This window comes from Arabidopsis lyrata (assembly GCF_000004255.2).
Source record: "Arabidopsis lyrata subsp. lyrata unplaced genomic scaffold ARALYscaffold_4, whole genome shotgun sequence".
Lineage (NCBI taxonomy): Eukaryota > Viridiplantae > Streptophyta > Magnoliopsida > Brassicales > Brassicaceae > Arabidopsis > Arabidopsis lyrata.
Window position 1 is genome coordinate 5,982,431 of NW_003302552.1, and position 63,985 is coordinate 6,046,415.

The window sequence follows — 63,985 nt, forward strand, 5'->3', positions numbered from 1 at the left end:
GTATTGTCCAATGGTATAGAAAATATCCTCTGTTAGTTCTCCTTTACTTATGTATGAGGTTTGTACCTCAATATGAGGATGTTAGACTTATCAGATTGGATCAAAGCTATGTTGGTATGGTTGTAATGTCTTTTATCGGAAGTAGGCATCTTTGTAGAAAATCTTTGGCGATTTTTGGTTCTGGCTTTGGTGTGAATTTGTTGGTTTCAAGTTCTCTCGGATCACTTCTATGGTGAATCCGATCTTCCTTTTATTGAGGACGGTGTTAGACTTGTTTTAACTTTCTCTGTGGCTAAGGAGGGTGGTGAAGTTGAGGTCCTTTGTGATAAAACCTCTGAACCATTCCAGTAATTGGTACAGAAGATAGAAGAGCATCAAGACACATTTGCTTGTCTTCCCAATGCATCTTGGATGTCTAAGTCTAGCTGCTACGGAATGCGGTGGTTCATGGAGGAATCACTTAAGACATCGATCCAACATGGATCATCTTTTCGACCCGTTGTCTCCTATGCTCTAGTAGCGGAGGAACTCGCTTTGAAGACGGCGATCTGTGCGGCCTTAGCGGTGGGTGTTTCAAGGTTGGCTTATTATTCGGATTGGCAAGAACTCCCCCTTCTTCTCAATATCGGAGGCCACACATTTGTTGTTGACGATATCGTTGATGATATGTGATATGAGCTTTGGCTAAAAGTCTTGAGCCAAATTAGGGGTGAGTCACTAGCCGGTCTAAGGACCTCTCTAACTAACTCGGATAAGATGGAGATGGAGGATGGATCGACAAGAACCACAATAGATGTGAAAGTCTATTGATACTTCTTAGAACACTCAAGAATTCAGACACACTCACGAATTAGAGAGCAAAAGATTTTGTGGAACACAAACAAGCAATTTTATTAATCAAATGTGAAAAAATAAGGACTACAACTCAAGGCATTATATAGCCAGGTTCATTACTTATTCTAAGAGAAAAAACACATAAATTCTGCAAGAAAAACAAGGAAAGACATAACACAAAATCAAAAAAATAAAGGAAAGAGACGTTGGTAATAAAAGAGAATATCAAGGGTGCCGATTAAGGTAAGTTTGTTCTCTTGACTTTAAAACATGATTCTTCTTTGGTCTTGGAGTCTTCTGGACAAAATGAGAGCCTTTTTAGATGCCTTCTAGCACCAAAGAACACGTTCTTAAGTGGACTTCAAGTTTTGGGGTGAATAAAGCCCATTTGGCCTCATTGTTTATTAGAGAGTCTACCAGACAAACACTTGCTGTTCGGCCCATATCTGGAGATGTATAGCTGATCTCTGGAAGCTCTTTGGTTCTCTGGAAAGTAGACTCAGAGAGCTTCAATTTGGTATGTGGATCGTCTCCTGGATCATCCGGAATCGTTGGTTGTACTTCGTTTAAAACGGCCTTTAGCTGGGAGCTCTCGGATGAAGTTAGGCGAATGGCTTCAAACTGATTTAGAGGGATCAGTCCTTCACGTTCCAGCTGTTCCACGAAGATGTTGAACTTCTTTTCTAGGCCTTTGCTCCTGGTCCTAGTCATTGGGCCGCTTGGTACATAGGGAGCTTGAATAATATGACTTGGTGGTTCGATGTCCTCATCAATATGACTTGGTGGTCTAGGCCTTTGCTCCTGGTCCTTCACTTGTTTCTCCAACTCCTTAGCTTCCTCCGGGTTAACTCGATAAGCGGCTCCTGGTCCTTCACTTGTTTCTCCAACTCCTTAGCTTCCTCCGGGTTAACTCGATAAGCGGCTCTATTAGGGAATGGTGCACCCGGAACCAAATCTATTTGATGTTCAATTCCTCTTATAGGAGGTAGACCAGGGGGTATTTCATCCGGAAATATCTCAGCATACCGGTTCAAAAGGTCCTTCACCTCCTTAGGAAGATCTTGTTCCAAAGCACTAAAACCTGCGTTCAAAACTTCCTTAAAGATCATTAGTAATACCAGTTCTTTACAAGTGAGTGCCTTAGCTATGTAGCTAGGTTTGATCAGAAAATTACTCTTAGAAGAAGAACTCTTTTCTTTAAGCATCTTAATTTGAATTTCATGCACTTGATTCGGGGTAAGAGGGGTTAGATTATATTTATTTTTTATCATGGACAAAAGAATACATGTTACTACGCCCATGGTGCATGGTATCCTTATCAAATTGCCACGGTCTACCAAGTAGAAGGTGACAAGCTTGCATAGGAACCACGTCACACAAGACTTGATCCATATACTTTCCCACTTTGAATGGTACTTGTACTTGATCCGTGATTTTCATCTCAGCCTTGTCATTAAGCCATCGTAGTTTATATGGATGAGGATGTTTAGTCCGTCCAAGGCTGAGTTTTGAAACCATGTATTCACTAGCAACATTAGTACATGACCCACCATCTATGATAAGATTATATACCTTGTCTTGGACGGTGCAACGGGTATGGAAAATGTTTTCTCTTTGAGCTAACTCATCGGGATGAACCGTGAGGTTCAAGACACGCCTTATGACCAGTGATTCTCCATACTCAGGTTCACAATCAACTTCTTCAACTACAACATCATCCATGGCGACATCTACTTCATCTTGTGACTCGTATTCTCCCGTGTTCGTGAGAATCATTACTCTTGTATTGGGACAATCTTTAGCCATATGTCCTTTGCCCTTGCACTTGAAACATGTTATATCACGAGTTCTTGAATTATTAGGGCTAGGGAACTTACCTTGGTTAGGCTCGATTGGCTTAGACTTGAATCGATTTTCAATAGCCACGGCTTTGCCTTTGTCCAAGGGCTTCACTTGGGAGGTTGATGAAAAAGGTGTCTTGGCACCTTTTTCATAAGCTGCTTCATTTCCCTCCATGTGGTCACTTGAGGAGTATCACTTCTTCTCCTATCACTAACTTCACGATCCCACCAAGACAAAGCGTGATTGGTAAGTTGAGCTACGGCCAAGGCTAGCTTCTTTTGGTCGGTGTACTTGTAATAGGCAAATATGTGCTCCATTCGCTGCTCCCACTCAAGATAAGCTTCTGGATCTACCCTTCCAGCAAAGGTAGGAGCCTTGAGCTTCATATTCATGGAATTAGGCCTTAGACGGTCTTCTTCCTCTTCTTCCATTTCTTGATTATTTCTTTGAGCCCTTCTTCTTCTACGGTTGTTTTGTGGTGGCTCTCCATCACTTGAGTCAGTCTCTTGACCATCTTCACGATCAACACCATTCTATTGTCTTTGGTTGCGGTTTGCTCGAGGTTGCTCGACTTGGACTAACCGTTGTTCCATGGTAGTGAGTTATCGTTGCATTGTTTGCAGGAGTTGCATCATAGCAGCATTGGGATCACCGGTGTTTTCACCCATCTCACCTGAAAGTATTTAAAAATCAGAGTATCAAATTCTTTGGTAAGAGATAACAAAACAATCGAATTGATCTTCTTACTACCAATCGTATCACAAATCTTATGTGAATGGAAAACCTATGAAACTCAACTTTGAATTTCTAACAAACGTAAATGATCAGTACAAACTAAAGACAAAGGTTAACACAAAATAAATTTCAAAGCAACGAAGTTTTTGGTTTTTTTTTTTTTTTTTTTTTTTTTTTTAAAATTATTTTAAAAATAGCAAACGAATTTTAAAAATAATGACATAAATTTTTCTGGATTTTCTAGTGATTAAATGAACTAAAACAGCAAGGAAAAAAAAAATTTATGGATTTTATAAAATTGAAACAAGAAAATAGACGAAATTTTATTTTTATGGGTTTTTATTATGATGAAATTGAGAAACAGAATTGAAACACTTAGAAAAGAACGAAATAACCTGATAAAATAGGATGGCTTTGAAGCTCTGATACCAAAAATGATATGAGCTTTGGCTAAAAGTCTTGAGCCAAATTAGGGGTGAGTCACTAGCCGGTCTAAGGACCTCTCTAACTAACTCAGATAAGATGGAGATGGAGGATGGATCGACAAGAACCACAATAGATGTGAAAGTCTATTGATACTTCTTAGAACACTCAAGAATTCAGACACACTCACGAATTAGAGAGCAAAAGATTTTGTGGAACACAAACAAACAATTTTATTAATCAAATGTGAAAAAATAAGGACTACAACTCAAGGCATTATATAGCCAGGTTCATTACTTATTCTAAGAGAAAAAACACATAAATCCTGCAAGAAAAACAAGGAAAGACATAACACAAAATCAAGAAAATAAAGGAAAGAGACGTTGGTAATAAAAGAGAATATCAAGGGTGCCGATTAAGGTAAGTTTGTTCTCTTGACTTTAAAACATGATTCTTCTTTGGTCTTGGAGTCTTCTGGACGAAATGAGAGCCTTTTTAGATGCCTTCTAGCACCAAAGAACACGTGCTTAAGTGGACTTCAAGTTTTGGGGTGAATAAAGCCCATTTGGCCTCATTGTTTATTAGAGAGTCTACCAGACAGACACTTGCTGTTCGGCCCATATCTGGAGATGTATAGCTGATCTCTGGAAGCTCTTTGGTTCTCTGGAAAGTAGACTCAGAGAGCTTCAATTTGGTATGTGGCTCGTCTCCTGGATCATCCGGAGTCGTTGGTTGTACTTCGTTTAAAACGGCCTTTAGCTGGGAGCTCTCGGATGAAGTTAGGCGAATGGCTTCAAACTGATTTAGAGGGATCAGTCCTTCACGTTCCAGCTGTTCCACGAAGATGTTGAACTTCTTTTCTAGGCCTTTGCTCCTGGTCCTAGTCATTGGGCCGCTTGGTACATAGGGAGCTTGAATAATATGACTTGGTGGTTCGATGTCCTCATCAATATGACTTGGTGGTTTCTTCCTCTTCCTTTCTTCTATCTGTTTGCGTTTTGAAAACTCCTTTGTTGCATGTATTTAATCTTCCTTCTATGGAGTTTGAGCTATATTAATTTATGAAATGGTTTTACAAAAAAAAAAAAAAAAGAAAAAAAAAAAGCAAGGTAATTTTGATAACTAGTTAGAATCCGTTAATTTTTACAACTAGTTAGAATCCGTTCACGACTGCAAAAGAATTGGTTAGTGGGGACTCATTTTTATTCCTTAAGTATATTTTACCTTCAAATTTAAGAATTCAACAATTTTCTCGTTCGAAAACCGGTATTAGATCAACTAATTTCTTTTCCATCTTGTTTAACTGCGCTTTTGATATCTATTAATTACACTTGAAAAAAAAAATTCTCGTTCCAAAAGTTGTTAATATATAAACTAAACTAGGCATTCATATTTTTGGACCCAAATATAGTAACCGGAACTGACCCAAATTAGGAGGTACCCAATCGAACCGGAACCAAAAAATACTCGGACTTCGACTACTATAACCGAAGAATTTGTATCTAGTCCGAACCGAACCGAGAATCAAATTGTTCTCCGAACATATCTTAAACTAGATTTTAACCCACGGTATACCGTATGACGATTTTATTTTTAAAATGAGTAAATTTTAAAATTTAATGGTTATATATTACATATAAAAGTTTACAAATTGTATTATTTTCTAAGACATATATATTTTATAATTTACAATTATTAAATAACGGTATACCAAAGAATAATTTTTGTTTTATACAATTTTATTTTAATCATGATCATTCGATATGTCTAATATTGGTGGTGTTAAAAAATAATAAAATGAAGATTTAACCCGTATTGAAGCAGCGGGTTAATGATGTTTAATTTTTTTTGATTCAAACCCATCTCGTCATATAGCCATGTCCTGCAATATAACCGTCCCGTGTTATTTTAACTCCTTATATATGTTCAAATGTTCTTAATATTATAAACTTTTTATTGATTTTAAATATATAAATTATAATATTTAAAAGGCAATTGACAAAAATAGCACCAAAAAAGTTTTTTTTTCCGAAATTAGCACAACATTTCTAAAATTCCACAAATAGCACTCTAAACTTTAACTAAATAGAAAATGAGAGAAAACACTAACCTAATATTAAATTAAATTAAAATTTCTTTTAAATATTAGAAATATATACCCTAAAATGGATATAGGGAACCCAAATATAATACCACAAACTAATATTAAAATGAATCAAAATCTCTTTTAAGTGGTAGAAATATATACCCTACATGAAATAAGGAACCCAAACATAATAAAATAAATTCAATATTAAAATAAATCAATATCTCATTAAAATGGTGGAAATATACCCTAAATTAAAAATAGAGAACCCAAATATAATATTTAGAATTTCTTTTGGTTGAATAGTTTTTATATAAAAATTTTGGTATTATTGAAAAAAATAAACTATTGAAACAAAAACTTAATAGTGCTATTTTTGGAATTTTATTAAATGTGTGCTATAATTGTCCATAAAACTTGTTTTAGTGCTATTTTGGAGAATTTCTCTATTTAAAACTTCTTGAAAACTACTCACGCTATATAACCCCGTCTCGCAATATAACTCGTCATGTGTTATTGTAACTCTTTATATATGTTCAAATGTTCATATTATTATAAATTTTTCTATTCATTTTAAATATATGAATTATATTATATAAACACTTTTTAAAAATCTAAAATTAAATATATGCAATAAAATTAAGCAGTTAAACTAAAAACCGAATTAAACGGTCTTTTTAAATTTGGATGTTTGTTAAGTTAAGCTTTTTATTCATTCGGATTTGAATTCATTTTGATCTTATTTATAATATGATTCTGAATCATTGTCCAAATATTTTAGCCAATATAGGACGTTGAATACACACATTTTTCATCAATTGGGTAATATATATCCGTTTTAAAATATTGAATCACAATATATGTAGAAAAAATAATTGAGATTTTTTAACTTTATGTATTAAATAGTTAAAAGAAAGTTTAAACAAAGATGATAGGAGAACCGTAATTTTAAATCTTAACTAAATCTTCTAAATATTTATATTTTTAAACATAAAATATCCTGTTCACAATTTCGGATATGTTTTGAGCAGATCCAAAGAAAAATATAGAATATCCGGTGTAAGTTCTGAAGTAAATTTTGTATCGGATTGGGTACCAAAACCTCGGATAAATTTTTAACCCACCCGGTACAAAATGTATTTCAAAAATACTAGTATACATATAAGTACATATATATATACACAAAATATTAGGTATATAATAATATATATTTATTTTTTTGGTATTTTTGGTTAATTTGGATAGTTTTGGATAATATAATTATAAAACATTTCTGTGTTTTTGGATTTTCTAACTATATTTAGGTAAATTTGGGTAAAAAATAATCAATTTGAATTGCATCTTAAAGTTTCACTTTTCGATAACTTTCCTGTTTTCAATATAAATTCCAGAATTGACACGAACAGGAAAAAACCAAAAATTTTAAATACCAAATGAGAATTACTTTAGAACCCAAAACCCAAAAACATAATTTATGTTCAAACATTGTTTGTGGTCGGACAGTCTAACCAATAGGGTTATTGGCCCAGATTTTAAAAGTTTGTTCTGGTAATAAGCCCATGTGTCAGATCTTTTCTTCTCGAACTTTAATTTAAAAAGCAGTTTGAAATTAAAAACTTCGACTGTTCGCTTCATAGACTGGTTGGTTTTGAGTCAACGGCACGCATGCTTCACTTAAGAATAAATTACAGATTATGTCCTTTTTTGCACAGTTTGTAGGAATTGCCATTTTTGGGGTTGTGCTTTGACGAGATTACCCTCCGCGACTCTTCGTCATCAAACTTTTTTTTTTCGTTTCACCCGTGCATTTACTTCAGCTGGCCGAGAAAGAAGTCAGACAAACGTGTAGCCATAACTCTCTGTTTAAAGCACAGTACATCATTACTTTCCCTCTCCCCTTTGCTTTCTCCATCGTCTGCGAACACAGAGAGCTCACCGCCGGATCGTCCGTTCCGGCGTAAAATTCCTAGATCTAAAATTCATCGGCAACGCTGCAGCTGGTAATTTAATCGAGCTTTACTGTTCTCTCCATGTCGCCATTGCTTGCTCGCTTCCGCATCGCTTCTCTGTTTTTTTTGCATGTTCCATATACCTATCTACCTCGCTTCTCTGTTGTTTCCGTTTAGGATATGTGGCTTTTTTTTTGTAAAACTTTAGTTTCCTGCCGACTATCTTGCTTAAACAGTCCATCAATTTCCTCTGTAGTTTCTGTCTTAGTTCAACATTTCAACCCCAAAAATGACATTACTTTGATCTGTAGGTTCTCGCTTTCTTCAATGGGTTCGCTTGGATCTGGAGCTTCTCCCTCTGTTGAACCTGGTTTGTAATTCTGCGACATGTCCCCCTCTCTTTTTTTCCCACTTACTATTGTTTACATGTCTACTTGTTTTTGGTCACCTTGGATTTTAGGCTTTACCATAAGTGTGCACATTTCTGCTTGGGTTTAGTTGAGACATACCTCTTAGGGTCTAGTTTCCTATAGGGTTTGGTACTGTCTATATTTCTGCTTGGGTTTAGTTGTCCCATGGCTCCTAGGGACTAGTTTCCTATAGGGTTTAGTACTGTCTATATTTCTGCTTGGGTTTAGTTGTCCCATGGCTCCTAGGGTCTAGTTTCCTATAGGGTTTAGTACTGTCTATATTCTGCTTGGGTTTAGTTGTCCCATGGCTCCTAGGGACTAGTTTCCTATAGGGTTTAGTACTGTCTATATTTCTGCTTGGGTTTAGTTGTCCCATGGCTCCTAGGGTCTCGTTTCCTATAGGGTTTGGTACTGTCTATATTTCTGCTTGGGTTTAGTTGTCCCATGGCTCCTAGGGACTAGTTTCCTATAGGGTTTAGTACTGTCTATATTTCTGCTTGGGTTTAGTTGTCCCATGGCTCCTAGGGTCTAGTTTCCTATAGGGTTTAGTTCGGGTTTTATATACCCTCTGCTCACTGTTTTTATCTTTAATGTTTGTTGTTTCTTATTATTTCAGGTGTTCTCCCTAAAAGAATTTTTGCTGTTGATTGCTACCCTTCTCATGCAGTTCGTATCAATTCTTATTCAAAACCTAAGTACCTGCTTGAGATTTTGAATGTTCTGCAAGGTATGCCAGAGTTGGAGACTCTGCTGTCCTCTCCTCTTGGTTCCCTCTTCTCTCTGCCTGTTCGTCAATGTTCTTTTTCTGGCCAACTGGTTCATCAGATGCTCTGTAGACAGTTGCATACAACCAATCCTTCGGAAATGTGGTTTGTTTTTGGTGGTCAGCCGTTGCGATTTTCGCTAAAGGAATTTCATGATGCCACTGGGTTGTCTTGTTGTGATTTCCCTCCGCAGTCAGAACTCGAGGCTGCAACAACTCATGCTGATGGTTCTTCACCTTACTGTATCAATTAATTGGAGGTACTCCTGGTGCTGTCACAGTTAAGGAACATCTTGCCCGCCTTAAACAGGAGCCTACTATGCCCAGTTGGCGTAAATTCAGGCTTTGTCTGGTTGTTATTGTAGAAGGTATTTTACTTTGTCGCTCTCAACCAGTTAAAGCATCTGTTGAAGTTGTTGAAATGGTGAAAGACATTGCATTCTTTCTTAAATATCCTTGGGGAAGACACTCCTTTCACCGAATTCTGCGCACTGCCAAAGTTGGTTCATATATACTCGACACTGCCTCCCTTGTGGCCAAGCTTAGACAATCCTCTGTTGCAATACATGGTTTTCCTCTTGCAATTCAGCTGTTTGCTTTCAAGTATGTCCCGTTGCTTCTTAAGTACTTGCCTCATGCTGAAGAAGAGTTTAATTTCCTTGACCAAGTCATTCCTCGTCTTCCTAAGTGCAAGTCATACCATTCTTCAAACATTCTGCATGTAGAATATTCACGACATGTGTGTCCTTCTTCTTTCACTGTCCCTTACTTATTTTTTTCCTATTTCTTAATAACTAATTTTTTCTTTCCTTTCTTCAGCTGCTTGTTTTGCCTCCACCGCCAGCTGATGCTGCCTTTCTCGCGTCTCCGCATTGTGACCCAAAGGTTAAACAGTTAGAGGGCCTTATTGCATCATCTTTTAACTTTGATAAATCTATTTGGCCTAGTGGTGATAGCTCTCTGCCATCCCTAAGATGTTCCCGAAAACGTAAATGCAACCATTGCCAGTCTGATAGCTCAAGTTCTGCTGAAGAGACAGATGTCAAAAAGGTTAAGCGGGGTCTGCGGTCTCGTTCTAAGTTGAAGGTTAAACGCTCTCAGACACTGCATCCAAAAAATCAAAAAACTTTGAAAGTATCTCTTCTTGCTGAAGTTCGCGATCTTATTGACAACACTCTCCCTGATAATACAGTTGCCTCAGCGACTGTTAATGTTACTTCTCCTGTTAATCGTGCATGTTCTTTGCCTCGGCGTGTCACACGATCTCGTTCTAGTGCCATGTCTGTCGAATCAGTTGCCAACTGTTCTACAGCACCGAAAAAAGGCTCTGATCCTTCTGCTAACCTCTCAGCTTCAGGTCATACTGTAACTGACTCAGCCCATGCCGTGGTCTCTTCTCCCATCATAACTCGCTCTTTATCAACTGTTTCCTCTCAAGGTTGTACTGCTTTTCGCAATTGCCCCACTGCTAGTCCTTCTAATCAGGTAAGGGTTATCTTGCTTCTCTTTTGCAATGCATTTCGGAACTGCTTCTACTAATTTTTGGTTTTTCTTATCTAGCCTGCTTCTCCTGCCGTCAGTGGTAACCATGTTCCTGCTGTTTCATCTCTCTGTCGAGACAATATAGTGCTTACTCAGGTTATTTAATGGTTACCAATTGTTCTGCTTTCTTTGTTACCTTTCATCTTGCGACAATTGTACTCACCGAATTTTGCTTGTTTTGTTTATGTAGAAAACTTGCCGCATTCCATCTTTGCTTCATGAAGCTGCGAAGTTCACCCTCAAAGCCTCCTCCATTCCTTCCGCCAGTGATCATGTCCCTCCTTCTAACCATGCTCTGGAAGTGTCAAACTCTCATCGTCCTCATCTCTCACCCTATTTGTCCACTACACCAAGGGTTAGTTGTTATCTGCTGGTACTAATTGTGTCTTACCTGTTACACAGTCGGTTTACTTCTTTTCTTGGTTTTTTTCCCAGGTTGTCCCAAAGGATAACAAAAAGCTGCTTCCAAACCAGGTTAGTACATCATCCACACAATTGAGAGATGTATGTGCCATCGACAGTTCTTCGGGACCTACTCCTTTGTCCTCACCTGTTAAACATTTGCCCCAACGTACTTCCCAGAAAACAATTACAAGGAGCCAAGCTCGCACTGCTTCACTTCCTCCTGCTAAGTGTACTCAACAGCTACTGGTTTATGGGCCTGCTATGAATCTTCGTAGCAAGAAACAAGCCCCCAAGCCTCCTGTTGGTTCCAGTTCTGAATACATATTAAGTACACTTGAAGCTATAAACTCTCCGACTGTTTCAAAATTTTTACTGCAACTTTCAAAGTTTCAGGGCAGGTGCAGCCTATTCTGCAACCCTAACGCCTCAGTTAACTGTCTCTACTATACCATATTATACATTCCTCCTCTTACCATGTTTCTTTTGCAGTGAATACACTATAAATGGTCAGAGATACCCTGCTGCCTTCTTCTCTGACATATCTAAGCCTCAAAACTGGGTTTCAAGCTTGGTCAGTCTCATCTTCTGCACATCCCATTAGTATTCTTCATTTCAAATCTTAAGAGTCTCTTCCATACTTTTTACTGACATTTTTCTCTTCTTACCATTGTTTTCCATTGCAGCACATTGCTTGCATTGTCAGCTTCCTTTGGAAAAAACATGGTCCGCACCTTGCATCACGGAGAATTACACTTCTGGACTCCATGTTCACTTCCATTATGAGCAACAAATTTACGAGTTTCAGCCAGAACCTCAATACATCTGCCTATGCTTGGAACCCTCTTCTGATTGCCTATGCTCGTGGTGTAGTAGATGGCCGTCCTTCTCAGTTGGCATGGCTCAAAGATGTTGATATTGTCTACATGCCCATGAATTGGGGAAAGCGACACTGGGTTGCCTTAGCCATAGATCTACGTCGTGGTCATATTGACATCCTTGACCCCTTTGAAGACTGCACTCCTGAAAGGAAGGTCGTCTCATACATGTCTCCTATGGCTCAAATACTTCCTTCTTTGCTTCAGTCTCTATCTACCGATGTCCCTGCTACTTGGCCATCAACTGGCTTCACATTCATGCGAGTCCCTAGTCTTGCGCAAAATGACCGAGGTGGCGACTGTGGCCCCATGTCTCTTAAATTTATTGAACTGCACTCACATCAGCTCACTTTGCCGCTTCAGCACCTTACACAGAAGCAGGTTGATAGCATCAGAATGCACTACGCCATGGATCTCTATGGGGAATATGTGTCCTTCTCTTGAATTTTTTCCTGTCTCTATTGCTATTTTCTTTCGTGTACCAATGACTTTACACTTCCTCTCCTTAACCTCTGTTCCTATGCTCTGCTTCTACTACATTCCCCATACTGTTTTACCTCTTCTCACATGTAACTATTTTCCTTCGTAACTAAGTTGCGTTCCTTGTATTATGACAATGGTTTATGGTTTTAGCTCATGTTGCAATATACCTGATTTTTCTTGCCATAAATGTCAGAGCTCCTCACCCACTTAGCTATTAAACATTTATTTGCTTGCTACCAGTGCCTCCATGTTTTGCCTTTAAAAACAGATAATCATTCACACTTTCCTTCTACCACAGAAGAAATGGAAAAACTGGACATCAACATTGCTCTAGATATTGTCTCACGTGTTGGTGAGGATTCGTTTAAGGCTCTTGGGGGTATGCTGCTGGCTTCGAAATTCTACCACTATCTCGCATCTCATCCTATTGTTCTCAACAATGTCAGCCTTCAACCCTTCCTTGCAGATGCAAGCCTTATTAACGAAGACTCTATTTATCGTCCATTCTTCCGCCTATGTTTGGACTCTCTTAATCCAACTGCTGCCTACCTTGAAAGCATCCGCCTTGCTACAAAACTTGGGCGTGCTGAAGATGCTCTTCGGTTGTTATACTCCTCTGGCAATAGTCCACCTCAAGCCTGGTTCTCACGGGCATTATTAGAGGTTTGCCTCGGCTTTTACCAAGAATCAATTGCCACAATTGATAGCTTCATCTCGTCTGTTGGTTCATTCCGTCAAGCTGATGCTATTGGTAGCACTGTCTTCCGGCACATAATGCAAATTGGTCCAGTGAAGATTCGTTCGCACGCCAACACTTGGCACTATGGTGACATCCCTACCTGTTTTGCTACTAGGTGCCGCATTGACAGACGTTGCAGGCAGTGTTTTGTATTGGTTTAGTGTTATGTACCTCCTTCTTTGTTAATCTCTTTTCAAGATCTTATTCCTAAATCTTTTTTTTCTTTTTCATTTTTGTATCTTGTATGTGACAGTTCCAGTAAAAGCAGTTCCTGTATCTACACCAACGCTTACACATTCTGGTTTCCATATCAGTTGCTAGTTTCAAGGCACTTTACACTGTCACTTTTCCTTGACACAACACGCAAGGGAACACACAGCTTTTAATTACCACTTGCTGCTACTGTGCCACCTATATCACTTAATGTATGTCATTGCACGCTTACTCCCCACCTGCATTTCAACTCCAAATACGTTCCCTCTCTTGCCTCTAATTCCCTATTTAATCACTGTTGTTCTTTCTTTCTCCTGCAACCTCAGAAACGCAAACTCCAAAAAAATGAACATTATTCCACATCCTCTGCTTCTTGACATTGTTCGGCGTCTCTCCCAGCATGGTTTCAGAGAGTTAGGTTCTTTGGTAGCTGCTGGACCCGAGTGTATGGCCCTTGCCTTTGACGAGACCGTCCTTGCTGATGTCGATATTGATGAATTCGTCTTCGCACCACATCTGGCAAATATTGGTTCTGTCTACAGGCCGTTCTTTTTACGGTGTTTGGACGCTGATAATCATTCTGCCCAGTTCGTTGAAGGCTTACGCCTTGCTGCTGAAGCAGGTCCTTCCCAGCTATCAATTGATCTGTTAGGAGCTGCTGCTCCACACATGATATATGCTAGGTTTGCCTTGGGAATTGTTCTTGTTTGTTGTGGTTCTTTTGACCAAGGTATGGTGGTCATGGAATCATTTTTTAATCTTCTTCCTAACATTCCCGAAGCAGTTGAGATTGGTGAAATGTTTCTACATCAAGTTACATCCCTGAGATTACCAAGGAGTGGTCGTTATGACAATACCTTTCGTTTTGGTCCTGGTCTGCCTAGTTGTTTTCTGAACAATTATACGGTGTTTTCCCTTTGTCGTCGATGTTTTGTTTACATGTATGCAACTTGCTTTCGCGATCTATGCTAACTACATCCTATTCTCTACCTTGTACTCACCCAATAAATAAAGTACCTGCTGTTTTCCTTTTACACCAACAGAAGCCTTTTTCCATTAATACTTTAAGGGACATACATGCGTAGTTTGTTTGAGCATCAGATTAATATATGGGAGATTTGCATGTTAAGGCACTTCGAGAGAAAGATATTAGACTTTAGACACTTTATAAAGTAGAGGCACTTTATCATTATTTCGGAGACAACGTATGACGCTTCTGCCCCTCCGTAAAACAAATAAACACAAACTTTACATTAATTCATGTTTTAATATAGATAACTATACCCTAGACCATACTTTGTTAACCCAAGCAACAAAGTGTATACCCTAAAACCAAATTATACAATCCCTAACTACTACTACTTTATATTAATTCATGTTTTAATATAAATAACTATACCCTAGACCATACTTGGAGAACCCAAGCAACAAAATCTAAACCCTAAAACCAAATTATACAATACCTAACTACTAGTAGACCATATTTAGAAAACCCAAGGGAAAACCGTTCGCTTGGTTTCTGATTATCCCAGTTGGTGATGGACTGTTTTGTTTGGACAACCAATAAATAAAACTATACCCTAGACCATATTTCGTAAACCCAAGCGAAAATATTATAATTTCGATTTTAACATCATAGGAATACGAAAACTAATAATACTAAAATATAAACAATTATTGAAATTTTATAGAATTTTCAATATAGAAAACTATACCCTATACCATATTTAGTAAACCCAAGGGAAAATATAATAAATTCGATATATACATCATAGGAATACCAAAACTAATAATACTAAAATATAAACAAGTATTGAAATGTTATAAAAATTTCAATGAAGATAACTTTACCCTAGAATATATTTAGTAAACCCAAGGGAAAATATATTAATTTCTATTTATACATCATAGGAATACCAAAACGAACAATATTGAAATTTTATAAATTTTTCATAAAGATAACTATACCCTAGACCATATTTAGTTAACCCAAGTATATTAAACGTAAATGTGAAATTCATATATTATTAAAACCTTGTATAGACACTTTTTTTTAACTAAACTTCTATAATACTCACTAATAATTATAAACCGTTCGCTTGGTTTCTGATAATCCTAGTTAGTCGTGGACTGTTGTGCTTGGACAACGAAACTCGTATCTATAGACGCAACGGTTCATTGATAATAAAAAGTAACCATTGCATTCAATATTGATCCTTATTTTTGGCTTTTTCGTATTCATTGTCTTTTAGAGTTCATTGAATATAGGATAAACTATTAGAGACTGTACATACATCCAACTATGTTCGTGGCTTTCAGACTTCCAATGTTTTTTATATTATATATTAGTTACCCCTTTTTCTCGCCAAAGATAGACTTTACACATAAAAAAAATAGATAAAATAACCAAATCTTTCTGTCTCCACCATCTCGAAGAACTAGGGATTTAGGTTTTGCAATTCGATATGGGTCATTACCACAGTCTTTACGAGTTGTCACCTGTGATAACGGGATGAACGATCTGTGTTATGGTGCTTAGGGTTTACAAGAAATGGATCAATCAATCCTCGTTCCAACTTCGCTTGGTGTTGGTCGATACATCGGTAAGTTATCTACTGTGTCATGTGTAATTTTATCTCTCAATTTATCATAATTACTTAACATGCAATTCACAATTGTTTATTAAAGGGCACCCAAATTGAGGCAATAATCGATCGGAGTTTTTCTAAATTTTACTATGAAAAAATCAAAGAAAATCAGTGGAAAACCATAACAACATTCCGTGTTCGCCCTAACTCGGAAAAAGTTAGAGCGACCTCTCATACTTATGGGATATGGTTCGTCGATGAAACTTGTGTCACATCTGCTGATCCTAGAGAAACTGTCCTCTTTAATAATTTCACACCTTTCGACTACATTGTTGAGGACACTGTCCCAACAAATACATTGATTGGTAATTGGAATTCCCTTTAATTTAAACTTAGTCTTCACATATGTTTAAACGCTTGTACCGATCATATTAATCTTTGTGTATTTCAGATATAATTGGTGCTGTCGTCTATGTTGGTAGCCTGACCAATAACGCTCCGGATCGTGCTGATATCAATGGATACAGAATTCCTTTCAAACTCATGGATAGGAAGTAATTATACAATAAATATATATATCCGTTAGGAATTATTTCATCGTTTCCTACCTAATTTGTGTTTATATATGTTAAAATTATATTTTTGATATTTTCAGCCATGTAGTACTGAGATGTGAGGCAACTGGGCAAACCGCCCTAGACTTTGACAGTAGCTACCGCAGATTAGGTCATCCGAATATTATTCTTGCTCTAGCTTGGTGGAGGATTGATAGGTATGCAGCAAGGCCGGAAAGTGTGAGGATTGTTAGCCATGGGCCTATATCGAAAGTTTATTCGGAGCCAGATATTGAAGAAGTGAAAGAGATCAAAATGGTGGTCGATTAACTTATCCAAAAGCTAAAAATAATATTCATGTCTCTCTTAAGATGATTGGTGAATGTTTTTGTTAAACTTTTTGTAAGGATGTACTCTGATGTAATATCTAACCCTTATTCTATCTCCCTTATATGTAGTTATGTATTAAGTTTTTGATAAACCTTTGTTTATTATGTGGCCTTTTTAATGATTATGTAAGTTTACATTATCCATATAACTTGTTCAAATCCTATCAGAGATGATATACTTGCTACTACTACTTTATATTAATTCATGTTTTAATATAGCCTAAAACCAATAGAAAAGGTTATGGATGGCTTACTATCTGTATTATTAGATAAAATTAAAATAACTTTCTAATTTTTTTGTAAAATTAGTTATGATTCATAAATACTAATTATTATATAAGTATAAAATTTAAATAAGTTGTTATTTTTCCTATGATTCAAGTCTCTAACTTACTAAATATTCAATGGACATGGATGGATTACTAGATTTATTTTTAGATATTAGTACATAATTTACCCTTAATTATTGGAGTTATATGTTATAGTGACCCCCTGTTAAGAGTGACTGTGTTTTGTGAACTGAAAACCCTATCGAGTTGATCCAGATGGACGATATACTTTGGCTATATAGACTTGGACACCTTATTAACAATGTAGCTAATTAGGTCAACTCATATGTTAAATATATGATATATTATTTGTGCGGGAAATTTCCCCCCATAATGATTTAAACTTTTCACTGTTAACTCTTCTTTAGTAATGGATTGGGTTTTAGATTAGTTATTGGGATAATTAACAAGTACACATAATCAAGAAACCATTTTGTTTATAATTATACAAACAACATAATTTATTAAAAAGGTTTGTATTTTTCAAAGTCGTAGAGATGTCCAAAAATAAGTATCCATATCACATAACATATTGTGAATGGAATGAGTTAAGGTGTCCAATACTAAAAATCCACGTTTAAAAATATTTATATTTAAAACGGCGTCGCATATAATCAAACCTCCCCCAAACACGATAATCTGGAGCTTTTCTTTCCGAGATTTTTTTCCATATATAGATTCTGATATTCCGGAGTAGGAAACACGATGTCGTCATGCGAAAGTGGAGGTGAGTAATCTATAATTTAAATGGTAAAAAATTTGGAAAAAGCTATTATCGAGATAAATGATGATATCTTTTTGATCTGGTGTAGGAGTGAGCAACCTGTCCTCTCACACCGTGAGTGGAATCCCTCGGCAATGTACATGTGGCCAATTATCTGTGATGAAGACTTCAAAGACCCCGAAAAATCCTGGTAGACTCTTTCATTGTTGTCCTTACGGATCGGAGGAGGTAAGCAGATAAGCAACATCAATAGGAAAATCTGATTTATTTGTTAACATTTGATTAAAATTTTGTTTTGCCAAATATAGAGTAAGAATCATTTGTTTAAGTGGACCGACATATCCATGGTTGAAGAGATGGAAAGTGTTAAAAGGGTGGTTAAGACTCTGGAAGAAGACTTGGAAGTGATAGAGAAGAAATTCAAAGAATTTGAAGATTTTAAGGAACAAACACAGAAAGAGATTGAAGGTCTTAAGTGTGGACTGTTGCTATGTGGGAAAGATAGAGAAGATATTTGTGTGAAGAACAAAGTATTTATCTTTGGTGGTTTAATCATGGCTTTCGGATTCTATGTATTATTCAGTTGAGAGTAGAGTTAGTAGATTTAAGTATGAAATGTAATGTATGTGTGGGACTACTTATTCTATGAATTATGTTTCCATTATGTTTCATCCGACTCAAGTAATCCGATTTGTTAAGACTCAGTTCATGTGAAGGATAATAGATAAGAATAATCCCATGAATTTCAGAGAAAATAATAGTTTGGGTACAGAGTACATAATAAAGAAAGGAAAACCAGAGTAGGTGCCAGTATCCACAGGAATATAGTAGGAAAGAAGGGAAATGATGGTTACGATTACAGAGAAAATTATAGTTTGGGTACAGAGTACATAATAAAGAAAAACAGAGTAGGCGCCAGTATCCACAGGAATATAGTAGGAAAGAAGGGAAATGATGGTTACGATTACAAACAGAAACTTGGGAAACATGTAGACACTAGGCAGCAAAGTCAGATGCATAAACAGGACAGACAAGATGCTCATAAATATCCATTGCATATTGACGCCTGAAAGAGTCAACGTGTTTGTCAGTGATTTTCTCCATTTGATCTGGGAGTTTATCGCTTGCCATTATCTCAAGAAATTTCATAGCAACCGGGCCACAGTCACCAGATCTAACATTCTTGTATACACCATGTATTCGCCTCCACAGGAAAGGTTTTAGTCCATGGTTCTGGGAACATGCGGGCTTACAGTACCTCTGGATGAGGTGTGGCAAAAGGGTAACAAGAGGCTCGATAAATTCTTTAACTTTTTCCTCCGAATTGAGGTCAGTATTTGGGTCGAGAATTTCAACTTCCCAGACTCCTAGATTGATTGAAAGGCCTACCCAGTGGGAAGAATTCCAGATCATAGGTACGTAAATGGTATCAATGTCTGTGAACCACTCGGTGGTGGGGCCAACAATAAAGCGTTTCATGGGATCGGACCAGCGGACGCGAGATTTTATTTTTGCTGCTTTGAAAGATTTGTATTTTCCTTGTAAATGGTTAGCAAACCATGGTTCAACAAAAGCAGCACGCTGTGTGGCAAGTCTTGTTGCAAGCCTACTAGAAAGTAACTCCACTAAAACCTCCATGTGCTGTGGAAAGAAAGGCTAATATATTATTATCTCTGAGTACTGGCTAAATACAGAACTATGAGTAGAAAATAAAATATAGTTACCAGAGTTGAAACCCAATTTTGAGGTTTTGCAAGCTTGAGGAGGAATGAGTTGGGAAATAGGAATCCAGAATCCGTAACATGTTCCATGAGAGGAGTAACAAGGATAGTTTAGGTGCCTTAATGACCACATGTGAGGATTGAAGAAAAAAATTACAGTGTATGCATACGTATTAGGAGCTGATGAAAGGGTATCCAAAAAATGGGCATAATCTGTCTTTTTAGGAGTGGTAAAAGTTGGTATGCCTCCATTTTTGGTTTTGATAAAAACTCAGCTACAAGAATAGACTCAGGTTCCGAAAGAATAGGTTTTTCTCTCGCTTGTGCTGGTGATGAATCTGAAACATCAACTAAATCCTCTTCTATAGGGTCTGATGTGTTAGACAGTTGCGAGTTATTATCCTGGAAGATAAAATAAAATAAGCAATCATAATACTGTTAGATTAAAAAGACCAAATTAGGAGGAAACAAAATAGAAAGTACATATGAAAGACTAACAATGGAATATTCTTTGTCCTGCAGATAAAAGAGAAATTGAATTTTAAAAGTCAATATCAATATAAACTTGTTCTATTTATAAAAGGATAAAATTATAAGTAAACCTGATTATCCACAATGTTTTGTCCATCAATGTTTTCTCTTAAGAAGATTTTACCCTGCACCAATATGGAAAACATTGTAAAGTTAATGGGATTAAATGGTAAGAAGTAAAGAATGACTGAAATAGTTCATAGGCAGAGATAATATGTCCATACCTCAGTTGGGGATGATTGGTTGCTTATCTCTGATTTGGATGTGGTATCAAAAACAGGATCCCCCACCAATACCAATGCCTACAAACATAAATAATATAAATCAAGAAGGCATTTATACGGCGACCTCTATAATAAGGGTATGAGAAGTTTTAAGGTAGACCATATTCAAATTTGCTTGAGAAATTACTGTATCAGGGGTATGAACAATCTTTACGTGGTCCTGTGAGTATAAGTAGAAATACACATAAGAATTTGGGAATTGGTATACAAAAAACTTTAAATACACGTCATACAATACTGGCAAAGTTTAAGAGAAGAGAAGACCTGCAGTGGATTATCTTCAGAGATTGGTTGCATAGGTGTATCAATAATTTCCTGAGATGCAATAACACTAACCAATGTTTCCTGAGTGTATTAGCAAAAGGAAAATGGTCAAATAGATAAGTCAAAACAAGTATCCATTAATTCCTGACCATTATAACAAGACACACTCGGAAACTACTATCTGTTTTTGAAGGTATACCTTTATTGGGACATCTTCAGCAAATACCAAAGGCTGCAAACAACAAATAAATCAAATAACTATCAATATTATACTGGAATGGGATCATAATCAATGTGCTTAACCTGTAAGAATAGTTAGGTTGAACTGTTAAACAAGAGAGAAAAAAAACTGGAATGGTCGCAAGATGTATATGTGTGCAATTATACCTTGGAGCAAGATGGATTGTATTCGTTACCGTCGAGAGCAGAATGGGTATTAAAACCAAGGGAATCTTTGTTGGCAGTGTCATAAATGGGATTTCCTTGATGTGTATCAGGCTTATTAGGCTCTTCTGATGGGAGTGGGGTAATCAAGACATCCATGGGGTCAGCACCAAGCACCTGATTGTCATATGTGAAGCAATGATTAATTAAAGGGTAATTTTAAAGAGTAGCAATAAACCAGAACACATACCGGGGTTTTAAATGTCGTTCTTTCAATGGAGTCCTCGACAAAACCATCAACCACATCATGGATGCCCAACTGGCCAGGATACCCAAATACCTCCCGGTATTGTTTCCAGTTGTGCTGAACACCATCACCAACCAATATATCTCCAGGAGATTGAGGTGCGACATCCGATATATTGAAATTCTTTGGATTGTGGTTGTTTAGAAAGGTAAAAAATGTTTAATATTATATAGATATTGTTACACAATAAGTAGGAAACAAAAAAGATATAACAGACATACCTCCATATCCAAATCAGTGTTAGTTTGCTCGAACCCGGAGTTATATGCTGACTGATTGGTGTAGCCTTCATTGTTGTTTGCCATAGGCAAATAATTGTCTGATTGTGATCCGAAATTGTCAGCATTGACTTTGGTTGCGCAGTGATCCTGTAATGTTAAACCACTTTTTATATTAATATTATAGTTATAGTCATAGCTATGTGAGTGGTAGAAGCTATAAACCTCCATAAGAAAGCCTTCATGTATGTGTGGGTTTGATAAAAATTCATTGCTTGAACGATCATTCTGGTAAGAAATAGTAGTTGTTTCCATAAGGTGAGGGGCAAACAGTGTCACTGAAGGAAGGGTAAGATGTATACCTCATTGGACATATCATCCGGAGTGGTCTGAGATTTAACACGAACTTTAGCTTGCGTCATGCGCCTGGATCTAGAGGCATATTCACCACATCTAGAAGAGAGTTTCCTAGAGCGCTTGAATATGATTGCCTTATTTCTTTTTTCTAGCTTCAATACACGCTTTGATAGCTCTGCCACTTGGTTTTTCAGTTCCACCATTAAAGAAGACTTCTCATCATCACATAGAGTTAGAGAAGACCGGCTACGGGTAGCATAGCGATGCTTTGATTTTGGAGACTGAGACTTCACACGTAGTCGCGTGTTAGATTTCTTCTGCCCTGGTTTCTTTTTTCGCTCGACAATGTGCCTTTTATGAACAACTGCGACTTTCTCTTTTGGGATAGAAATGAATGGTAATGAGTCATCACCTCCTGGCCATTCAGATTTATTGAATTTATTTGATCTGAGTATCAGTTCCAACATATAAGCTACTTTCTTGTCTTTCACCTCATCATCCCACTCCCCCCAAGATTTGTCAACATTTTGGCCAAGAAGAATATAAGGATCCACTTTTTCCTGACCAAACAGAAGGGTAAATTGAGTAACAAAGAGGGTATGTAAAGATGAAGATACCAAGGTTGGAAACTTATACCTTCAGGTGGTGCTCAAGAGCGTGTATTTGAGAAAGAGAAATTAATTGTTTTGGCAGAGAGACTTTATTCCAGTGTTGGATAGTCAATGAGGTGGAATCATCAGTGACCAAATCAACCATGCCAGGAATGTTTCGAAATGCTAGGAGTTGCAACGCAAGCGGAAAACCTTTCAGATGGAATGTGATCTGCTGAAGTTGTTTGGCGAAATTCTTCACAGGATCAGTTGACACCAATTTTTTCCCAGTGCCTGATGGTAGAATACACTTCCCGGGTCTCATGGATGCTATTGTCTTCATAAATGACTCTCTACCCCAAGGGAAGGCAAGGAACGCTTCAATATCTGCCAACATCTCAACATATTTAAATGTGGGCCTCCCAGTTTGGTTTGAGGCTATGAGGACACCATCAACAATGAGGAGATACGCAAGCTTAACTCTGTGTTCAGGAGACAAGGGTTTTTTGGGGTTGAGGAGCATTTTAGATACATCACCTAAGGTTGCGTCCTTATCTTTCCCTATTAACTCGTTCCAGTAACAATCCTGCCCTTCAACATAAGATGGCTCACTTTCTGGATCATAGTCCTCTAGAAATTCACCGCAGGGCAAACCAGTTAAAGCACCAAATTCAATTAGGGAAAATCTCAGGGGTTGTCCACCAAACACAGTCCATAATTCATACTTCTGTTTGGTTATCAACTGCCTACATAGCAAAGAATGTATCAGCTTGCAAGAACTAGGGCTTCGACTTACCGGCAAGTCGAAGAGAGGACCGAAGCAAGATTGCAGAATAGTGTCGAATTCCGGTGTCCCATGGAAAATAGACCGGATAAACGAAAGAATGTCGGGTTTACAATAGACATTTAGCCTCGCTTTGGGATAACGATCAGTGGCGAAAAGTCGATTAGGAAGATTTGAATCCCATTCTGAAGAAGGTTGCTTTGAAGTCGAGGCTGCAGTTGGTTTTTGAACTGGTTAATTGCATAAATTAGTTATGAGAACATGAGCATAGGGTTCAATAATCACCTTCCATTAGGGAGATGCGTGGAGTTTCTGATAATGTAAACACTTCGAAGACAATGATGTACAGCACTACGAAAGCGATGAAGTAGGGAAACCGTGCGACGGGGGTGAGTTGACCAAGGAAATGGCGGGTCACATTTGAGCTTTAAACGGGAGAATGAAGAAACGGTAAAGAAGTTGGGAGAAGAAATTAGGGTTTTTTACAGTAGGGGGGAAACCGTAACAAGTGGGGAGGATAGAGACAGAGGCAAACCAGGTTCGGTTTGTTGGAAGAGAAACAGAACCGGCTGTAGAACCGGATTGGAGGGTATAATGGAGATTTGGCAACGTGAGAGTGCCTTCTCCCTTAAAGTGCCTAAAGACACAAATAAGTTGAGGTAAGTGCCTTTTTATGCAATAATTCCTTAATATATTACATGCTTCCATATTACCATAATTCCTATGTACATTTAAGGCACTTTCTTACAAGTTGGTTGTACCCAACTAAACCGAGCTGATCTCCAGCTTCCTATACATTGCCTTGCCCTAAGCCAACGATAAGCCGAAATACAAAAGGGTCTGTCCCCGTCGCTGCTAAACATATGTGTCCATAGGCCATCAACTGGCCACGCCAAAAAAACAATCACTGCAACATAAACTACCGCTTCGTTGGTCCAAAAAGTTATAGTCTCCATCCACACAGCTGCAACACATTGTAACATATTGTTTAGTACATATAACCAATAATTGTACTTCCAACAGAACAAATATATGATATATTTATTTCAGGCATGTACCTTAAGCTGGCATGTTAGAGCAAGTTGCTCTGTTATGACCTTGTTCACCGCAAGTAGAACACTTATGCGGTCCAGTCTTTCGCCTTTTTGCACCCTGCAGAAACATTAGAGACTGTTAGTTCCTAAATTTTTAGTTTTTCTCGGCTATGTAGAAAACATAACTTCCTTCCTTACCGTGTACTGTCCCCTCGAAGGGATCCTTCTTTTCCTTCTCCGACCAGGACCATTCTTATTTTCAGGTGGGATGAACTGTGTTTCTTGCACAGCAGTTGGAATTTCTTCGTCACATTCATTAGGCACAGGGAAGATCAGCTTCTCGTAAGTGGCGGCAAAGACTTTTACCATGTAGTGTTCACCTACCAAAGAAGGTACTTCAACGCGCTTCCTCCTTGCTGCAGCCAAGGCATGACAACAAGGGACTTCCAGCTTTTGAAATTGCAAACAAGTGCAGGTTTTCTGAGCTAAGTCCACATAGTACTGCTTTGTTTTCGAAGCAACTTGGAAACTCCACTCTGACACTGGTTTGACAGCCAAGCCAGCAGACTCAGTGTGGTGGCGGAGGAGTAATGTGTTGACAGCAGGTGTTATCACCTGTCCCATAGCCAGTAGTTTCCTTCCCTTCTCCCTTCTGAAGCAAAACCACTCCATTAACTTTGTTCTAATAGACTCAACCATTGAAACAATTGGTAGTTCAACAATTTTTGCTAATGCGCCATTTAGCGCCTCAGCAATATTGCTACTCATCATGTTGTAGCGTTTAGCTGGACAAAACGCTTGTGTCCAATGCTCAAGAGGAATTGCATCTAGATATGCTGCACACTTTTTGCTTCTCTTCTTAATCTCAGCATACCATTCTTTGTATTCTCCGGAGTTAAAAGCACGAGCTGCTTTACCAACCAGGGCTGAGATGCCTGCGCCAGGTTTCTTAGCCCTAACATTTCTTTCAATGTGCACTGCACATGCTCCATGGAAGGCCTGACTATAAACTTTTCGGAGACCAGCATATATTGACCTGTGCCTATCAGAAACAAGGACTAAATCCTCTCAATCAGGGACAAGAGAGCTGAGTTGCTTGAAAAACCAGGTCCAAGCCAAGTCATTCTCTGCATCCACTATTCCAAATGCTATTGGAAACACTTGAAAATTTGCATCTTGCATGCTTGCAGTCATAAGCACTCCTTTAAACTTGGTCTTTATAGCAGTGCCATCAACAAGTACGACCTTCCTCATGAACTTAATACCTGCAATGCTTGCTCCAAGAGAAAAAAATAGATACTTGAACTGCTTTACAGCCAATCCTCCACCAGTATATTCCAGTTTGTATACAGTTCCTGGATTTCCTTTTTCCAACAAGTACATGTAGACTGCTAGTAGCTTGTAGCTTTTTTCATCACTTCCACGGGTTCTTAGAACAGCAGCTTCCTTAGCATACCATGCTTTCATATAGGTTACAGACACTTTAAGCTCTTGCAGAACTATATCTGGAATATCGCACGCCCTTGGCCCAGGCAATCCGTTAGCATACTTTCCTTTTAGAACCTCTGCGATCACTTTTGCTGAAGCTTGCTTCTCATACTGGGACCTAGCAGTTATTGAACATGTGTGGGTTAGAGTAGCTGTTCGGATGACATAATTCTCTGAGTTCTCTGACACCCTACGAGCAAATACTCTCCATCGACAATGCCGATCAACACAAACAAAGACCGCCCGTGTAGTATCAGATTTGGTCTGCCTGAAATGGAACAACCTTTTAATGGCATATATTGCTAAAGTGTTTTGCAAACTCTCCTTGTCTTTAAACAGTCGACCAATATATATTGCATCTTCTTCAGCAGACACAATGGCACAGCCATCTGTGTTAGTGAGTTGATATATGTCATCAAACACTGGTTCGGCATCTCTTTGTGTATACTCATCATACACATCGTCTAAACTCCCGCCTTCGTTAGCCATAGGAATTGCAGAGGCATCTGGCTCCTCTTGGATACCTATAGGAACATGAACCTCAGAAGCACGGGTTTGGTTGTCTATACTAAAGGAAGAGGAAGCCAGCCCCCCTTGGTTGCTCACAGGAAAAGCACCTTCATAAGACCCGCTTTGGTTAGGCACTGCAAATGTTAGTCCACTAGGCCCACCATGGTTGCCAACAGAAAAGACAGAGGCATAATTTCCACCTTGGTTGTCTAGTGTGTCTACAGGGGAAGCATTCTCTATTATGTTGCCGCTAGAAAACGCAAGGGAATCAGACTCCCCAAAAGTGTGCTCTGAAACACGTAGGTTACCATTCCCTACAAGGCTGCCCTCAGGTAAAACAGCAGGGTCCTCAGTTCGCCTTCCTACATATGACAGAACCACTGCACCTATGTCCTCCTCCACAGAGATTCCATCTTCAGCATTTGGTGCAACTTCAGCTGGTTCAGGCTCCCCTAACTGGAGTAAGGAGGAATTAAAGTCAAAAGCATATTGTCGATCGAATGCCAAGGCCCAGTAATCCTCATCACAAAGCTCATCATCGTCTGTTCCTGACCACAAAAGCCCATCACTGTCAGAATCTTCACTATGGTTACTTAGAATAGCATCCCCACTTTCAGTACATTTCCCTTTCCCCTTACGCATAAGTCGCTCATTTTCTTGCTTCTCGGCTGCTTCAACTGCTCTGACTAACTCTTCTTCCTCTTCTGATGCTAAGGTTTGCTGTCCAGCAGGAACTGTTTCATTGTTCTCTTCACAGTTAGAAGACAGAGAAGGTGTATCTGGATCAGCAAGTCTAATGACACCACTCTCTTTTGTCCCACCGTCTTCAATGAAACCAGGTTCTCTGTCATAACTTGACTGAGTCCATGTTCCATCAGTACTTTCAGGAACAGAGTACATCCTCAATGGTTCTTTGGAAGAAGATGCCTCATTCCCACCAAATAGACGTCTCCTAACTCCACTCAACTTGGTTGCATTACTGTTCTGGTCATCAGGCATGCCTGGGTCAATTGGCATCAACGCTGCGAAAGCCTCTGCAGTGTCAGCTAGACCTTTAGCCTTTTCAGCAGCTACTGAACATTGTTTCCTCAACATGACGCCAACATCATCACTATCTTCAGGTTCAAGAGACAGTAATAGATTAAGATGAACTGCAGTTTCCTTTACAGCCAAGAAGTTTCTCACCCCAATATTACTAGCAATGACGACAGGAGGTCTTGCGTTCACTGCAAATACAGAAAGTTGGCATGGAAGCCAGTAACTTAATTTTGGTTTGAAGCTCAGGCCATCCAATTCAAACTCTTTACGCACACTGCAAATCAGCTCCTCGTACGTCATAGATAGATTCATCCTAATACTGCGCGCAAAACAATCTTTTGCAATATAGAAATCCCAGATACCCTTATCAGAACATTCCCAACTTCCAGCAATCACAAATACAGGAACATCCGCTCCCTGCAAAAAATTATATATATCATAAGAAACCATGTTCAATACCTACTCCTACGCATCCCTAAAAGCAAACTGTCACACTACATGAAAATAAAGAACACGATTACCTGCGGATCCATAACTCTTTTACCGATCTTATTCCTAAACACGCCAAACCTAGATCTGAGATCGAACTAGCAGCAGCAGAACTTTGTTCACAATGTCCACAAGAGGGCAGTCGCTTTATAATATCCTCATACTTAAGAGCCTCTAAATGACATCCACCATAAAACAAAACCCTACCAAATCTCAGCCACACGAATCGCAGATCTACTGTGCCGGCGGTCACCTCCATGAACAGAGGAGGCGCTGTTCAACGAAAAAAAAATTTCGAAATCCCTCACCTCCCGCTCCTTACGCCAGGGGTAATATAGTCTTCTCAAGTTTCAAAAAAGGACAAAAACAAAAGCCCATTCCGAAAAGGGTATGGCTCAAAGTTTTGGCCCAAAAAGGGTATTCCAGCCAATAATCCCTTCACTTAATGGAAGTGCAAAATACGAGGAAATAAGACTATTTTGTAACTGCAAACTAATTTAATTAATCATGCATAGTACTATTTTGAATATATTCCACAACTTCGTCGATCCTCCTTCTCGAAAGTTGTTTTTGGTTTTTGGTATTATTGTTCTTTTGTGTGGTTAAGAAAAAATAATTTGTTATTGTTTTTCAAACTTTAATTTGTGGTTTGATGTTGATTTATAAAATTTTAAAATTGTTAACCAATAGTTAATCTCTCTAGCTACATCTATTCGACAGGAAATTTCTCATCCTGATGCAATGATTAGGAATAAAAGCTAGGAATGGTTACACGAGAGACGAGACTAGACATACACTACCACGAAAACAGTTAGACTAGACTACCCTTTTTTTTTTTTTGGTGAGCAGCTATATACTTTAGAATTTAGATCCACGAGTTATAACTACGAGTCTGGCTTGACATGATTACTTGTTACTCATCTCGTATTTACCCGTTTCGAAAAAACGAGTATCCGTTGTTGTCAAAATAAATAATAAGTACTATAATTTAGATACTTACAAACCAAATAACAAGTAATAAGAAAAAACTAATATCCGACTTATTTGACCCGTTACTCGTTATTATTTTACCATTATATATATTTCGTATTTTATTAGTGTTAAACACATTTTTAAAAATTATGTCAAAAGTAAATTATATATAGAGCATGTAAAAAACATGAAAAATAAATCAATAAGTAATTGCAAGTAATTCGAAAGTGTTACTTGCAAGTAACTCGTAAGTAACAAGTAATAAGAACAAGACAAGTAACTCGCAAGACAATCATTTTTTTAGCAAAACTTTAAATTGCGGGTTCTCGTTTTCAACAAGCCAAATACAAGTAAAAAAATTTATTACTCGTAAAAAGAAAATCAAATAACAAGTATCCTTAAAATAGCGGGTACTCGCCTTGTGTTCACCGTTACCATTAACATTATCGATTAACATAGAAGCATATGTCGGACATGGTAATTATATCATCATAGTAAATGTCCCCCTTTTAAATTCTTGTAGAGGTCTTATTCAAGAGTTTAATAATAACACACATTTGAAAATTTTAATTTCATAATATATATGGTTTAAAATACACACAAAAATCAAAATAAGGGTTAATTAGGTAATAAACAATACTAGATGATAAATTTATGAAATCAGCAAAAAAAAAAAGTTTTTTAGAAGATTGTAGCATGATCTGTTATAAAATAAACGTCTACAAATATAATCGTTTGGCAGTGGCATGGACATTGTTAAATCTCAACCAAGAGAATATGCTAATTATCGGAGGATCATGATATCATGATTCATGAGTATGTGGACATATGCAATGGGAAATGTAAGTCAATGATGAAGACGTTTTGCTGAAACAGTATTCTTTCGTTTTTATAATCATTGCTTCCAAAAAGTTTTTAAAAATTATGAATATTATGAGATAATTGAAAGATACTAACTTTTATTGGAATTTAAACAAAAAAAAGTTATAATGAGTAGACGTAATTAAAAAATTATAAATATAACTATATAAATATATTCAATAAAACAGTATGATAAAAAGATGTAACATTTTAAATTATGTTATGTTGAAGAGAGACAAGCCTAGAAAAAATATTAACAAATAACTAAAATTGATAGTTATTTAGAAAAATAAAGTAATGATATAGATAACAAAATATATACATGAATGTTAGATAGCGAAAGAATGCAACTTTATATGAAAAAGTATCGAACAAGAAGTAATAATAAATTTACACAACTTTTCTAAGAAAAGAGAAAAATATATATAGAGTTAAAAAGACATGAAAATATATATAGTCAAAACTGTTTATAAAAGACACAAGTTTTGGAACGAAGAGTTTGTGATGAAAAACACGAAAAAATGGTGACAATATACAACTCTAAATGAACAGATATAACTTTAATAAATGCTCTAAAAAATCTTTAATGAAAGGTAAATGTTGCAACGGTTCAAATATATCAAAAGTTGTAATAGTTCATCAGATAAACTAAAGGTTGCGACGGTTCATCAAATATATCAATTGTTGCAATGGTTCGTAAAATAAACTAAATGTTACAATGGTTCGTCAAATAAGCAAAAATGTCATTAGTTCGTCAAATAATCCAAATGTTACTATGTTGAATTAAACGATAGCAACAATTTATTTAAATATATTTTAATAATTAAAATTTATTTTTGTTAAGAACTGTAACCGAAAGACGGGACCATAGATATCAAATATACCAAAAGTTGCAATAGTTTCGTCAAATATACCAACTATTGCAACTGTTGGTCAAATAAACTAAAGATAACAATAGTTCATAAACAAAACCAAGAAGTGCAATGATTCGTCAAATAAATCAAATATTGCAATGGTTTAATTAAACGGTTACAATTTCAATTAAGTACATTTTAGTAATTAAAAATTAAAAGTAATGAAAAGTTACGACGAGAGACGCGACCGTAGAAAATTAAATTTCATAACGATTTATAAAATAAACCAAAAATTGCATTTGTTTGTGAAATAAACTAAAAGTTGCAATGGTTCAACTAAACGGTTGCAACCGTTTATGAAGACTTATGATAAAAATATGCAACCGTAGAAGATATTTATTCGGATTGCAACTATCTAAAAAAACATAACCGTAAAATATATTTTTTGTTTTAAAATAAATAAATTAAATGTTACACGATTTATAAAATAAACCAAAAGTTGCAATCGTTCGTGAAATAAACTAAACGATGCAATGGTTCAACTAAATGGTAGTAACCGTTTGTGAAGAGTTACAATAAAAAAGACGCAACAGTAAAAGACATTTATTCAGATTTAATTAAATGTTACACGATTAAATGTTACACGATTAAATGTTACAAAATAAATAAATTAAATGTTACACGATTTATAAAATAAACCAAAAGTTGCAATCGTTCGTGAAATAAACTTAACGATGCAATGGTTCAACTAAATGGTTGTAACCGTTTGTGAAAAGTTACGATAAAAAAGACGCCACAGTAAAAAACATTTATTCAGATTGCAACTTTCTAAATGAAAACAACCGTATAATAAATTATTTAGTTAAAAAAATTTAACGAAAAGTTGCGATAAAAAGACATTTATTCCGATTGTTATTATTATTAGATTTTTTAAGAAAATTAATAATAGCTAAATCTTTTTAATACAAAGGATTCAGAATTAAATTTTAAAAACCTTCAAACCAATACAATAACAATAAAGTTTACTTTTACAATCCATGAACCAATAACAGTAGATTCTAATTTAAAAAAAAAAATCTGTAAAGATATTTCTCCCTAAAATATAAAATTTGAGTTATCCATTCCACTATAAATTATAAATTTATGTCCTGTATATATATGTGCACTTATAGATGAACACATGGATCTTGGACTCATATGAATTCTCTCAAAGGCAACATTCCATATCGGCCTATCAAACAAGAGTCATTAGATTTTGGCGCCATTGAACTAAAATGGCATTTTATCCATTTTTCTTTGCTCATTTTTGTTACCTAATAATACTGAATCATTTTGATAGTTTTAGATATTTTTTCTTTTCTTTCGCTCATTTTTATCTGTATAAATATAACTAAAAATCATACCCGAGTGACACAAAATAATAAATAATGAAATATGACATGTGCTAAGGATCTCTATACTATTAAAAGTGAAGTACAAATGAAAATGAGTCGGGTTAAAATCAGAAAATTGACCCGAAATACTGAAATCGGATCTTTGAAATTTTTTTATATAAATTCGAATTAATAATGAAAAATCGAAATAAAATCAAATATTTAGGAAATCAAATAAAATCTTATTGTACTTATGGTAACTAATAATAAAAGCATATTTCAAACAATATTATACATTAATTACGTATAATAAATTTGTTCATATATTTTTGTGACTAATTCCATAACAATCAACGTTTTTGTCATTAGTTTCGCTCATTTTAGCCAATTATCATTAATTGAAAGATATTTTATTTGCTTCTAAAGATTTCTAGAAAATTTATCACAAATAGCCCATCTGTTTAATAAATTAAATTGATATTTTTATTTTGGTCGTGTAAATTAAATATATATTTTTATTTTGGTCGTGTAAATTAAATAGATATGAAATCCATGTAACTAATTTTAATTTAATTAGATTAAATCGAAATTATGATATTTTCATACCTATAGCTTACCAAAGAAGTTTAATTTTCAATTTATAAAGATTTCTTGAATATGATTTTAGAATTATTCAACAAGATAATAAGTATTTATTAAATTTTGTGAATCATGAAAAATAATAATTAATTTTTAATCATTATACTTCATCTTTCAATCTCTCATCTAACAAATAAGATACATATTCTATTATTACTATGTCCAAACTTCATTTTGTTGTATGACTAAATAATATTCCCATTAGAACTGTCAAAGCGAGTTGATTCGTCCCGTTAAGTCCGTTTTGCGATAGACAAAAAATATTTTGACTTGTAGTTAGTCGGTCCGCACGACCCGCGGGTAGCATATATGAAATACAAACCCGTCCCGCGAATGTATGCGGATTTGCGGGATTGTCCATGGATTTTGTTTAAATAATTTTAAAGTAACCAAAATTTAAAATACTACTAAAATAAATAAATAAATCAAAATACTATTAAAAGTTTGTTTAAATTACCACATGTTGAATAAATTATAATTTTATCAATAAATACTAATATGCGGGCTGATCCGCCAACCCACGGACGATGAAAACCGATTAAACCTATGACCCACTGCGAATTAATCCATGTGGCCCCCTTATTTGCGGGTTTAATATATTTTCCCAAACCTGCCCCATAGTGAGATGATGTGGGCTCGACCCGCGGTTTTTGACCTATTTTGACTGCTCTAATTTCCATGAATCGTCTAATTTTAGAATTTTAAAACACAAAATTCTATTTTGAAAATCATAATTAATACCATGGGTATATTTATAAACAATTTTACATTTTCTCTACAATTCGTTATTATGAATATTTATAAGTATACTACACGATTCGTTCTACTAAAAAACACACACAATATTAAACGCAACGTATGTAAACCAATATTCTCCCGCGATGGACCGCGGGTCCGATCCTAGTTGGTCAAATATAGAAGAAGTACGGATTAGCGAAGAAAAGACAAAGACCATAGACAATCAATTCAAGGTGGTTAAAGAAAACCAAAACAGCCCATGAAAAGTCTCAAGTCAAGTCTTTGATGGTACATTATTTATTATATATAAATATGTTTCTCTTTTGTTAAAACATAAAAGATAATAGAAGAGTTTTGTTGTTGGAACTCTTGCACGTTTTTTTTTTTTTTTTGAGTTAAAATTTGAAGATCAATAATCAATCTTCAGATGGAATATTATTCAATATTTTTGACAAAACAAAGAGAAAATTATTCGAGGTTCTACACAAAAAAAGTTGTTTATTCTTACCTAATGAATTTACACAGCCTTGGGATTCACCTAAACCAGAAGTTACAATGCACCCAAGAAAAAAAAGGAACAAAAAGACCAAAAGGGACTTACAAAAAAAAAACATTGAATCAAAGAACAAAGGCTGAGAGATTGATGAAGCCTTTTCTCACACCTCACTAGCTTAAAGGTCATAACATTTCACTTCTTGGTGAGTTAAGTTAAGAGTAAAAGGTCTAACAGTTTACTTGAACTCTAGGGCTTGGGATTCCCATATATGCTAAGCGTGGAGAGACTCTTACTCTCGGACTAGGTCTTGGAGAAGGAATTGGACCGTATGGTGACGGAAAACGTGTAGAACCAGGCGAAATCCGAGGAGACAAACTGACTTGTTCGAACGCTTGTGACTGAAGCTCCATTGGATAATCTCTAACACACCCAATTCTTGGACCAACCCCACTGTTCCATTTGCAAGACAGCCTCTTTGCAAGCTGGAACACTGGTCTTTCTCTTTCTTTCTCTTCTTCTTGTTCCTCTGTAATGATGGTTTCTGCTGGTTTGTTCTCTGCTTCCTCTTCTTTTGTTGCCTCTTCTTCGTAGCCACTGGAATTGAATGACGAATATTCCTCGTTCACAGAGCATCTCTGCATTCAGATTAGATAAGTGAGTACACACCATTTTTCATATTTCGCATGTATGCAACCAAAAATTATATTCCTTACCTTAACATTGGTCATATCAACATTGTTCTCTTCCAGGAAACTTATGAATTCCTTGAAGTTGTCTTCTGTTGGGAGGTAGTGTCCACTGTATGGCCATATAGCCTGAGAACAAATGTGTTTTAAAATCTTTGTTAGCTCCTCAACATAAAGGCAAATAGATTTAAACTAGGAAGCAAACTGATACGAAAACACACCTCGAGGATCCCATCGCGAGCCACCAATCTTCCTGCAGCAGTTGTGGCGCCTCCAGACAAGAAACTCGAATGTTGGAAACGACCTTTCTTCTTCTGCCCTACGTATAAGGTTCTAGTGGTGCTAAGTACAAAAATGGACTTGGAATCCTCTGTTGAACTGATCAGAGTCATGCTTTGTTTATTCATTAGTTTTCCATCTTCTACTATCACTTCATATGCTTCTCTCTCAAGCTGCAGGTTGAATAATACAAACTGTTATGAGAAAGAAGAAGATAAGTATGCTGGACTAGTTTCTTCCAGCAGGTAAAACCGAAAAAAGACTTACTGGTCCAAGATATTTAATGCACTGTTTTTGCAGAACACTTCTTGGGTGGTGTTCAAGATTCACATCTTTTCCATCGCCAATGTCCAACCTTCAGTTTCAAATAGGTAGAAACAAAGTTCAGAACAGATTCATATAACAGAAAGAGATAAAGATAGTTATGGGACTAACCAGTAGAAGAATGGTTGTGCGCTCATGCTTGCTGACCAGACATCGTAATAGAAGTGCAAGTTGTGGCCATAACGATGGCGTGGGTCAATCTGTAAATGCGGAACAGACAAAACTTAGTTCAAATCCACAAAATAGGAAGATTAATTTCATGTCCAAAAGCAAGTATAGGGGACTTACAGCTTCAAGCCAATGTTGAAGAGCTAACTTTTGAGCTTTTTCATCTTTTGACAATCCTTTTCCAACCTAAATGACATACAAAAGTAGAATTCACATCAGTTTTCAACTAAAGAGAGATAAAATCTTATGAACTCTAAAGATAGATAATAACTTGTGGAAATGATGTCAAACCTTAGCAGCTCGTGTTCTAGCTCGTGCCCACTTCGAAACCGCGGTTTCATGTTTCTCTTCTTCAAAGAAGGCGACTGAGCTCAAATTTAAAGCTGCAGCATCCAGAGTCTTCCACCTACGAAACATTTAAAGAAATAAAAGGGATTAGTGTCAACAGATCAAACCACATTACTAACAAAGTAGATAGAAAGATAGAGGATCATCAAGTGACTCACCAGAGCTCCTCAACAACAACCGCACAATCCGCTAGGTTCCTTCTTGTTCTGTAACTCTTGTACACCTTCTGTAACGTAGTTGCCGCTGCATCAAGCTCGGTGACCGGTCTCGGAGAGAAGAACACAAAAGGCGTAGGGGGAGTAATCGTAGGTTTCGTTATTTGGATTCTCTCACAGTTCCTACCACTCAAACTGTTACGAGCAGGCTTCGTCGGTTCGACAATCTCCTCATCTTCCTTGTTCATCGGTTCAGTCTCCACTTCTGTCGCAATCTCCCAGTTGTTGAAGCTCAAAGACCGCTCCATACCGGTCTTCGGCGACTTTTCCTGCGGCTTCTCACTCTTGAAACTGTTGGTTCTTGAAGTCAAGCCTCCTTCTTTAAGCTTTAAGCTAAAAGCTCTGGTTTCAAGAAAACTCTCGACAGGGTTCTTGAAACTGAGGAACTGGGTCGTCACAACTTCTTTCCAAGCAGACAAGAGCAAAGAAAGAGAAAGACCCATCTCCCCTGTCCTGATTAAACAACAAAATAAAGACACGATCTCTCTTCAAGTTGTTTCCTCCAAAATACCCTGCACACGTATAAAATTCAAGATCAATATCAAAAACTTTGACAAACGAATCTTTTTTCTCTAAACAACTATCATTAATATATTAATTAGTTTACCAAGTCATTGCTATCATCACCAAACCCATTTATTGTAATAAAAACCAAATCTTCATTCAGACATTTCAACAAACACATTGAGAGCATCTGAAATTATTCAGAGTACTCCATAAAGGTGAAAACTTTATGATTTTATTCATCTTCTATAATCGACCCATGTAAGAATCAGAGACATACCTCAAGAATTGCAGAGTATTAAGACCAAGAAAGACTTAAAAGGTCAAGTCTTTATCTCTTTCTTCTTGTCTAGAGAAAACTAAAGGAGGAATGAGAGATTCAATACAACAACCAAGTTGAAGAGAGAGAGCACAATATATACACAACACAAGATGAATAATGTATAGTGTGTGTGTAGTTGACGAGTATTAAATAGGGTAAAAGTTTTTTTTAAAGAAGTCTTCTTTTTACAAAATCGTTGAATATGACAAAGCTTTGAGTGAAGAAGATTCAAAGATGGTGTGTCTGAAAAAAGATATTAGTTTTAAAATGATATATAGGAATTAGGAGACAAGTAAACAAAGTGTGTGTGATAGAGAACAGTGTAACAAAGGAACCCACAAGAGACGCTGGGTAAACAAGAAGGTAGCTTCACCGAAACTTTATTAATTTAGAAAAGGACAATTTATTAGTCTTTTATAGCTATGGATGGATGTTCGGATACTCGGATCGGTGCCAGACCGGTTGGGTTGTATTCGGTTTTTATTTTATTCAGTTCCGGTTTTTTCGGTTTTTGTTCCGGTTCTAGCGTTTAAAATCTATATCGGTATCGAAATTTTTTTGGTTCTTGTTCTAGTTATTTTGGTTTATGAAGTTTAGGAAATAGGAACCACTCAGAATACATACAAGTAAACAACAAAGTGTTCCTACCAAAAAAAAAGTAAACAACAAAGTGTGTGATAGAAAACAGTGTATATGGGAACCCACAGGAGACGCACGGTAATAAGAAGGTAGCTTCACAGAAACTTATTAATTCAGAAAAAACAATCTACTAATCTTTTATTTATTTTTATTTTTTATTATTCTTTCTTTTTTATTTAATTGAGTAGGGTCGTTTTTGGTTCAATTCTTATCTACCATGACATTATGAAAAATATATTAATGCAGAAATTGTGGGAACAATGATGTATATTTACCTTTAAGAGTTGAGGAAGCATAATATTTATAAAATTAACTCTTTATATACCTTTTTAATATAAAAAGTTTGAATCCACCTTAAAAGTGTTTAGAATAATCAGTCATCATCAAGTTTAAGAGTATTTAATTAAATTTTGGTTTCTAACATGTGAACAAAAAACAATAATATATAAATGATATATCATGGATTTTACCGTTTTTAACCATGATATATTTGTCAGTTTAAGAGTTTTTTTGTTATTTCTAGACTTTTTCTAGTCTTTTTCAGGTTTTTACACGTTCGGGACCAATTTGGAGATTATGGATCATTCTGGAGCAAAACCGAGAAGTTATACTGCAAGAGCAATCCGGAGACCAAAATACGTGCAAGTGTCGATCGACACCACCCCTGGTGTCGGTCGACACCAGTATCTGACGGCAATGCAATTTCACGCATTTTTTAAGTCATGAAGATTTGCAGAATCGCCCTAGAACTTTTCTCTGTTTTCAAAGAAGTCCCTGCACGTTTTTAAGAACATATATATATATATATATAGATTTTTAGGGTTTTGTTTTAAGGACATCTCTCAATCTCTTATTCTATTGTATTCTTTTGAGCTTGAACCTTTTGGGAGATAATTGGAGAGAGCTCATCCAGAGAATATCTTTCTTAACTCTATTCTCTTCTTTGTTTTCTTAATGCAATTCTATTTAATCATGTTGTTTGTTTCATTCTCCATGTGTGAGTAGTTTGCTTGTTAGGTTTAGGAATTCTCATTAGGGATTTAGATGAATTAGTAAATCGATTACATGTTAGGATTAATCTTTAGAGTTTTTCACCTTAAGTTGTTTTTAATGCTAGTTCTAGAGTAGCTAACTAAAACTTGATCATAGGATAATAGGTAGATTCGAGAGGTCATCTATTACTAGAACTATCTTAGGTGGGCAGAGATTTCTAGATTCATACGAGAGGTGGTCTAGGAATATTTGTGAACATTTCAAAAATGTTTTTAATGTTAGTCTAGATCTAGGATTTCACATTCGAGAGGGTGGAATTACTTGATATTTGATTAGTTAGTCAACGCATACGAGAGGGTGGTTGGCTATACATTAGTGATTTGAGTTCTAAAACGGTTCGATAATAATCCTAATTAATTTGCTAGATTTACTATTAGTTTATTTCCTGAGAAATCCCTAAACCTAACGTTTTCATCATCTGTTTTAAAACCCGAATTTAATTGTTTTCTTTTATCTTTAATATTTATATTTTATGTTTAGCTTAACTCAAAACCTGTTAGTCTATTGTGTGAACACGAGATCTTTGTGGAATTCGACCCTAAAGTGCTACACACGATCTCTTATTTGAGAGAGTAGTCTTAGGTCTTAATTTGACTCATATCAATAAAATTTTGATTTTCATACTTTTTGTTTTGTAACAAATGCAATTTTCTATTAAAGGTTGAATAAATCAGCTGCAGAAGTAGCTAGCAAATAAATGCTTAAAACAAAGAATATTTGATTCATAGTACGGGCAATAATATCTACTACATTTTATATTAGGTATTGTTTAAAAGTTTTAAACATATTTTTTTTTTTTAAATAAGTGTTGTTTGAAATTTTCAATACATATTTTTTTGGTAAAACTTTATATGTATTATTTTAATGTATCAGCCAATAAGAAAAATTATATAGGATACAGATAGAAGACAAAAAGTGTTTTTATATTATATGAGAATAAAATAAACGATATTTATAATGAAATGGATGAAAAATATTAATGAGTGGTTAAAATACCAACAAAAAGTTACTGCCTTTTTTCAATCCAAAGTTAGCAGGCTCAGATTTAACGATTCTGTGACCATATGCCTGAAATTCGTAATAATAAATGGTATTATACGTGGTGTGCGAATAAGATGTTGCGTTGTCCAAAGAAAACAACAGAGCTCTAAATTAAAAGGAGACACTCATGGAGTATACTCTCTTAAAGATCAATCAAATCAATTATTTTATCCTCCGATGATTGAAAGACCATTGTACCCGGCTATTTTATCTCATCTAATAATGATTTATGATCTAAAATATCTAAATTTTATTTTAAATCATACTAGTAATCGTCTTTATTATTATTATTTTTGGTCGCCTTTTACATTATCGTAGAAAAATATTAAATCGAATCTATTTACAAAAAACGATTAATCTCTCGAATTTAACTATATGAAGCATATATATTTATGATGAACGACTCCACGACGTGTAGCCATGGACGAACCCAGTAAGAGGAGAGAGTGGGCAACTGACCTGGTAAAATAATGATATAAATTTTTTTATGTGTAAGAAATCAGAAAAAAAACAGCAGCTGAGTTGGTATTTGTGTGTCCATGACCTCCCTATCATGAGTTCAAGTCCCTGTCTTGACGTAATAGGTTTATTTTTTTTCCTTTTTTTTTTAATGACCTGGGTAAAAACAATTCCTGGATCCGCCACTGCGTGTAGCTAACGAAACATCATTTTCAATTCCATGACTATCGATTTTACTACACCAAAATCATAAAGTTTTACTACACCAAAATCATAAAGTTTTATTATCCTAACATTCCGATAAATTTACAAGGAAGTGCATTCTTTGAAAATCAAACTCGAGACCAGGTGTATATACCAATGTATAAAATTTTAAAACTCTTTATACACTAGACAAATAAACTTCTGCTAATTATAAACAGGTGATTTCACTAAATACTTTTGTTTTTGGTAATCTGAGGGAGACAATGTCTCCCATATTTTATTAAAACTCAATTAAAAAATCTTATAAACGAACATTTCATGGGCGCGTAGACCCACTAATATCTTCTAACAAAATAGAACGAACAACTTCAGGACTAACATCAAAAGAAGAAAACCTAAAGGAAGTGTAAACGCACAGTTAGCTAACCCATCGCGATTAGCCTCTCTATACACGTGAGAAATCCTGACTATCCAGTCCCTCGAAATAAAACCATAGCACAAACGTACTAGGAATGACAGCGGATGAGCATCGCTAATCCCTGTTCTTAGAAAACCCACCACAATCTCGGAATCCACTTCAAGCTCTAATCGCGTGACTCCTCTCTCCTATGCAATATACATCCCGTAATAAATTCCCCACAATTCCGCTAGAGGTGCTGAACATATACCTATATTCAACGCGAAACCACCTTTCCAGTTTCCCTCACCATCCCGTAAAACTCCTCCTGCCGTTGCTAACCCCGGGTTGCCATGAGACGCTGATTTCACTAAATACTTACAATAACAAGAAGAAGTGCAGTATCTTTTTGTATTTTTTTAAAGTATTGTTAACTTCTGCTAATTATTATGTTTATAAATATAAACAGGTGTACCGCGGGTCATAAACTTCTGCCATTCAAAGTATTTTTTTCATCTTTTTGTAATCAAGAATGTAATGTATTAATCAAACGTTTGTTTCTTTATGATAACCGTGAATTGAGGTCGGAGTCAGTATATTTCTATTGATCGGAACTAGGTAGTTACAATACCGTGGAATGACGTTAATAATAAAGTAACCACTACGCCACCATTCTTTTGGTATGTTAATCAAATTTTCACCAGCCAAACTAAAATTTTTTTGTCTATTTCGTTCAAAGAGATTTTAGAATTAAAAAAACTTTGAAGGACATATATAAAATAGCAAGTGGTGTTATCATCTCCTTAGGATTTTTAAGCAGAGAGTTCGACTCCACGTCTCCACCTCTTCACTAAAAGATTCAGAAAAACTCCAGAAAATATTTTGTCAAAAAAAAAAATGTAATTTATTTGTTACAAGTATATATATAGTCACACAAAAGTTAAGTTTTACTTGGTTTAAATAATCACTATCATTAAAGCAATGAACCTATTTTGAAAATATAACTTAATAAGAGTTTGATAGTTAGTAGTAGTTTGCATTAGTAGTTCATTCGGGAAACGACATTTTTTAACCTCAACTATTTGTTGGTGGGTTTTTCCAACCTAAACTATGACATCCAGTCGATTTCAACCCAAACTCAAAAATAATTCAAAATCGAAACCTGAACTAATGCAAATGAGCGGATTTCAATACGACGCGAAACAGTGTTAGTTCGGAAGTTAACAGTTGCTCAACCTTGGGTAATATTTAAAATCAAATAACCTTGAGAACCGTTAACTTCCGAACTAACATTGTTTCGCGTCGTGTTGAAATCGGCTCATTTGCATTAGTTCAGGTTTCGATTTTGAATTATTTTTGGGTTTGTGTTGAAATCGACTAGGGGTCATAGTTTGAGTTAGAAAAACCCGCCAGCAAATAATTGAGATTGAAAAAGCCGTTTTCCCTAGTTCATTCATATCAAATATCTGGTTTAAAACTATATGTGGTATACTCTTTGATTTCATTCCCCCCTTAAAGATCAATATCACAGCTAGTGAGGTCTTAAGGTTTTACATGTGGTAGGTGTAGATGACAAAATAAAATATTTGAACAAATTATTTGCATGTGTAGACACGTGCATAATTTGCATATGAGCGAAGGAAGATTAGTTGAGAAATGTTTGATATAGTTTTTGTTTCTCTTCTTTGTTTTGTGTCGACACCGTACAGATCTTGGTTCTTTGTGATAATCACAATTTTATATAAGAGTTTGGATCTAATTAAATATGGTTTGGTCTGATATCTCTGTCATTAGACGTGTGCAGTATAATTATTATGGTTTGGGTGTGTTGAATGTTGTCTAATTGCTAGTATAATGTCTACTGCTCTTCTTATTTTATATTTCTCATTTACTTTTCGATTAAACGGTTATCCACGCAATTGGATAGTATTAACTTTAATATTTTTGGGAAAAAATATTTTCTAAATTAATGTATTTAAACATGAACAAAAGTTTAATATAACAAAGATGTGTAAACCATATAATTTTATTTCTAAAATTATATAATTGTTGTAGAACTTATGGTTGTATCTTCTCATTCCATGAATAATGATACATATATATAGACATATAAACCTAGGGTTTTAGAATACATAATGAATAACCCTGATGGGCTTATTGGGCCCGATTATAAGTCCAATATGATGTATTATAACACTCCCCCTTGGACGGAGTAACCGGACCTGATGGTCAATCGGGATCTTGATAATGCGCTGGGGAATGTTGCCTCATTAAAACCTTACCAGGAAAACCCAGTGGGAAAAACCATGGTGAAGGAAAAAGAGTACAACACGCATTACTCCCCCTGATTAGAGCATCACCGTAGATCTCTAAGTCTACGCATTCCTATTTGTTGGATGAGATTCCGGAGTGTTGAAGCGGGCAATGATTTGGTGAAAAGGTCGGCGGAGTTCTCGCTTGATCGGACCTGTTGAACGCTGATCGTACCATCCTTCTGCCAATCCGAGGTTAAGAAGAATTTTGGTAGGATGTGCTTCGTCCGATCTCCTTTGATATAACCTTCCTTGAGTTGAGCAATGCAAGCCGCGTTGTCTTCAAACATAACCGTGGGCTCCTTATCTTCTTTCATACCACAATCTGATCGGATGTGCTGAGTCATGGATCGTAGCCAAACACATTCTCTGCTGGCTTCGTGAATGGCCAAAATTTCTACATGGTTTGATGAGGTTACAGCGATTGTCTGCTTCATAGATCTCCACGAGATAGCTGTTCCTCCATGTGTGAAAACATAACCAGTCTGTGACTTACCACAGTGCGGATCCGATAGATATCCTGCATGAGCAAAACCAACTAGTCCATCCTTGTTGTGGTTAGTGTAAAACAGTCCTAAGTCTTTAGTACCTTGAAGGTATCTTAGGAGGTGTTTGATACCGTTCCAGTGCCTCTGAGTTGGACATGAGCTGAAGCGAGCTAGGAGGTTCACGACAAAGCAAATGTCTGGTCTAGTGTGACTAGCCAGGTACATTAACGCTCCAACAGCACTGAGGTATGGCTTTTCTGGACCGAGAATTTCTTCATCTTCCTTCTTGGGACCGAGTGGATCACTGTCCAATCCTAGGCTCCGAACAACCATTGGGCTGGTCAATGGATGGGCCTGGTCCATGTTGAATCGCTTGAGTACTTTTTCAGTATAAGCCGATTTATGCATAAGGATTCCTCCTTTGACGTACTCAAGTTGTAAACCCAAACAGAATTTAGTTTTACCTAGGTCTTTCATTTCGAATTCTGCTTTCAAGCAGTCGACTGTTTGGGAGATTTCACCAGATGTTCCGAGGATGTTTAGATCATCCACGTAAATTGCTATGATTACAAATCCTTTGTTTGAGTATTTCTTGATGAAAATGCATGGACTGATGGGATCGTTTTTGTAGCCTTCTCTGATGAGATATTCACTTAACCGGTTATACCACATACGTCCACTTTGTTTCAGTCCATACAAGGATTTGTTCAGCCTGATGCAGTACTGATCTCGAGATGCATGCTTATCTTTAAGCTCTATGCCATATGGTAATCTCATGTATATTTCATTGTCCAGGGGCCCATAGAGATATGCGGTGACAACATCCATTAACCACAAATCTAGATTTTCTCTTATAGACAGACTTATGAGGAATCGAAAAGTAGTTGCATCCACCATAATCGATTCCGGGTCTCTGTGAGAATCCTTGTGCTACAAGCCGTGCTTTATAATGAACAACTTCACCGAGTTCATTTCTCTTACGCACAAAGACCCATTTATGGCCCACTGGTTTGACATTGAATGGTGTCCGGATGATCGGACCAAACACATTCCTGAGTTTGAGACTCTTTAACTCCACGTTTATGGCTTCTTTCCATTTTAGCCAGTCTGTTCTATGAGTGCACTCTGTGATAGACGTGGGTTCTAGATCCTCTTGCGTGTTCGCAATATCAAGTGCTACTTTGTATGCAAAGAGTGCATTTAAGTCGACTTCTTTTCTGTTCCATTGGGTTCCAGACATGTTGTAATTGATAGAGATCTCATCGTTATCGATCTCGTCAGAACCTAGAGATTCGGCGTCCCGAACCTCTTCTGGTGGTTCATTAGAGTGAGTCTCAGCGCGCGCTATGTCTGTTATATTGGGAATCCCGGTTTCAACTATTGCACCTTTCTTTGATTTCCGTGGATTCTTGTCTTTGGAACCTAGAGGTCTGCCACGTTTATTTCGTGATGCAGACTCTGTAGCAACTTGAACTTGTCCCGTTGGGACAGTGATTCGTACTAGTGCATTACAAGCTGGTATGTACGATTTGGTTACTTTGTTCGGATCAGCAAAGGAATATGGCAATTGATTAGCTAGCTTTTGATAGTGTATAATCTTTTGGATCTCTGAATCACATTCTAGAGTCCGAGGATCTTGCCAATTTAAGGATGTTTGATTCCATGATAGCTCTTTGACTAGCTTGTGTTTCTCTCCACCCAATGTTGGATATACCGATTCATCAAGGCAATCTGCATATCTGGCCTTGAATAGGTCTCCAGTGGTCGGCTCGAGATATTTGATGATGGTGGGAGAATCAAAACCAACATATATTCTCATCCTCCTTTGAGGTCCCATTTTGGTTCTATGTGGTGGAGCAATGGGTACATAGACTGAGCACCCAAATGTTTTGAGATGGGAGATGTCTGGCTCATGACCCGTTAATAATTGGGATGGGAAATATCTATGCTCACTAGATGGTCGGATGCGTATTAATTCAGCAGCATGTAATACTGCATGTCCCCAAGCTGAGACCAGGAGCTTCGACCTCATGAGTAATGGTCGAGCAATCCATTGGATTCGTTTAATGAATGATTCAGCAAGTCCATTCTGAGTATGGACATGTGCCACAAGATGTTCAACGGTCACCCCCATGGCCATACAGTAATCATTAAACGCTTGGGAAGTGAATTCACCAGCATTATCAAGACGTATAGTCTTTAGTTGGAAGTCTGGAAAGTGGGCTCGTAATTTGATGATTTGAGCCAACAACCTAGCAAAAGCTTGGTTCCGAGAAGACAATAGGCAGACATACGACCAACGGGTCGAAGCGTCTATGAGTACCATGAAGTACGGGAATGTCCCAGAAGGTGGGTGAATGGGACCACAGATGTCTCCTTGGATTCTTTCCAGAAAATGTAATGTCTCTTTGGACACTTTTACTGGTGAAGGCCGAGTGATCAACTTCCCTTGGGAACAAGCTATGCACATGAGGTGCTGAGGGAAGACTCAGTTTTCTCGAAGGGTGTGTCCTTGAGAATTTTGGATTAATTTACGCATCATGGTCGTACCGGGATGACCAAGCCGGTCGTGCCAAATAGTGTAGTCTTGGAATCGGGCTTTGAGAGCATTATTAGCCTCAATCATACTGACCTTAGCATAGTAAAGGCCAGTAGATAATGCGGGTATAGTCTCGAGGACTTGTTTATGGCCAAGTGTGATCTTAGTGCTCAGTAGGGATTCTTTGTTCCCTTCACCCTGGGTTTCTATGTGTTCAGATGATAGAATCAATCGAGGAGATCTGAGATCTCGTAGTCCATGGGATCGGTCGGCTCGGTGGTGGTGTCGTCAGCATCAACTTGCTGGGCCATGTTAGCTTCAGCAGGTGCTTTCCCATGTTTCTGATACAAATCGCAATGAAACTTGGGAGTACGACAGTTCTTTGTTCAGTGATTGAACATTCCGCATCTGGTGCAAGCAGATTGATTGGTTGGGTGGGCAGGGCGGTTTGGTTTAGAGATACCACGGCCCTTACCGGAACCATAACCGAGGTTATGTCGGTTGCCACGTCCATTTCTGCATCCACGCTTTCCACGTCCATTCCCATGTCCACGGCCACGATCTGAGGATCTGTCTCGCTGGACATTGTAGGATTCTTTGTGGGAATCTGGTACTGGAGCCGATCCCGGGGGCCTCTGGGCACTGTTCCTCATTAACAACTCGTTGTTTTTCTCGGCCAAGAGCAAACAAGATAACAAATCTTCGTACAATGTATGTTTCATTGCACGATATTACTGTTGAAGCATAATGTTTTGGGTATGGAAGGTGGATAATGTTTTCTCGAGGAGATCATTATCAAACACCTCTTCACCACATAGTTTCATGATTGAAACTATCCGAAAGAGTTCGGAGTTGTAGTCATCCACAGATTTGTAATCTTGGAACCGGAGTTCCTTCCAGTCAAACTTGGCTTGTGGCAAGAGCACCGTTTTCTGGTGATCATACCGTTTTTTCAGGACCACCCAAAGTTCGAGTGGTTCTCAAGAGTGAGATACTGTTGTTTGAGGCTCGCGGCCAAATGATGGCGGATATGAAATATCGCCTGGGACCGGTCTTTATCAGATGCGGTGTTATCCGCTTTGATACACTCACCCAGTCCCTTTGAATTGAGGAAAATCCGGGTGTCCAGGGCCCATTCGAGATAGTTTCCACCGGAGACCTTGAGGGTCTCGAACTCGACTTTCTGAATGTTTGACATCTAAAAACATGAAATTGATTTCATTAGGGGTTTGTTTAGGCAAGTTTCTATTTGAGGAAACTTTATATTTGAGGAAAGTTTCTAATTTGGGAAACTTTCTAAATGAGGAAAGTTTCTATATCGGGGAACTTTCTATTTTTTAAGGAAAGTTTTCATTCCGGGTCATTTGCTATTTGAGGAAAGTTACTAATTTGGGAAACTTTCTAAATGAGGAAAGTTTCTATTTTAGGAAACCTTCTAAATGAGGAAAGTTTCTATTTGAGGAAAGTTTCTAATTTGGGGAAACTTTCTAATTTAGGAAACTTTCTCGGGAATCGTAAATTTTAAGGATACGGTTTAATGGTTTAAAGTTGAACCGGAATATTAGATTCCGGTTTAGGGATTTTTGGTTGGGGTTGGGCCGAATTGATTTCCGGTTTAGAATAATCGGTTTGAACCGGTTTATCCAGATTGAGATCCGGTTATTATTTTCGGAACCGGTTTGATAATCGGTTTAACCGATGAACCGAATTGATATTCGGGTTTAGGAGTTAACCGAGAATGATTTCCGGTTTAGAGGATACACGAAAATTGCGGTTTTGGACATAGAAGCGGTTGAGCCGCGATTTTACAAAAGTAAGCGGTTGAGCCGCTAGGTTTCAATCGGTATTAGGGTTTATGTTTCTCTTTGAGGAAAACGATTTGAATTTTGCGGTTTTCAAACGCAAAAACGTTTTTAGGGTTTCATATGGCAAAATCATGAATGGTATTGAAAGGGTTTTCAATACAAAAGCGATGAAAACTGATTCGGTTTATGGGATTCTCATGCATGACATCAAAAAAAAAACGTTTGATTTGAATATTGATTGAATAGCGTTGTGAATGATTGAATATTGATTTGAAAAACGTTTTGAATATGAACCGAATTGATGAGATGATGGATCTACCTTGTTTTCACCGTTTAGGATCTGACTGGATATGAACCGGGAGCTAAAGACCTCGGTATTCACGCTGGGATGAACAGTACCAACGAACAGCACCGATTAATAGTGTCGATGAACAGTACATATGAACAGTGTTTTGCGATTTTTAGGGTTAGGGTTGTTAAGAGCAAACTCGTGCTGATAACGTGTTGTATAACTTATGGTTGTGTCTTCTTATTCTATGAATAATGATACATATATATAGGCATATAAACCTAGGGTTTTAGAATACATAATGAATAACTCTGATGGGCTTATTGGGCCCGGTTATAAGTCCAATATGATGTATTATAACAATAATAACTTAATTTCTATATTAACCATATAACTTTTGTAATTCATGATATAGTAATAAAACTAAACTTAGATAAACAAAGCCAAACACTTTTTTTAATATTTGAAAGCAAAAGAGCAAAAATCAAACTACAAAGCAAACATTTATAGAAGACAGGGAAAACAGATCATTTACTAAAATATTCACTGTTATCAATTATGTACAATCTGTTTTTTTTTTTTTTTTTTTTTTTATTTATTTATTTTATTTTTTGATAACTCAGGTGATTCTAAAAGCTTTCTAGGCCCAAAGACTAATCCTGGGGCCCGGGGAAACCATGTTAAATTGCTCGAACCCCGGTGGCCAATGTTACTCGAACCCAGGTGGCGGGAATTACCTCCCTTTACAGGTCTGAACTTAGTAAGGAAATCAGCTCCTACACGTTTTGGGATAAGCGCAATAGCAGTTGCATTAAACATGCAAGGAAGATGACTTGAAGAGAAGAAATCCTTAATTGCTGAGACCAATTCTGGTTCGGAGCAAATTCTCAATCCTCTAATCATCAACACCTCTGAGATACCAGATACCCTTGTTCTAAAAACCCGCTTACCCCGATTACTCCCCGCTTAATCGCTAGGCTCACCCTATCCACTTCGATTAATGACTAGTCCCCTAAAGAAATCAGTTGATCGATTACTCTCCGCCTAATCTGATTACTTCCCGCCTAATTTAATCATTTGATTTGGGAGTTTGTGATGTTTTACAATAATTTATGTTCAAATTTTAATAAAATTCATAAAAATTTTTTTCTCAAAAATACATTTTATGTGTTTACTGCAATTTTGAAAAAATAATAAATTATTATGTATTAAAAATATTAAAATAACTCTAAAACTAGTCTCCGATTAATCCTCAATTTTAATCCAATTTTCTAATTAATCACTAGGCCCATACCGAGCGTCTGACTAGCGCCTAGCGATTTTTCAAACAAGGCCTGATACAATTCCTTCCCTGATTTATCAAGACTGCTATGTGAAAAGACTATATTGGCGTCACCCTAACTTAGCCACCTTATTCGAGAATTTTGCATGTAAAAAACTTTTAAGAGTGTTGGGAGTTAGTAATGAAGAACATAACAATTGAAGAAGCTTGATGAAGAAGTAATGCCAGCAGATCAATATTGACACATTAGTAGCAGGACCACGAGACTAAGAGTAGCCGTTTGCGTTGGTCACAAAAGAACGTTTGAACGGCTAAGGCAACTCTTGTCTGGTTGTGGGAAAGTTGCGAGCAGGATAAGCTCAACCCAAACTGAGCTAAATGACAAAGACTGAAGGAAACTTCGTGGAAGCTACAGAGGAGCGTTTTGAGATAACTCCGAGAAGGATCCAGAAGGAACCTAGGTTAAGACCTCTTAGTCTATTTAAGCTGAACATTGTTGAGAGATAGAAGGTTAAGAAACGGAAAGGCATTCAATTGAGAGTAAACTTGTATTGAGTGTTCTTAGGAAAACAGAGAGTGAAAGAGAATGAATCAGAGTGAGCTTTGTAAGGGGCTATGAGGGTAAGATTTCTCTTTGTAAATCTCAAAGTGATATAGTAGATTCCGAGAAAGCTTTCCCGGTCCAAACGTAGAACCGTTGGTGTGAACTGGGTTAACAATCTCGTGTGTGCTCTGTATTACATTTCTGTAAAAAGTTCTTTCATTTGTTGTATGTCTCAAGCTCTGTTCTTTACACAAGTTCTAAGTCTGGAAGAAACAAGTCTTAAAATCTTTGGTCGGTGTTGGTATAAACATCACAAAGTGGTATTAGAGGGAAGGTTCTTTGTATTGGCGGTTTTGTAAAGTTCTTACAAGACAAAGAAGCCATGTCGTCAGAAAGGGTTGAAATGGAGAAGTTTGATGGACGGGGAGACTACACACTGTGGAAGGAGAAGCTAATGGCTCACATGGATTTGTTGTGTCTAATAGTAGCTCTCAAAGAAACACAATTGGTCTCAGATCCAAAGTGGTTAGAAGAGGAAGGGAAAGAAACATAAAAAGGAGAAAATAAGCTCTAATGGAGGAGAAGAGACAGAAAGCGAGGATCACCATTGTTCTAAGCGTCTCAGATCAAGTACTAAGGAAGATCAAGAAAGAGAAGACTGCAACTTCTATGCTGAATTCCTTAGACAAACTGTACATGTCTAAGGCTCTTCCAAATCGCATTTCTCTGAAACAAAAGTTATATAGCTTCAAGATGCAAGAAAACTTGTCTGTTGAGGAAAACATATACGAGTTTCTACGCCTCATAGCTGATCTAGAAAACACAAATTTGTTAGTGTCAGATGAAGATCAAGCTATTCTGCTACTGATGTCCCTACCAAAAGCAGTTTGATCAACTTAAAGATACTCTGAAGTATAGCTCAGGAAGAACAACATTATGAGTTGATGAAGTTGTTACAGCTATATACTCAAAGGAGCTGGAGCTTTGCTCAAATAAGAAGAGTATACGAGGAAGCAGAGGGTTTGTATGTCAAAGAGAAAAATGAGACAAGAGGCAGACCAGAGCAGAGGGAGAAAGGCAACAAGAGTAATCGGCCTAGATCAAGATCTAAAGGCAGGAAAGGATGTTGGATCTGTGGAGAGGGAGGTCATTTCAAGACCTCATGTCCTAATAAGGGAATTCACAAGTCAAAGGAAAGGACCAAGCAAAAAGCAGTAAAGGAAAAGCTGTAATGGTCAAAGGCAACAGATCTAATGGCTCAGGCTTGTATGTGTCAGAAGCACTAAATTCAACAGATGTAAGTCTAGAGAATGAATGGATCATGGACACTGGTTGAAGCTACCATATGACTCATAAGAAGGAATGGTTCGAGGAGTTGAGTGACGACCCTGAAGGCTCTGTGAGATTGGGGAATAAGACTACCTCAAAGGTAAGGGATATAGGAAATGTCAGGATTAGAAATAGAGATGGTTCAACAGTGCTACTCTGTCATGTAAGGTACATTCCTGACATGGATCAAAATTTACTATCTATGGGAACCTTAGAAGAACAGGGTTGTAGATTTGAGTCTAGTAATGGAGTTTTGATAGTCAAGGAAGGGACTAGAACTCTATTGGTAGGTAGCAGGCATGAAAAGCTTTACTTACTTCAAGGAAAACCTGAAAATTGTCATTCCATGACTGTTGAAAGGAAGAATGATGATACAGTCTTATGGCACAGAAGATTAGGCCATATAAGTCAAAAGAATATGGATATTTTGGTCAAGAAAGGTTACTTAGACCGAAAGAAAGTCTCTAGATTTGAGATGTGTGAACATTGCATCTATGGTAAAGCAAGAAGGCTAAGTTTTGTTATGGCTACTCATGGCACTGAAGATAAGTTAGACTACGTTCACTCTGACTTATGGGGAGCACCATCGGTTCCTTTATCTTTGGGAAAATGTCAGTACTTCAACTCATTTATAGATGACTACTCAAGGAAGACTTGGGTTTATTTTCTCAGGCACAAGGATGAAGATTTTGGAACCTTTGTTGAATGGTGTGTCATGGTAGAGAACCAAACGGAGAGGAAGATAAAAATTCTGAGAACCGACAATGGTCATAAATTTTGTAATCTTCAATTCAATGAGTTCTGCAAGGAAATAGCCATTGTTAGACATTGAACATGTGCCTATACGCCTCAACAAAACGGCGTTGCAGAAAGAATGAATCGCACAATAATGGAGAAAGTCAGGAGAATGCTGAGTGATTTTGGCTTACCAAAGAAGTTTTGGGCGGAAGCTACATGCACTGCGGTGATATTAATCAACAAGACGCCCTCATCTGCAATAAACTCTGAGATTCCTGATAAGAGATGGTCAGGTAAGTCCCCTGTCTATAGCTACTTAAAAAGATTTGGTTGTGTGGCTTTTGTTCATGCAGATGAAGGCAAACTGGTCCCTAGAGCAAAGAAAGGAGTTTTCTTAGGCTATCCTACAGGAGTAAAAGGGTACAAATTTTGGTTGATAGAGGAGAAGAAGTGCAGTGTGAGTAGAAATATAGATTTCAAGAGAATGCAGTCTACAAGGATGTGATATAGAAGAACAAAGACTCTGATAAAGAACAAGCTGACACATCAAGCGGGTCTCTCGACATTGATCTTGAAGACACATGTGACATAAGTTTTGGTGGAGATCTCACAGAAGAAACATGATCCCTAGGAGATCACTCATCGGCTCTGGATAGTCACCACCCTGAAGAAACAGAGATTAATGAAGAAATGGTGACAAATTCACCTAATAGTTATCATTTGGTCAAAGACAGAGCAAGAAGGGAGATCAAAGCTCCAAAACATTTTGATGTGGAAGGTTATTACAGTGAGTTCACAGATGAAGAAGAGTCTTTTGATGCAGAAGCCTTGGTCACCACATGTGATGGAGACACCATTGAACCTGAAACTTATCAAGAAGCTCTAAGAGATGATGATTGGGAGTAATGGAATGGTGGTATGAAAGAGGAGATACTCTCTGTTAAAAAATCATACATGGACAGTGGTCACCAAACCTCCAGGGCAAAGAGTGATAGCATGCAAATGGATTTTCAAGCGTAAGCCTGAAATTCCTGGAGTTAAACAACCAAGATTCAAGGCAAGGCTCGTTGCTAAAGGCTATGCAAAAAGAGAAGGAGTAGACTACACTTATATATTCTCACCTATGGTGAAACATGTATCTAAAAGGATACTGCTAGCCATTGTTGCAGAAGAAGATTATGAACTTGAACAGTTAGACGTCAAAATTACATTTCTTCATGGAGAATTAGAAGAAAAGATTTACATGGAAGTCCCTGAGGGTTTTGAAAGTCAGTTCAAGCCGGATCATGTGTATCTCCTAAACAAGACTTTGTATGGCATGAAACAGTTACCAAGGAGATGGAACCAAAAATTTGACAGTTACATCATGGAAATTGGATTTGAAAGAAGCCCTCGTGACAACTGTGCATACATTAAGTCACTGGAGGATGGTTCTAAGGTCTACTTGCTCATCTATGTAGATGACATGTTGGTGGCTGCGAGAGATATGAAGGTTATTTCAGAGTTAAAGCATAAACTTAGTGAAAAATTTGAAATGAAAGACCTTGGGGCTGCTAAGAAGATACTTGGTAGGCCTGGGCAAAATAACCGAACCATAAGAACCAAACCGGAACCGAACCAAAATTTTAACATACTCAAATGGATCCTAAATTTTAGAACCGAAAGAACCGGAACTGGAACCGAACCGAACCAAAATATTTCGGGTACCCGAAAATACCCGAAATATGAGTTTATATCAAAAAATATTAGTTATTTTAGATCGAATAACCAAAATACCTGAAATACCAACAAATATTTAGAAAATATATAAAAAATACTTAAAATATCCAAAAAATACTCAAAAATATCTGAAAATACCCAAACATATATGAAAATACCCAAAAATATCCAAAATACCTAAAAATATCCGAATGGATCCTAAACTTCAGAACCGAAAGAACCGGAACCAGAACCGGAACCAAACTGAAATTATTTGGTTCCTATATGGATCTTAAACTTTAGAACCGGAACCGATCCAGAACCGAACGGATACCGAACGCCCAGTCCTATTACTTGGTATGGAAATTTCACGAGACACATTCAAGGGAACTCTTACTTTGTCTTAGGAAGACTACTTGAGAAAAGTTCTGGAAATCTACAAGATTGAACAATGCAAGTCTGTTGTGACACCTCTTGGTGCTCACTTAAAAATGCATGCTGTAATAGAACAACAACTCCTTACTCTATTGAAGTGGGAAGCATTATGTACTCTATGATCGGAACAAGACCAGATTTGGCCTTTTCTGTTGGTATCATCAGTCGGTTCATGAGCAAACCAATTAGGGAGCATTGGTTAGGAGTTAAGTGTGTACTTAGGTACATTAAAGGAACTCTGAAGATGAAGTTGTGTTACAAAAAGGGAGTAGACTTTATTCGCAGAGGGTATTGTGACTCAGACTATGTTGCAAACAGAAGGTCAATAAGTGGAATGGTGGAAGCACCATCAACTGGAGGTCATGTTTACATAAAGTAATGGGTATGTCCACTACATAAGCCGAATATATGTCTCTCTTAGAAGCTGTTAAAGAGGCAATATGACGTAAAAGGTTGTTAAAGGATTTTGGCTGACCAGAAGGCTGTTGAGATTTTCTGTGACTCTCAAAGCGCCATAGCATTATCAAAGAACAATGTGCATCATGACAGAACGAAGAAAATTAACCTCAAGTACCACAAGATCCGGGAAATCATTGCGGATGGAGTTGTGGAGGTTCATAAGATATCTACACTAATCAATCTTGCAGATATCTTCACAAAGATCGTACCCGTTAGCAAGATCAAGCCATCTTTGGACTCACTGTGAGTAAAGGCTCAGTAATCATACTCAGGATCGGGAAAGGAATCCTAAACTATATCGAGACTAAACCTATCTCTAAAGGTATCCTCGCTTTTGTTGTTCTTTTTTCATGTTCTTACATTACTAGGTGGAGATTTGTTGGGAATTATTAATGAAGAACACAATAATTGAAGAAGCTTGATGAAGAAGTAATGCCAGCAGAGAAATATAGACACGTCAAAAGCAGAATCACAAGACTAAGAGTAGCCGTTTGCATTGGTCAAAAAAGCAAGTTTGAATGGCTAAAGAAACTCTTGTCTGGTTGTGGGAAAGTTGCGAGGAGGATAAGCTCAACTTAAACCGAGCTAAATGACAAAGACTGAAGGCAACTTCGTAGAAACTACAGAGGAGCGTTTTGAGGTAACTCCAAGAAGGATCCAGAAGGAACCTAGGTTAAGATCTCTTAGTATATTTAAGTTGAGCATTGTTGAGAGATAGAAGGTTAAGAAACAGAGAGGCATTCGATTGAGAATAAACTTGGATTGAGTGTTCATGGGGAAACAGAGAGTGAAAGAGAGTGAATCAGAGTGAGCTTTGTAAGAGGCTTTGAGGGTGAGAGATCTCTTTATAAATCTCAAAGTGATATAGTGGATTCCGGGAAAGCTTTCCCAGCCTAGACGTAGCACTGGTTGTGTGAAGTGGGTTAACAATCTCGTGTGTGCTCTGTTTTACATTTCTGTCAAAAGTTCTTTCATTTGTTCTAAGTCTCAAGATCTGTTCTTTACACAAGTTCTAAGTCCGAAAGAATTAAGTCTTGAAATCCTTGCTCGGTGTTGGTATAAACATCACAAAGAGCATGCACAAAAAACTTCAACTCATATATTTACTACCAGGGCTTGTTTTTTCTTTGCTTGCAAGCGTCTTTTCTTCCCACTAAATGAGTTGTTTCTACATATATTCTCTCCAGAAGGTGGAGGAATATGTTTTCATTGGTAAATCAAATATTTGCATCTCAACATTATTTCAATTTAGACGACTAAGATTTAGTTTATCCCAATGAGAGAGAGACTATAAGAGAGAGGAAAGCTGTTCACCAGATCTTTGCAATTTCTTGTATAAAACACTTTCTAATTGCAATTCCATGAAGAAATTCTCACTAAAATGTTAAGATGGTCTTATCTCTTTCGCTCTTACCGGCCAAGGGATAAGCAAGGGTTCGGAACGAGGTGTTGTGGATCTTGATCTGCGTTTAAAAAGGAGTTATCAACGTAAGACAACCTGTTTTCCTGCTAGTGTCTGCTTCACAAACAAAACGGTGGTTAAGCTAACATTATGAATAGAGATTGGTTGTATTGGAATAAGTCTTCCAAAAGTGTTTCTCTAGTGCTAAAGAGTCTATTTCTCCATGAAATTGGATCTGGAGGCGAAACCTTGTGCAGTTCTATGCTTCATGGTTGTCCAATACTTGAGGACATATCCTTACATCACTTATGATCTGACAAAAATACATATGTTTAAATTTCATCACAATTTACTTTATTCCCATAAAACCCTCAAGAGACTCACATTTTAATACAGTAACAATATTGTCTTCCCTCGCCTTATGGGGTTAAACACAACGAGCCTTGTTTACATCGACTACTCTAGTCTTTCTCCTTTTCAAGCTCTAAATTTCTTGGATTAAGTTGTTGAAGTCAAACTAGATGTTGATATGGAACAGAAATTTGCTTACCATAATCGATTTACGATATTTAACTTCATGTACAATGTAAAGAACCTTTCCTTTTTTTTTTTAATGTAATCTTAAATTATATTCAAAGAAAAAATATCGTTTTTACAACTAGTGCAACGTTTGATTGAATTTAGAGATCTCAAAAACTAAAGACCAAAAGAGTTTAATGTCTTGATTCGAACCACAGTTGCAGTCCCTTGTCATAGCGTCTATCGCCCGTCTGTTTAATGGATGAAAGAGCATTCCGCATTTGCTTGTCGAGCCATTTGATTAGTCGAGCAGTTGGATTTGCAGATTCACCATGTCTTCTTCCATTTTGCTCTCGCCAAATTGTATAGATAGATGCTTGTAGGATGTACCGAGCCAAGAAGCTCTCAACCCTGTTGTGCTGAAGACCCGAGATGTAGGAAATGAGAGTGTTCCATTCCGGGGAGTACCTTGCTTTGTAAACATTATTTGCTAGGGCAGACCAACTCGCAGAGGTGTAGGTACAAGTGAAGAACAGATGGTCCCTGGTTTCCCGCTGGTCACAGAACACGCAAGTCACCGGAGTCCATGTGTTCCACTTTTCGATTCTATCCCCCGTTGATAACCTGTTCAGAACTGCTAACCAAACGCAGAATGAGAATTTTGGGGTAGCATGAGGAAACCAAACTCCATTGTGCCACGCTACTTTGTTTGATCTAGTTCTGATATGGTTCCACGTTTCTTTTGTTGAGAACAGAGCTCTGAAAGTGTCATTTTTTCCTCTCCATAACACTATATATGATTCACTCGTTCGATTCGCCTTTGTAGTCTCTAAGGCGGTTTCTATTTGGTTCAGTGCAGCTGTGCGGTGGCGTCTGCGTCTACGAGCAGACCATGCATCAGCGACGGATAGGCTGCGGCTTATACCCAGGTCTATTACTCCTCTCTCCCCTACTATCTCCACGATCCTTCCTAATTCCGACCAGTCGTCGTACCAGAAAGAGGTGGCCTGTCCATTTCTTACTTCCACCTTACAAAATGTTTTTGCCACTTCTCTGTACTTGAGTAATTTTTTTCATATCCATGATCCCAAAACAGAGTTACTCTTCAGAGACCAGAGAGATTGGTTCCTTAGTAGGTTATGTTCAGTCCATTTGACCCATAACAAGCTGCTGCGGTAAAGAATTCGCCAAACCAATTTCAAACAGCATACCTCATTTGCTTCTCTAAGTGAACGCAGCCCCAGTCCTCCCTCTTCTTTTGGTTTGGCGATATCATCCCAAGAGACTTTTGCTTTCCTTGAGCTCAGCTCTATACCTGACCAAAGGAAAGCTGAACATATTTTATCGATTTCCCTTATACATTCTCGCGGTAGCCTGAACGCAGCGAGGCAGAAGTTACATATACTCCAAAGAACAGAACTAATTAAGTTTGATCTTCCCGCGAAAGAGAGGAAACGTGATGTCCAAGAATCCATTTTCTTGCGAATTTGCTCGAGTAAAGGGAGGTAATCTGAGGAGCTAAACCACTTAGGAACCAATGGAAGTCCCAAGTATCGTATAAGGAGCTGACCGATCTCAAAAGGAAAGCTTTGTTCTATCTCTTGGTATATTAGTCCTTGGATTCCCGCCAAATATATTGTCGACTTCTCCATGCTAATCTTTAGACCAGATATTTTAGCCAAATCGTCTAGCACCTTAACAATTCCTTCGATAGACCGAACCTTACCATCAAAGAGAATCATTAGATCATCCGCAAAACTCAAGTGAGTTGACCCAAGAGACTTACATTTCGGATGAAATTAAACCTAACTTTTTGGCACCAGCAGCTTTATCAAACATTTTTGAGAGGACTTCCATACTTACGACGAATAGGTATGGAGACAAGGAACAGCCTTGCCTTAACCCTCTCGCGCTTTGGAAATAACCAACCAATTCACCGTTTACCTGTACCGAGAATGAAGCTGTGGTGATGCAAAGAGTGACCCAATGAATGTATTCCGGAGGAAAATTCATGGGTAAGAGAACATTTGTGAGGAAGCTCCATTGAACTGAATCAAAGGCCTTAGAAATATCAATCTTTAGAGCACATCGGCCTGAGATTGAGTCTTTATGGTAGTCCTTAACTAATTCTGTCGCCAACAACACATTCTCGATTAAGAGCCGATCCTTGACGAAAGCGGATTGGTTTCCCAAAATAAATTTGGGAAGCACCAATTTGAGCCTGTTTGCAATTATTTTTGAAATAACTTTATATAGCACATTGCAACATGAGATGGGTCTATAGTTTTTCATCTCTTTCGCCTCCTTGCATTTGGGGGTGAGAGCTAGAATCATATAGTTTATGCCCTTAGGTAAGAAACCTTTTTGAAAGAAAGACTGAACTGCCAAAGTGAACTCATCGCCAATTATGTCCCGAGCTCCCTTATAAAATTTTGAAGTAAAACCATCCGGTCCTGGGGATTTGTCATTTGGCATCCTTTCTTTATCTCCTCTGCCAAAACTGACGTGGTGCAACGGTATGGTAGTAAATCTTGGAGCTCTGCCACTACTATTCCCTCGAAATCATTTGGTATCAACTGCAAGAACTCTCTAAAGAACCGCTCAGCCTCTGTTTTTATCTCTTCTGCTTTTGCTATCACTCTTCCATCTTGATATTGAATCTCTCTTATTGAATTATGCGCCTCTCTTGTTGCAACTGCTCTATGAAAAGCTTTATTGTTTCTATCTCCTATATTCAACCAATGCAACTTTTGCTTTATATACTTCTCCTCTAGGGCAGCAACATGATCCCACTTATTATACGATTCAGTTTCTTCATGCATTGAGGTTGAAGAGGGGTTAGACAGATTCACCTCTTGTTTCTTACACAGATTCTCATAGGCCTCTTTTGTTCTCTTTACCAGGTTACCAAGTCGCTCCTTAGCCAAGTTCCTAAGCCTAGGTTTTAATCCCTTTAATTTCTTAGTAAAACGAAGCAGAGATGAAGTGGACAAAAAGATCGGTTCTGTTTCTTTCCAGTAGCTGTCCACCACTGGTTTGAACTGCTCCATTTCTGTAAGGACATTGACAAATTTGAAAGGTTTTCTCCCCTTTACTACTCCACCCGCACCAACATTTAGGTTTATTTTCCCTCTTAAGTGATCAGAGCATCTTCCCGCTTCAAAAACACTATAGGCCTGCAGATATGACTGCAGCCAAGTATCGTTCAACATGACTCTATCTAGCTTCTTAGGAATTAGATTGTTCTCCCTCTTATTAGTCCATGTATAGAGCGGGCCATGATGAGCCAAGTCTGTTATGGAGCAGTAGTTCACTACCTCTTGGAAATCCCGCATACCAGTTGTTAACACCGGATTGTCCTCCGATTTTGAACTTCTAAGTCTAATATCTCGTTAAAATCCCCAAATATTATCCAAGGTTTACCACGAATAATAGGGGAGTCATAGTGAGCTTTTATGTCTGTCCATAGCTCCTTTCTTTCCTCCGAGAAATTTGATGCATAAACAAATGAGCAAAAGAACTCTTCTTCCTGGTTTTCTAGTTTTACCGAACAAGTAATAAGCTGGCTACTTTTTTAAAAAGGACTCAGCCTCACGTTCTTCTTCTAGATCACCCAAATGCGACCCCGTCTATTGTGCTCATCATTTGTCATCACCGACCAGTCTTTAAACAAATTATTGCTCAACCTCTGAGCCTTATTCTCCTTTACCCTCGTCTCTATCAAACAACCAAATTGAAAACTCTGTTCCTCCGCCCACTTTTTTTATTACGGAATGCTTTTTTGATTTGTTTAAGCCGCGAACATTCCAAAAGAAGCCCGACATTAATGATGTTTGGGTTGGTTCTTCTTACTCTGACCTCTAGAAGGGTCTCTAGACGATTGAGTAGAAGGGTTGGATATTGTTTTATGAGCTGTTTTTGATCCTCTTGGAAGGGATTGTCGCAAAGGCAGTTCCAGTTTGTTGACTTTTGCTACTGGTCCATGAGTCTCTGTCGCTATTTCTTTAGGAACTGATACCGTTTGCACCTCCACCTCATCAGTATCATCCTTACTAATCGGATTGCTTCCCCCGTGCAACTCGTCTTTATCACTTAGAGCATAAAATGTGTTAGTTAGGAGAGAGACCTCACCGTACTGTAGCTATTTTGGTTGTTTTCTCGGACTGCGTCCATGTCGTGATGGTGTTATCCATCCTTGATCAGACTCCTCCTCGATAGTTGATTTTCTCTCACACACCTCTATTATTTTACCCGTGTCTGCAGCTTGAGATTGAGAATGTTGCTCTCTTTCTATCCCAGGAGTTTCCTTTTGTTCTAAACTCTCACGCACAACCTTCCGCTCAGCCGAGAGACAAGTGGTTTTCAAATGGCCCCATTTTTTACAGCAGCAGCACCTTGGTGGTAGCCATGGATAGGCATACTGGATAACTGTTTCCATTTCTCCTTCTTCCTCTCCCGTAAACACATACTCTTTTGGAAGGTCTTTAGTTAGGTCTGCTTCAACTAGAATCTGAGCCTCCTCGAAGCTCACGCAAGCCTTTGTTTTAGGGTGTAACCGTATAGGTTTACCTACGGCACTGGCCAAGAATTCAAGTCCCTTGTCAGTAAACATTGACAGTGGCACTTGTTTTAAAGTAAACCACAAAGGGATCGACTTCATAGCTGGCAGCATTTCCTCTACATATAGAGTCCATTTGGATATGATCATAGGAATATCCATGATATTCCACATGCCTCTATTCAAAACTCTGTTTCTCATAGCTTCGTTTTGTATGCAAATTTTTCTGTTGTATCATCAACCTCCAATACATCAATAAGTGATGTTCTATCACCCAACCTCCATATTTTGTTCACTATCATGTGGATCTTACCCACATGTGGCGCTTTCGTGTTGAGAAATTTCCCTATTAGAAAGTCTTCCCATAGAGGCTTTTCTCCAACAAACACTTCCTTTGGAACCACGACTCTTTCCTTACCATCCACTTCTGAGACTACAAACTTTTGCTTGGAAAAACATGTTTTTGAGCAACCTGAACCCAAGATTTCTTCGCTTGTGGCTTCGGAATCTCTGGATTCGTGGTTGAAATTTCCTGACTAGATCCATCTGACTTCTCTGAATTGTTTTCTCTTGAAACTTCAACTAGACTTACCACATCACTGTTCTCTGAACCTTTTTACTCCACAAAACCCCATTTTGACTAGTAGCATCACCTTGTGAATCGATAAGCTTACTTTCCGGTAACCGAACATCACAGATCCAGGTGGAGAAGCGGCCGACGGCTTCATTCTTGCGAAGAAAGCAAAAACCCTAGGTCGCTTCTAAAATCGCCTGCCACGTCAGCAGATAAATTTTTTTTTTTTTTTTTTTTTCTCTCTCTGCTTTCTTCTAAAAATCGCTTCTAAATAACCTTTCCATAGTGGAAGCCCCCTTGGCCCATTGGTTGACCAATGGTTCATTAATGCTTCTACACCCAGAGGTCTGGGGTTTGAGTCCCAGATACAGCGATTTATTAATAAATTTGCAGATTATTGGAGGCAAGTGTGCAGGAGATCTCCAGCGATGTACAATTATAGCCGTTCGCCAGGATTCTACACAGAGAATGAAGCGTCCATCAAAACCATGAAGAAAGTGAGCATGAAGAAGGAGGTGAAGGAGGTGAACATGAAGAAGGAGGTGAAGGAAGTCGTGGATCTAATAAGGGTCGGAAGGAATTGTCCGTTGTAGAATCGTCTATGTAACAGTTCTCATAATTTGCAATAAATAATAAATCCAGACGATAAAAAAAAAACATTTCCATATATGTCTTCTACATCTGTTAAGGTCTATCCCTTTGTCTTATTATTTTCTCGTCTGATCATGACCACTAGTTTGTTTTCTCCGGTGTTTAAGGTGATTATTTAAACTGTAAAAGATTACCTTTGTTTTTAAACCTTGTTAAGCTTTCTTTTGAGAGTAATACAAAACAAGGTTGGAAAGTGCTTCCTCGTCTATTCAAGAAATCTCCAAGGCTAGAAACTTTGGTCCTCAAGGTGTGTATCCCCTAATCTCTCAATTTAGACTTATTAGTTAGCAGATAATTTAATTCACAATCCTAACTTTTTGATTTTTGCTCCAGGGCTTGCACTATCTTTCAGTGCCCAAAAGGAACCACTTCGTACGTATTAAGTACTTTTGAGTCATCCACCCTCAAAGATCCCTTTGCCGACAGTATATGCCAAATTAACTTCAAAACACTCACTTTGTTGGCTTCTTCTATTGAACGCAGACCTAAGATCCCTCTTTTGTGTTTTCTCGGCATGTAAAAGTTCTTTTATAACTCTTTGTAATGATTAACTCAATAGTATCAGTTTAAACTTTTAGTTTCAATGTTCACTTTCTCTTTAAGCCCCAATTACAATTCCAGGTTCCGTGTTTCGGTGAAAGGAAGAAGATGATCCCAAAAACAATTTCTCATTTAAAAGTGAAACAGAAGCTAAGTATGTGTGGTTTTGTATGTTGAACAATAAATCTCTTAAGCGCAACTGGTAGTGTTTCAGTTTATATGCATGTGTAAGACGAAAACATAGAGTAAGTGACACTGCCTTCTTTGATATTTATATGCACGTCTATTTATGAACAATTCTTGGGTTCACCCCTAGGGGTTGAACCCAATTCATTCACCCCCATTTTAATCACCAATCAAATTTTGACATGTCATCTAACTAAAACAATTAATATTGTTCTTAATATTATCTAAACAAAATAATTTAACTAAATCATTAAAAACTCAAAATTAAATTAATTATAGGCCCCACTACTCTCTCTCCCACGTCTCTCTCTTTTGTTTTTTTTTTTTTTTTCAAATATTGTTTTTCTTCAACTTTAATAAAAAATGTAAAAAAAAAAATTTAACCAAAATAATTAATAGTAAAGCTTTAACATTTCCATATGTTTTTTTTCTTTGTATTCAAAATGATCGAGGTTTACAATAAATCTCCGTAACTTTTGTCAAATTCCTACAAAATATAAGATTTCAAATAATGAAAAATTTGACCGAAAAGTCAAATATAAATAGTAAGAGTAAATTATTTACCTGAAACACTTGTGAAGAAAAAGACCCCGTCTGTAAAGTCGGATTGCTTGTAGCTACAGATAAGTGGATATCGGAAGCAAAAGTTGAATCCTGAAGCATTTATCGATTTTATCTTGTAATTAATATACATACATCTATTGACGAAGTCACCGAAAAGTCAAATATAAATAGTAAGAATGAATAGTTTACTTGTAGCACTTGTGAGGAAAATGGCTCTGTCTGTAATGTCGGATTGTTGGTAGCAAAAGTTGAATCCTGAAGCATTTATCAATTTTATCTTGTAATTAATATATATATACATCTATTGACGAAGTCACCTTTTGCTGGAAATTGGACATAAACGAAAAAGAAGAATTATTTATCAAATACCTGAAACAATAATTTTTTTTTACATTTTTTATTAAAGTTGAAGAAAAACAATATTTGAAAAAAAGAAAAAAAAAACAAAAGAGAGAGACGTGGGAGAGAGAGTAGTGGGTCCTACAATTAATTTGATTTTGAGTTTTTAATGATTTAGTTAAATTATTTTGTTTAGATAATATTAAGAACAATATTAATTGTTTTAGTTAGATGACATGTCAAAATTTGATTGGTGATTAAAATGGGGGTGAATGAATTG

The 63,985-nt window shown here is 37.1% G+C and overlaps 3 protein-coding genes across 3 annotated transcripts; 2 read left to right on the forward strand and 1 right to left on the reverse strand.

The window, feature by feature from the left end:
* The first annotated feature begins 9,342 nt into the window (after positions 1–9,342).
* Positions 9,343–10,635, forward strand: LOC9316830. The gene is made up of 2 exons (XM_021029330.1): positions 9,343–9,781; positions 9,862–10,635. The coding sequence occupies exons 1-2, from the start codon at positions 9,362–9,364 to the stop codon at positions 10,579–10,581; spliced, it is 1,140 nt and encodes a 379-aa protein (XP_020884989.1). The 5' UTR covers positions 9,343–9,361; the 3' UTR covers positions 10,582–10,635.
* Positions 10,636–17,924: 7,289 nt separating this feature from the next.
* LOC110228876 lies at positions 17,925–18,587 on the forward strand. Its single transcript, XM_021027105.1, has 2 exons — positions 17,925–18,111; positions 18,192–18,587. The coding sequence occupies exons 1-2, from the start codon at positions 18,043–18,045 to the stop codon at positions 18,468–18,470; spliced, it is 348 nt and encodes a 115-aa protein (XP_020882764.1). The 5' UTR covers positions 17,925–18,042; the 3' UTR covers positions 18,471–18,587.
* A 15,145-nt stretch (positions 18,588–33,732) lies between these two features.
* On the reverse strand, positions 33,733–36,976 carry LOC110229226 (IQ domain-containing protein IQM4). Its single transcript, XM_021028947.1, has 9 exons — positions 36,620–36,976; positions 35,779–36,347; positions 35,564–35,678; positions 35,393–35,458; positions 35,216–35,304; positions 35,048–35,135; positions 34,723–34,953; positions 34,529–34,630; positions 33,733–34,450 (listed from the first exon to the last, which is right to left on the reverse strand). The coding sequence occupies exons 2-9, from the start codon at positions 36,276–36,278 to the stop codon at positions 34,043–34,045; spliced, it is 1,599 nt and encodes a 532-aa protein (XP_020884606.1). The 5' UTR covers positions 36,279–36,347; positions 36,620–36,976; the 3' UTR covers positions 33,733–34,042.
* Positions 36,977–63,985: the final 27,009 nt, after the last annotated feature.

Excerpts from the sequence above, each read along its gene's own strand:
- LOC9316830 (XM_021029330.1), top strand. The coding sequence starts at position 9,362 with ATGCCCAGTTGGCGTAAATTCAGGCTTTGTCTGGTTGTTATTGTAGAA. Across the intron at positions 9,782-9,861 it reads ATGTAGAATATTCACGACAT|CTGCTTGTTTTGCCTCCACC; the intron begins GTGTGTCCTTCT and ends TCCTTTCTTCAG.
- LOC110228876 (XM_021027105.1), top strand. The coding sequence starts at position 18,043 with ATGAAGACTTCAAAGACCCCGAAAAATCCTGGTAGACTCTTTCATTGT. Across the intron at positions 18,112-18,191 it reads GTCCTTACGGATCGGAGGAG|AGTAAGAATCATTTGTTTAA; the intron begins GTAAGCAGATAA and ends TGCCAAATATAG.
- LOC110229226 (XM_021028947.1), bottom strand. The coding sequence starts at position 36,278 with ATGGGTCTTTCTCTTTCTTTGCTCTTGTCTGCTTGGAAAGAAGTTGTG. Across the intron at positions 34,954-35,047 it reads GCATTAAATATCTTGGACCA|CTTGAGAGAGAAGCATATGA; the intron begins GTAAGTCTTTTT and ends TTCAACCTGCAG. Across the intron at positions 34,631-34,722 it reads CTCGCGATGGGATCCTCGAG|GCTATATGGCCATACAGTGG; the intron begins GTGTGTTTTCGT and ends ATTTGTTCTCAG.